This window comes from Moschus berezovskii, chromosome 9 (genome assembly GCF_049115385.1).
Source record: "Moschus berezovskii isolate FMDL1 chromosome 9, NW_MosBer_1.0, whole genome shotgun sequence".
NCBI lineage: Eukaryota > Metazoa > Chordata > Mammalia > Artiodactyla > Moschidae > Moschus > Moschus berezovskii.
In genome coordinates this window covers 59,287,831-59,359,919 of record NC_142468.1, presented here as the reverse complement: position 1 = coordinate 59,359,919, position 72,089 = coordinate 59,287,831, and the positions used below count along the sequence as shown (strand labels likewise).

Genomic DNA, 72,089 nt, shown 5'->3' with positions numbered 1-72,089 from the left:
CAAGTCGGTGATGCCATCCAGCCATCTCATTCTCAGTCGTCCCTTTCTCCTCCCACCCCCAACCTTTCCCAGCATCAGAGTCTTTTCCAGTGAGTCAACTCGTTGCATGAGGTGGCCAAAGTATTGCAGTTTCAGCTTTAGCATCAGTCCCTCCAATGAACACCCAGGATTGATCTCCTGTAGAATGGACTGGTTGGATCTCCTTGCAGTCCAAGGGACTCTCAAGAGTCTTCTCCAGCACCACAGTTCAAAAGCATCAATTCTTCGGCGATCAGCCTTCTTCATAGTCCAACTCTCACATCCATACATGACCACGGGAAAAACCATAGCCTTGACTAGACGGACCTTGGTTGGCAAAGTAATGTCTTTGCTTTTTACTATGCTATCTAGGTTGGTCATAACTTTCCCTCCAAGGAGTAAGCGTCTTTTAATTTCATGGCTGCAATCAGCATCTGCAGTGATTTGTACTTGATACCATACTCTAAATAGTTTCCATATTTTATATATCTGTGTAATATTCCAAGCTTTTGCTTTTTTTTTTTATTGCCTATGATTAAGAACTTTGTTTCAGTTTGGATATTTTGGATGGAGAGTAGGTAGTTTTAATGGATAACTCTATGTTCATGTTTTTGGTTTTATTTATTTTTGTATGAATTGTCTGTTTCTGATATCAGACTGGTACTTGCAATATCTCTTTGCAACTGAACAATCATTCACATCACAGAGGTTTACTTTTTCAACTTTCTCCCTTTACTATTGAGTAATTCTTGCATCTCATGCCCCTAAAAGAGTAATCTCATCCATTCAACAATGTCCAGTTAAACCTTAACCTCTTTATTTAACCTTATCTGAACTTCTCTGATCTTCTGTAGCAAAGGATATATAGTGACGTTCAGTAAATATGTGTTGACTTGAAATTAAATCAGGGACTAGTCATTGATAACTCAATAAAAATGAGTTTAATAACATTATTTTATTTAAAGGTGTGCAGATCTGAGAAAACTGTAATGATTTAATCATTAACTTTATTTTCCTTTTTCTGCATGCAGAAGAGTATTACATATTAAAAAATCTAAGTCCAATTCTAAACAATTTAAAATTTTAAATGATATGAAAGCACTGTGATATAATTTAATTGACATGATTTTATCATAGTGGTACAAAAAATAATGGTATATTTTATCATCTATAGCCTCTTGAATTCAATACATACTTGAGGTCAGATATAATGGGAAAGAGAGTGTATGTTCTGGGTAGCTAGGAGGTTAGAAAGGAAGACCCAGGGAAGAGAAGAGGAACACAGAAATGAGGACTTGGAAGATGTCAAAAGCAAATGTCAAAATAGTATGTGATGACAGTTCTGCATATTCCAGAGTTAACAATGAATTGCATACTCCCTTGCACGATTCCCTTGTATTTTTTGTGTGTTGGCTCTGTCTTCCCAACTAGATCATACATTTTGCAAATGAAAGATGGTGCATTCTTCTCTCACAGAGCTAGCAAAGCACTTGAGTTGCAAGTCTCTGGGTGGCCTTAGGTGATTGTGCTTTGTTTCATGTAAGCATACATGTGTTAGAAAGATATTTCTGTTTGAACTCTAATCAGAAAATCAAATTATCCTTTTATATTTCTGGTCTTGTGAGTTAATATGATCAGAATCTTATTAGCATACAAAAGATGCTATTCTCTATTTAAGACCACTCTGCTAACTAGATACCCCACTGACTGTACTCCCATGCTTATTGATAAATATTTGAATATAACAAAACAAACACAACTTTGGTAATGAAAATATAAAAAACTGATGCTAAAAAAAGAATGGAAATCTTTACATTCACCCCTAAATTCTCTAATGGTATATATAATGAAAAAATCCAGTCTTCTACCTCCCTATATAGGAAAAAAATAATTTCTTCCTACTGTGTGTTTCCTTCCTATGTGTCTCCCTTACTAGTCACACAGAACACTTCACTCTGTTCACTGTGTGGAGGATTTTCTCCATGACACCAGCTGGGTGTTCTACAATCTAACTTAACCATTCTGGTATCATCTACCTGGACTTAGCATCAGATCCCACATGTTAAGGGCTCAGTCCCACAAGATTGCCCCTCCCACCACATTTCAGATGCCAATTGCTAGTAGATCCCAGGTTACTCACAACTTCTGCCTGATTTGGATACAAACCAGAGGTTCCAAAGACCCCCCCCCCCGACAAGTTTGATTAATTCTCTAGAACTCGAGGAAACACATTCAGCAGTTTATTAAAGCATATGATAAAGGATATAGATGAATAAAGGGCTTCCCAGGTGTCTCAATGTTAAAGAATACGTCTGCCAAGGCAGGAGATGTGCGTTCGATCCCTGGGCCATGAAGATTCCCCTGGAGGAAGAAATGGCAACCCATTCCAGTAGTCTGACCTGAGAAATTCCATGAACAGAGGAACCTGATGGGCTATACAGTCCATGGGGTTGCAGAGTCGGACATGACTGAGAGACTGAGCATGCACACACACAGGTGAATAGCCAGATGAAGAGATACATAGGGCCAGGTCTGGGAGGGTCCAGAGTACAGCAGTTTCTGTTCCCATGGAGTTCGGGTGCATCACCAACCTCCATTATAGATGTGTTCATCAGTTGAGAAGTTCTCCAAACAACCATACTTTGGGGATTTTATGGAGGCGTCATTACATAGGCATAATGGATCTTTAACTCTATTTTCAGCACTTCTTTCTTCTCAAGAGGAAAGTTGAGGAGTGAAGTGAAAGTTGCTCAGTAGTGTTCAACTCTTTGCAACCCCATGGACTATCAGTTCAGTTCAGTTCAGTTCAGTCGCTCAGTCGTGTCCGACTCTCCGCGACCCCATGAATCACAGCACACCAGGCCTCCCTGTCCATCACCAACTCCCGGAGTACACTCAAACTCATGTCCACAGAGTCGGTGATGCCATCCAGCCATCTCATTCTCTGTCGTCCCCTTCTCCTCCCGCCCCCAATCTTTCCCAGCATCAGAGTCTTTTCCAGTGAGTCAACTCGTCGCATGAGGTGGCCAAAGTATTGCAGTTTCAGCTTCAGCATCAGTCCCTCCAATGAACATCCAGGATTGATCTCCTTTAGAATGGACTGGTTGGATCTCCTTGCAGTATAAGGGACTCTCAAGAGTCTTCTCCAACACCACAGTTCAAAAGCATCAATTCTTCGGCGATCAGCTTTCTTCACAGTCCAACTCTCACATCCATACATGACCAGGGGAAAAACCATTGCCTTGACTAGACGGACCTTGGTTGGCAAAGTAATGTCTCTACTTTTTAATATACTATCAAGGTTGGTCATAACTTTCCTTCCAAGGAGCAAGTGTCTTTTAATTTCATGGCTGCAATCAGCATCTGCAGTGATTTTGGAGCCCAAAAATATAAAGTCTGACACTGTTTCCACTGTTTTTCCATCTATTTCCCATGAAGTGATGGGACCAGATGCCATGATCTTTGTTTTCTGAATGTTGAGCTTCAAGCCAACCTTTTCACTCTCCTCTTTCACTTTCATCAAGAGGCTTTTGAGTTCCTCTTCACTTTCTGCCATAAGGGTAGTGTCATCTGCATATCTGAGGTTATTGATATTTCTCCCAGCAATTTTGATTCCAGCTTGTGCTTCTTCCAGCCCAGTGTTCCTCATGATGTACTCTGCATATAAGTTAAATAAGCAAGGTGACAATATACAACCTTGACGTACACCTTTTCCTATTTGGAACCATGGACTATACAGTCCATTTAATTCTCTAGGCCAGAATACTGGAGTGGGTAGCCTTTCCCTTCTCCAGGGGATCTTCCCAACCCAGGGATCGAACCCACATTGCAGGAAGATTCTTTACCAGCTGAGCCACAAGGTAAGGAGGGTGAGGCATAAAATAACAGACTTCTAATCATGACTTGGTCCTTCTGATGGTAAGCCCTCATCCAGGGCCATTTAGGAGCCCACTCAGAGTCACATCATTAGAACAAAAGATGCTCCTAGTGGTCTCATCACTTAGGAACTTACAAGGGTTTTAGGAACCCTGTGCCAGGAACCACAGGCAGAGATTGATATATACATAAATATATGTATATATCCTATTATCTATATAATATACTGATATAGATATATAGATATACTTATATATGGATATATATTCTATTATCTTAGTGTTTACTATACAGATTTATTTTTAATTTTTTTTCAAATATTTTTAAAGATATTTTCAAACAAATCATAAATACAGGAAAATAAATAAACAGGAGTAGAGGGAAGAGAAAGAAGTACAGGTGAAGAAAGCAAACAGAAGATGTGATTCTAAGATCTGGAGGTAGTGGATCAAGGTTGTTTGTGGATTTACTCACTATTAACAATTGCAACCATACTAAAACATTTCTCTCTGAACACAATGAGGTTTTGGAGGAAAGATCAGTCCCCAGATCTCTCAATGCAATGGAAGCAGCTTCATTTTCAATTTAACTTTGTAGGCATATTCTCGGAATAACATCGTTTTCTTTACTCATTGTACTGTGTACAATGCATGTACTCAGGAAACAGATGTTATTGAAATCTTTATACTTATCTGTCCTAAAATATCCTTGCATTACTGAAGCTTAATTTTTTTAACATTATTATAAGCAATATTTTTTCCAGAAATCAGTTAATAGCAAGCACAATAAAGATAAATAAGCTAATGTATTTGCTTTACTGTGGCAACATGTTTTCGGGATGTAACATCTTCCAGAATATTCTTAAATCTTTGGAGCTTATTTTTAAGTCAATATTCTCTTCTCTTCATAACAAAGTATTTCCATCGATTTATAATCTTTTTAACACAATATTTGCTTTGGAGATTTAGCAAAAGCCTGGAGGCAAATAGGGAGTTACGAAAGAGATCTCAGAGTATTCAGACCAGAAGGGGAAATAAGCACAGTGAAATGAAGGGAAGAAATGAAGCTGTTCTCTGTGAACCTCAATTCAAAATGTCCAGAAACTTGATTCATCATCCACTACTACTCCACTGGAAGGAGTGAAAAGAAGAGAAGAGAAAAGAAGAGAAAACTGGGGGAAAATATTTAGAAGACTAAGTTGCCAAGACTTAAAAAAATGCAGGGCTTCCCAGGTAGCTCAGCAGTAAAGAATCTGTCTGCCATGTAGGAAACTCAGGAGACTCAGGTTCAATCCCTGGGTCAGGAAGATCTCCTGAAGGAAGAAATGGCAACCCACTTCAGTAATTTTGCCTGGGAAATTCCATGGACAGAGGAGCCTGGCAGGCTACAGTCCAGAGGGTATCAAAGAGTTGAACAGGACTGAAGTGACTGAGCACACATGCAGGAAAAAAAAAAAGCAAGAAAGCATGGCACAGTGGAGAGAACACAGCCTATGGAATCACACCTGATCTTTTTTTTCCCCCCTTTAAACAAGCTACTATTTTAATACTTTATTTTTAAATCAATTTATTAATTTTAATTGGAGGCAAATTACTTTAAAATATTTAATGAGTTTTGCCATATATTGACATGAATCTGCCATGGGTGTACATGTGTTCCCCATCCTGAACCCCCCTCCCACCTCCATCCCCATCCCATCCTTCAGGGTCATCCCAGTGCTCCAGCCCTGAGCACCCTGTCTCATGCATCAAACCTGCACTGGCAATCTATTTCACACATGGTAATATACATGTTTCAATGCTATTTTCTCAAATCATCTCACCCTCGCCTTCTCCCACAGAGTCCAAAAGTCTGTTCTTTATATCTGTGTCTCCTTTGCTGTCTCGCATATAGGGTCATTGTTACCATCTTTCTAAATTCCATATATATGTGTTAATATACTGCATTGGTGTTTTTCTTTCTGACTTACTTCACTCTGTATAATAGGCTCCGGTTTCACCCACCTCATTCGAACTGATTCAAATGCATTCTTTTTAATAGCTGAGTAATATTCCACTGTGTATATGTACCACAGCTGTCTTATCAGTTCATCTGCCAGTGGACATCTAGGTTCCTTCCATGCCCTAGCTATTGTAAACAGTGCTGTGATGAACATTGGAGTACATGTGTCTCTTTCAATTCTGGTTTCCTCAGTGTGTATGCCCAGCAGTGGAACTGCTGGGTTGTATGGCAGTTCTGTTCCCAGTTTTTTAAGGAGTCTCCACACTCTTCTCCATAGTGGCTGTACTAGTTTGCATTCCCACCAACAGTGTAAGAGGGTTCCCTTTCCTCTGAACCCTCTCTACCATTTATTGTTTGTAGACTTTTTGACAGCAGCCATCCTGACCAACATGAGATGGTATCTCATTGTGGTTTTGATTTGCATTTCTCTGATAATGAGTGACGTTGAGCATCTTTTCATGTGTTTGTTAGCAATCTGTATGTCTTCTTTGGAGAAATGTCTGTTTAATTCTTTGGCCCATTTTTTGATTGGGTCATTTATTTTTCTGGAATTGAGCTGCAGGAGCTGCTTGTATATTTTGGAGATTAATTCTTTGTCAGTTGCTTCATTTGCTGTTATTTTCTCCTATTCTGAAGGCTGTCTTTTCACCTTGCTTATAGTTTCCTTTGCTGTGCAGAAGCTTTTAAGTTTAATTAGGTCTCATTTGTTTATTTTTGCTTTTATTTCCATTACTCTGGGAGGTGGGTCATAGAGGATACTGCTGGGATTTATGTCAGAGAGTGTTTTGCCTATGTTTTCCTCTAGTTTTATAGTTTCTGGTCTTACATTTAGATCTTTAATCCATTTTGAGTTTATTTTTGTGTATGGTGTTAGAAAGTGTTCTAGTTTCATTCTTTTACAAGAGGTTGACCAGTTTTCCCACCACCACTTGTTAAAGAGATTGTCTTTTCTCCATTGTATATTCTTGCCTCCTTTGTCAAAGATAAGGTGTCCATAGGTGTGTGGATTTATCTCTGGGCTTTCTATTTTGTTCCATTGATCTATATTTCTGTCTTTGTGCCAGTACCATACTGTCTTGATGACTGTAGCTTTGTAGTAGAGCCTGAAGTCAGGCAGGTTGATTCCTCCAGTTTCATTCTTCTTTCTCAAGATTGCTTTGACTATTCAAAGTTTTTTGTATTTCCATACAAATTGTGAAATTATTTGTTCTAGTTCTCTGAAAAATACCATTGATAGCTTGATAGGGATTGCATAAATCTATAGATTGCTTTCAGTAGTATACTCATTTTCACTATATTGATTCTTCCGATCCATGAACATGGTGTATTTCTCCATCTATTTGTGTCATCTTTGATTTCTTTCATCAGTGCTTTATAGTTTTCTAAATATAGGTCTTTTCTTTGTTTAGGTAGATTTACTCCTAAGTATTTTATTCTTTTCATTGAAATGGTGAATGGAATTATTTCCTTAATTTCTTTGTTTTCTCAGTGTATAGGAATGCAAGGGATTTCTGTGTGTTAATTTTATATCCTACAACTTTACTATATTCATTGATTAGCTCTAGCAATTTTCTGGTGGTGTCTTTAGGGTTTTCTATGTAGAGGATCATGTCATCTGCAAACAGTGAGAGTTTTACTTCTTCTTTTCCAATCTGGATTCTTTTTATTCTTTTTTCTTCTCTGATTGCCATGGCTAAAACTTCCAAAACTATGTTGAATAGTAGTGGTGAGAGTGGGCACCCTTGACTTGTTCCTGACTTTAGGGGAAATGCTTTCAATTTTTCACCATTGAGGATAATGTTTGCTGTGGGTTTACCATATATGGCTTTTATTATGTTGAGGTATGAGAAGACTCTTGAGAGTCTCTTGGACTGCAAGGAGATCCAACCAGTCCATTCTAAAGGAGATCAATCCTGGGTGTTCATTGGAAGGACTGATGCTAAAGCTGAAACTCCAATACTTTGGCCACCTCATGCGAAGAGTTGACTCACTGGAAAAGACTCTGATGCTGGGAAGGATTGGGGGTGGGAGGAGAAGCGGACGACAGAGAATAAGATGGCTGGATGGAATCACCAACTCGATGGACATGAGTTTGAGTGAACTCCGGGAGTTGGTGATGGACAGGGAGGCCTGGCATGCTGTGATTCATGGGGTCGCAAAGAGTCGGACACGATTGAGCGATTGAACTGAACTGAACTGATGTTCCTTCTATGCCTGCTTTCTGGAGGGTTTTTTACTATAAATGGATGTTGAATTTTGTCAAAGGCTTTCTCTGCATCTACTGAGATAATCACATGGCTTTTATCTTTCAATTTATTAATGTACACACCTGATCTTGAAGCCCATATCCGTAACTAACTAATGACCCTGGGTAACTTACTTAACTTTTGGATACTCTTATTTTCTCAACTGTCAAATGTCAATTTATGATACCTATCTCATTTGGCTTCTGGGAATATTAAGGAGGTTCTTCTTTTTTTTTTTTTTTTTTTGGTGGTTGTTATTTTGGGTTTTTTCCTAGCTGTGCCACATGCAGGGATCTTAGTTCCTTGACCAGGAATCGATCCCATGCCAACTGCAGTGGAAGCCCAGAGTCTTAACCACTGGACCTCCAGGGGAGACCTTAAGGAGTTCTCACTAGACTCAACTAATGATCCCTTTCCTGAAACTTCAATCTCCTCATCTCTTCAGTCTCCTTTCCTCAGACATTTTTTAGTCTTATGCTTCTCTTTGCTTTACTGTCCATTATTTTATCTTGGATAACATGATGCCAAATGCTGATCAGCACTTTTCCAAATAATTTTCATGGAGCACAAATTCCATAAAGGTTAGTGGAATAGGATTACTTAAGAAAAAGTACCCCCTGTGGTCAAATAAATCTAGGTAATACTGGGTTAGGAAAAAAAAATTAAATAAGATTCTTTGAGAAGAGGATTTCTCAGTCTTTAATGCACTCACGTGTATCAGAAGTCTCTAAGAGAAATGAACAGTGTGTGGTTTCCACAAATTTGACATTATGACCCTTCTTCCTGTAGAATCATATGAGGCTAATATTCCTGCAAACATTTTTGGCAGTGGGACACAATTAAAAGTCTCTTAACTGTTACCACATCCTTTTTTTTTTTTCTGCCCCACTCTCTCTATTTTTTTTTTTTTTTTTGGTAAATCCTAGTATGGAGGTTCTCTCTCCAACTTTCCCCCTTGCAGTCATCAACTGGGCCATATTTGGCTGAGTTAAAAGATGTCCATTTAGTAAAAGAAGTCTTGTCAATGATTATTAACAAGGCTGGGATGAAGATTCAACTAAATAACAAAGGTTTTAAAAGATCAAATCTTGTTGATTCATAATCTTGGGAAGCATAAGAAAAACACAAGAATAAATGTGCTACTCTTGTGAAGGATGTTGATAATGGGGAGACTATGCATATGAGGGACGGAAAGGGTATATGAGAAACCCATGCATTCCACTCAGTTTTGCTGTGAACCTAAAACTGCTCTAAAAAATAAAGCCTATTTAAAAAAAAAAACTGAAAGAAACATAAAAACAAAGAGCATTCTGACACTGGGGAAAGGGATCACTGATGCCAGTAAATATCAGATAAATAAAAATTTTTCTTTATGGATTATTTTTAAATCATTTTAAGATTTCTTCCAGATGTTCAAGCTGGTTTGAGAAAAGGCAGAGGAACTAGAGATCAAATCGCCAATATCCACTGGATCATGGAAAAAGCAAGAGTTCCAGAAAAACATCTACTTCTGCTTTCTTGACTATGCCAAAGCCTTTGACTGTGTGGATCATAATAAACTGTGGAAAATTCTGAAAGAGATGGGAATACCAGACCACCTGACCTGCCTCTTGAGAAACCTATATGCAGGTCAGGAAGCAACAGTTAGAACTGGACATGGAACAACAGACTGGTTCCAAATAGGGAAAAGAGTATGTCAAGGCTGTATATTGTCACCCTGCTTATTTAACTTATATGCAGAGTACATCATGAGGAATGCTGGGCTGGAAGAAGCACAAGCTATAATCAACCTCAGATTGAGAGGTTGATTCAATCAAACCTGAGCTAGAATCATAACCTCAGATATGCAGATGACAACATCCTTATAGCAGAAAATGAAGAGGAACTAAAGAGCCTCTTGATGAAAGTGAAAGAGGAGAGTGAAAAAGTTGGCTTAAAGCTCAACATTCAGAAATCGAAGATCATGGCATCCGGTCCCATCACTTCATGGGAAATAGATGGGGAAACAGTGGAAACAGTATCAGACTTTATTTTTTTGGCTCCAAAATCACTGTGGATGCTGATTGCAGCCATGAAATTAAAAGACGTTTACTCCTTGGAAGGAAAGTTATGACCAACCTATATAGCATATTAAAAAGCAGAGACATTATTTTGCCAACCAAGGTCCGTCTAGTCAAGGCTATGGTTTTTCCCGTGGTCATGTATGGATGTGAAAGTTGGACTGTGAAGAAAGCTGAGCACTGAAGAATTGATGCTTTTGAACTGTGGTGTTGGAGAAGACTCTTGAGAGTCCCTTGGACTGCAAGGAGATCCAATCAGTCCATTCTAAAGGAGATCAATCCTGTGTGTTCATTGGAAGGACTGATGCTAAAGCTGAAACTCCAATACTTTGGCCACCTCATGCGAAGAGTTAACTCACTGGAAAAGACTCTGATGCTGGGAAGGATTGGGGGTGGGAGGAGAAGGGGACGACAGAGGATGAGATGGCTGGATGGCATCACCGACTCAATGGACGTGAGTTTGAGTGAACTCCAGGAGTTGGTGATGGACAGGGAGGCCTGGTGTGGTGCGATTCATGGGGTCGCAAAGAGTCGGACACAATTGAGTGACTGAACTGAACTGAAGATTTCTATAAAAACAAAGATTTTATATAGTTTCATTATACCACTTATAGTATTTTATATCATTTGTATACATCATGACAATTCAGTTATCCAAGCCACAGGATAATAAGTCACTACCAGGTCATCAGTTAAGAGTTTTTCTATTTTGTGGTCCAAAGCCTAGAAGACTTAAGAGATTAACCAGCAGAATTTTTCCAAGTCTTTGAAACATGATCCTGAGATGACACGAAGGGAAATTTTTCAACATTTTATATTCCAAGGTTTAAAATATGGTTCTGAGATGACATGAAGGGAAATTATTTAATATTTTAAGGCTGACTTTAGCTATCTTGATATGCTTTTATGATGAGTGTTTTATACACATAAGCATGCATAACATTTTACAGCTAATTCATTTTACTAACATTTCAATGAGAGAATGGAAGAACTGTTCAACAACTTCCCATCCCTCTTAAATAGAGTTTAACTAATACCCAAACTCCTGACATTCTTTACCTTCTCTCTCAGTGTTCCTATAAGCATATTCTATTTTGTCTATCTGCAGATTTCTGGGCAAAAGCTTTAACTCTACCATTGTAACAGGTGTCTTGGCTTGAGAAGAAGGTTGGACCCAGACTCACCAGGATCCAGCATTGCAAACACCTCTCTGTGCATCTGCCTGAGAAGGGGGAAGTTCAGAAAGCTCCTCTTTTCTCTTGGTTCCTCTCCCTTTCTTCTTGTACCCCAGGGAGAAGGAATGTGGATAGGGTTTGATTAGCTGTCAGGGCATTGTTTCAACCAGGTTTTCCAATGGGTACAGTCATGGGGTTTAAAAAGGAATAAGAGTATGGCTCTCTTTCAACTCCTTCCTCCTCTTGGCTGGGGTCAGGAGGGCAGAAATCTAGTTATCTCCCCTGCCTCACCCTTCTATATGGCTGGGCCAGACTAGGCCTCAGGTATGGCCTTGGCCAGCTCCATACTGAGGCAAAGCACGTGTGCCATTTTTCTCTGTGGTATCATCTGACCAAATGCTGGCAGGTGTCGTTCACCCAAACATTAGAGGAATATTCAAAATTACTGAGGGACAATACACACATTGACTCCTCTGCTAACATTAGAGCCTCGGTTATTTGGAGACTAAGACAAGATTTGAACTCAGGCAGTTTGGTTCTCAAGCCCATTTTCTTACATACTAGACAATTCTGTCAAGTGATGTTACCTAGGATTATCTGCTTGGGCAGACATGAACAAGGCTGAAGAAAAGGACAATTTTATTTGTAACACTATTTTTTTAATAAAAATATTTGGAGCCAGCTTTACAACAAATATTAAAGGGACTTACACAGCCAAGAAATACAAGAGAAGAAAAAAATCTATAAAATCAACCGCAAACAATTAAGAAAATGGCAATAGGAACATATATATCAATAATTACTTTATATGTAAACAAATTAAATGCTCCAACCAAAAGACACAGACTGGCTGAATGAATACAAAAACAAGACCCATATATATGCTGTCTATAAGAAACCCACTTCAGACCTAAAAACACATACAGACTAAAAGTAAGAGGATGGAAAATTATATTCCTTCCAAATGGGAAGCAAAAGAAAGCTGGAGTAGCAATCCTCATATCAGAAAAAATGGACCTTAAAATAAGGAATATTACAAGAGATAAGGAAGGACATAATGATCAAGGGATCAATCCAAGAGGAAGACATAATAATTATAAATATCTATGTACCCAACATAGGAGCACCTCAAAACATAAGACAAACACTAACAGACATAAAAGGAGAAATTGACAGTAACACAATAATAGTAGGAGACTTTAACACCCCACTCACACCAATGGAAGGGTCACCAAAACATAAAATTAATAAGGAAACACAAGTCTTAAATGATACATTAGATGAGATGGATCTCACTGATATCTTCAGGACATCCCATCCAAATGCAAAAGAATACACCTTCTCAAGTGCACATGGGACATTCTCCAGGATATACTACATCTTGGGTCACAAATCAAACATCAGTAAATTTAAGAAAATTGAAATTGTATCAAGCATCTTCTCCTACCACAATGCTATGAGACTAGATACAAACTACAAGAAAAAAACTGTAAAAAGCACAAACACATGGAGATTAAACAATATGTTTCTAAATAACCAAAAGTTACTGAATAGATCAAAAGGGAAATAAAAAAAATTCTAAAAAACAAGTGACAATGAAAACATGACAACTCAAAACCCATGGGATGCAGCAAAAGCAGTTCTAACAGGGAAGTTTATAGCAATACAATCCTACCTCAAGAAATAAGAAAAACATCAAATAGACAACTTAACTTTACACCTAAAACAACTGGAAAAAGAAGAACAAAAAAAAAACCAAAATTAGTAGAAGGAAAGAAATCATAAAGATCTGAGCATAAATAAATGAAAAAGAAATGAAAAATAAAACAATCACAAAGATTAATAAGACTAAACGCTGGTTCTTTGAGAAGATAAACAAAATTGACAAGCCTTTAGTCAGACTCATCAAGAAAAAAAGAGAGAAGAATCAAATCAACAAAATTAGAAATGAAAAAGGAGAGGTTACAACAGACAATGCAGAAATACAAAGGATTATAAGAGACTATGATGAACAACTATATGGCAATAAAATGGATAACCTGGAAGAAATGGGCAGATTCTTAGAAAAGTTCAATTTTCCAAGACTGAACCACAAAGAAATAGAAATTATAAACAACCCAATCACAAGCAATGAAATTGAAGTTGTGATCAAAAATCTCACAAAAAACAATAGCCCAGGACCAGATGGCTTCACAGGATAACTCTATATTTAGAGAAGAACTCATGCCTATCCTTCTATAACGCCTTCAAAAAACTGTAGAGGAAAGAACATTCCCAAACTCATTCTACGAGGCCACCATGACCCTGATACCAAAACCAGACAAAGAAAACACAAAAAAAGAAAACTACAGGCCAATATCACTGATGAACATAGATGCAAAAATCCTCAACAAAAAATTTTAGAAAACAGAATTCAGTGACACATCAAAAAGCTCATACACCACAATCAAGTTGGGTTTATTCCAGGAATGCAAAGATTCTTGAATATACACAAATCATTCAATGTGATATACTATATTAACAAATTGAAAGATAAAAACCGTATGATAATCTCAATAGATGCAGAAAAAGCATTTGACAAAATTCAGCACCCACATGATTAAAACTCTTCAAAAAACAGGTATAGAAGGAACCTACCTCAACATAGTAAAGGCCATATATGATAAGCCTACAGTAAACATTATTCTCAGTGGTGAAAAATTGAAAGCATTCCTCCTAAAATCAGGAACAAAACAAGGGTGTCCACTTTCACCACTATTATTCAACATAGTTTTGGAAGTCCTAGCTATAGTAATCAGAGAAGAAAAAGAAATAAAAGGAATCCAGATCGGAAAAGAAGAAATAAAGCTCTCACTGCTTGAAGATGACATGATACTGTACACAGAAAACCCTAAAGATAGTATCAGAAAATTACTAGCACTAATCAGTGAATTTAGCAAAGTTACAGAATACAAAATCACTTGCATTTCTATACACTAACAATGAAAAATCAGAAAGAGAAATTAAGGAATCAATCCCATTCACCACTGCAACAAAAAGAATAAAGTATCTAGGAATAAACTAACTGAAGGAGACAAAAGAACTGCACATAGAAAATTATAAGACACTGATGAAAGAAATCAAGGTGACATAAACAGATCAAGAGATATTCCATGTTCCTGGGTAGGAAGAACCAGTATTATAAAAATGACTATACTGCCAAACACAATCTACAGATTCAGTGTGATCCCTATCAAATTACTAATGACATTTTTCATAGAACTAGAACAAAAAATTTCACAATTCATATGGAGACACAAAAGACCCCGAATAGCCAAAGCAGTCTTGAGAAAGAAGAATGGAGCTGGAGGAATCAACCTTCCTGACTTCAGGTTATACTACAAAGCTACATTCATCAAGACAATATGGTACTGGCACAAAAACAGAAATATAGACCTATGGAACAAGATAGAAAGCCCAGATATAAACCCATGCACTTAGGGGTACCTTAGTTTTGACAAAGGAGGCAAGAATATACAATGGGGCAAAGACAGCCTCTTCAACAAATGGTGCTGGGAAAACTGGACAACTACATGTAAAAGAATGAAATTCGAACACTTCCTAACACCATACACAAAGATAAACTCAAAAATGGATTAAAGATCTAAATGTAAGACCAGAAACTGTAAAACTCTTAGAGAAAAACATGGGCAGAACATTTGATAACATAAATCAAAGCAAGATCCTCTATGACCCACCTCCTAGAGTCATGGAAATAAAAACTAAAGCAAACAAGTGGGACCTGATTAAACTTAAAAGCTTTTGCACAGAAAAGGAAACTCTAAGCAAGGTAAAAAGACAATTTTCAGAATAGGAGAAAATTATAGCAAATGAAACAACTGATAAAGGATTAATTTCCAAAATATACAAGTAGCTCATACAATACCAGAAAAACAAACAACCCAATCAAAAAGTGGGAAAAATACCTAAACAGACATTTCTCCAAAGAAGACACACAGGCGGCTAACAAAACACATGAAAAGATGATCAACACCACTCCTTATTACAGTTCAGTTCAATTCAGTTCAATTGCTCAGTCACGTCCAACTCTTTGCGACCCCATGAATCGCAGCACGCCAGGCCTCCCTGTCCATCACCAACTCCCGGAGTTCACTCAAACTCATGTCCATCGAGTTGGTGATGCCATCCAGCCATCTCATCCTCTGTCGTCCCCTTCTCCTCCTGCCCCCAATCCCTCCCAGCATCAGAGTCTTTTCCAGTGAGTCAACTCTTCGCATGAGGTGGCCAAAGTATTGGAGTTTCAGCTTTAGCATCAGTCCTTCCAATGAACACCCAGGACTGATCTCCTATAGAATGAACTGGTTGGATCTCCTTGCAGTCCAAGGGACTCTCAAGAGTCTTCTCCAACACCACAGTTCAAAAGCATCAATTCTTCAGCACTCAGCTTTCTTCCCAGTCCAACTCTCACATCCATACATGACCGCTGGAAAAACCATAGCCTTGACTAGACGGACTTTTGTTGCCAAAGTAATGTCTCTGCTTTTTAATATGCTATATAGGTTGGTCATAACTTTCCTTCCAAGGAGTAAGCATCTTTTAATTTCATGGCTGCAGTCACCAAATGCAGTGATTTTGGAGTCCAAAACAATAAGTCTGACACTATTTCCACTGTTTCCCCATCAATTTCCCATGAAGGGATGGGACCAGATGCCATGATCTTCATTTTTTGAATGTTGAGCTTTAAACGCACTTTTTCACTCTCCTCTTTCATCTTCAACAAGAGGCTCTTTAGTTCCTCTTTGCTTTTTGCCATAAGGGTAGTGTCATCTGCATATCTGAGGTTATTGATATTTCTCCTGGCAATCTTGATTCCAGCTTGTGCTTCATCAAGCCTGGCATTTCACATGATGTACTTTACATAGAAGTTAAATAAGCAGGGTGACAACACACAGCCTTGACGTATTCCTTTCCCAGTCCATTTTTCCATGTCCTATTCTAACTGTTGCTTCTTAACCTGCATACAGATTTTTCAGGAGGCAGGTAAGGTGGTCTGGTACTCCCAGCTCTTGAAGAATTTTCCACAGTTTGTTGTGATCCACACAGTTAATCGGCTATACGTCAATACAAAATAAAAAGGTTTTTAAAGTGTTACTTGTCTAAAATTATTGGCAAAGTTAAACTTTACATAACAAAGTTTTTAGAATGTTGAGAAATAATTGAAAATAGAATGATGAATATGTGTTTAGATTGAGAGAATTTATTTCAATAAACCTTTAAAAATCCTTATCTTGAAATGCTGTTAGTAAATTTGTGGGTTTTTTCTTTTTAAATTGTTTTCCTGAGAGCATAGGTAACTGTTTTTATTGCAAAACAATAATAATAATAAGCAAACTCTCAAAAAAAAAAATAGATACTACTGCAGTTCTTTGCTCCCACTTCCCTCTCTCCATCTTGAAAAGTAAGCACCATCCAGAATTTGGTGTTCATCACTCCCATCCATTCTACAATTCCATAACATATGTGAATATCCACAGACATTATACAGTATGACTTTAATGGTTCTAAACTTGACACAAATGGTGTTATATTGTATATATTCTCCTGTGACTTTCTATCTCCCAGTTCCTTAATTGTGCAGTTAAGCCATGTTGAGACATTTACTGTACTGCTAAATACTCCTACTATTACTACTAGTACTAATTCCATTGTTGCTGTTGCTATTAACAGATTTTATTTCTGGATCACACAGCCAATAATTGGTATGAAGACAACATCATTTATTTATTCGTTCTCCTGCTGATGGACATTGATGCAACTTTTGCTATTCCAAACAATGCTGCAGTGAGCATCACCTACATGCCTCCTTGTGCACCCGTGCAAGAGTTTCTAGGGTAGATGCCTTAATGTGAAATTGCAGCATGATGGTGAAAACGTATTCTCAACTTTACTAAATTTTTCCAAATTGATCAACTTACACTTTCCTCTCCCACCTTGGCAGTGTTGATCCATATTGTTTTTACCCACTGGGATGGCCTTTTTAATTTTTACCAATATGGTAAGTGTGAATGGCACCTCACTGTGGTTTCCATTTGCATTAAGGTTAAACTCCTATTCCTCCATGAATTGCCTATCTATATTCTGATCCATTTCTACATTTTGTTATCTGTCTTCTTGTTTGTTTTAGGAATCCTTTACACATTGAGTTCCAATTCTTTGTCCATCACCTGCACTGCAAATACTTTCTCCCAGAAAAAAAGATAGTTTTTAAAAATATATTTGTTTATATTTAACTGGAAGATGATTGCTTTACAATATTGTGTTGATTTCTGCCATATATCAACATGAATCAGCCCTAGATAAACATATGTCCCCTCCCTCTTGAGCCTCCCTGCCACCTCCTACCCCATTCCACCTGCTAGGTAGTCACAGAGCACCAGATTTGAGTTTCCTGAGTCATATAGCAAATTTCCACTGGCTATCTTATTTTACTTATGGTAATGTATATGTTTCAATGCTACTCTCTCAATTTGTCCCATTCTCTCCTTCCCCCACTGTGTCTCCATGCTATCTTTTGTAATACAGAATTTTGAAAAAAAAAATCTAGTGAAATTTTCCAGTTTTTCATTTATGGTTTGAACTTATTTTGCCTTTTAAAATATAGTTTCACATTCCAACATACAGAAATTTTAATTTTTCCTCCAAAAGAGTTAAAGTTTTGCTTTAGACATAAAAGTCTAATTCCACTGGAGTCATCTCTTGTACATAATGAAATGTGGAGCTCTCATTATGTTTTTCCTCCTTTGATTAACTATTTCCCCCAGAACCATTTCTCATATAGTCCATCCTTCTGCTGATCTGTATTGATAGCTCTTTATTCATTTATCATGTTTTCTTACATGCATGGGCCTGTTCATGCACTCTAATCTGTACTATTACTCCATTTGTCTATCTCTGTACTGACATCACACTGTTTTAATTAGTTAATCTCATTACAATTTTGATCTCTGATAAGGCATGTCTCCCTGCTAGCTCATCTTTAAAATTTCTCTTGGCTCCTCTTGGCCTTTTGCTCTTTTGTATTAAGTTTAGAGTCAACTTACTAAATTCCACAAAAAATGGAATTTTTAATTGCATTTAATTTTTAATTGTATTTGTATTTATTAACTCAATATTTGTTATATTAATATTATTTATTAACAATATTTATTAACCTTTTCTATTTACTTTGAAAATGTGAAAGTGCTAGTCGCTCAGTCATGTCCGATTCTTTGTGACCCCATGGACAGTGAGCCCACCAGGCTTCTCTGTCCATGGAATTCTCCAGGCAAGAGTACTGGAGTGGGTAACCATTCCCTTCTCCAGGGGATCTTCCCAAACCCAGGGATCAAATCCAGGTCTCCTGCATTGCAGGCAAATTCTTTACTGTCTGAGCCACCATCTATTTACAAAATAATAATAAATCTTTCCATTTATTTAGGTCTTCTTTAATATTTTCACCTCAAAGATTTGATACACATTTTGTGATATTTGTCACTCAGTGCTTTCTGTTTCTTATTATTCTTGAAAACGATGTTTTTATTTTTAAAAATTACATTGACCAAACATTGGAGGATCCTGCTGTGATTTATGTTGGAGAGTGTTTTGCCTATGTACTCCTCTAGGAGTTTTATAGTTTCTGGTCTTACATTTAGCTCTCTAATCCATTTTGAATTTATTTTTGTGTATGGTGTTAGGAAGTGTTCTAGTTTCATTCTTTTACAGGTGGCTGACCAGTTTTCCCAGCACCACTTGTTAAAGAGACTGTCTTTTCTCCATTTTACATTCTTGCCTCCTTTGTCAAAGATGAGGTGTCCATAGGTGCGTGGATTTATCTCTGGGCTTTCTATTTTGTTCCATTGATCTATATTTCTGTCTTTATGCCAGTACCATACTGTCTTGATGACTGTGGCTTTGTAGTAGAGCCTGAAGTCCGGCAGGTTAATTCCCCCAGTTCCATTTTTCTTCCTCAAGATTGCTTTGGCTATTCGAGGTTTTTTGTATTTCCATATAAATTGTGAGATTATTTGTTCTAGTTCTGTGAAAAATATCGTTGGTAGCTTGATAGGGATTGCATTGAATGTATAAATTACTTTGGGTAGTATACTCATTTTTACAATATTTATTCTTCCAATCCATGAACATGGTATATTTCTCCATCTATTAGTGTCCTCTTTGATTGCTTTCAGTAGTGTTTTATAGTTTTCTATGTACAAGTCTTTTGTTTCCTTAGGTAGATATATTCCTAAGTATTTAATTCTTTTCATTGCAACAGTGAATGGAATAGTTTCCTTAATTTCTCTTTCTATTTTCTCATTATTAGTGTATAGGAATGCAAGGGATTTCTGTGTGTTGATTTTATATCCTGCAACATTACTGTAATCATTGATTAGCTCTAGCAGTTTTCTGGTAGAGTCTCTAGGGTTTTCTGTGTAGAGGATCATTGGAAATAAAAGCAAAAATAAACAAATGGGACCTAATTAAAATCAAAAGCTTCTGCACAGCAAAGGAAACTCTAAGCAAGGTGAAAAGACAGCCGGCAGAATGGGAGAAAATAATAGCAAATGAAGCAACGGATAAAGGATTAATCTCCAAAATATACAAGCAGCTCCTGCAGCTCAATTCCAGAAAAATAAATGACCCAATCAAAAAATGGGCCAAAGAACTAAACAGACATTTCTCCAAAGAAGTCATACAGATGGCTAACAAACACATGAAAAAATGCTCAACATCCCTCATAATCAGAGAAATGCAAATCAAAACCACAATGAGATACCATTTCACACCTGTCAGAATGGCTGCTATCCAAAAGTCTACATGCAATAAATGCTGGAGAGGATGTGGAGAGAAAGGAACCCTCTTACACTGTTGGTGGGAATGCAAACTAGTACAGCCACTATGGAGAACAGTGTGGAGATTCCTCAAAAAACTGGAAATAGAACTGCCATATGATCCAGCAATCGCACTCCTGGGCATACACACCGCGGAAACCAGAATTGCAAGAGACACGTGTACTCCAATGTTCACTGCAGCACTGTTTATAATAGCCAGGACATGGAAGCAACCTAGATGTCCATCTGCAGACGAATGGATAAGAAAGCTTTGGTACATATACACAATGGAGTATTATTCAGCCATTAAAAAGAATACATTTGAATCAGTTCTAATGAGGTGGATGAAACTGGAGCCTATTATACAGAGTGAAGTAAGCCAGAAAGAAAAACACCAATACAGCACACTAACGCATATATATGGAATTTAGAAAGATGCAAATGATAACCCTGTATACGAGACAGCAAAAGAGACACAGATGTATAGATCAGTCTTTGGGACTCTGTGGGAGAGGGTGAGGGTGGGATGATTTGGGAGAATGGCATTGAAACACGTATGTTGTCATATGTGAAATGAATCACTAGTTCAGGGTCAATGCATGTTATAGGATGCTCAGGGCTGGCATGCGGGGATGACCCAGAGGGAGGATAAAGGGAGGAGGGAGGTGGGAGGGGGGTTCAGGAGGGGGAACTTATGTAAACCCGTGGCAAATTCATGTCAATGTATGGCAAAACCAACCAATATAATATTGTAAAATAATTTGCCTCCAATAAAAAATAAATTAATTACCAAAAAAAAAAATTACATTGACCAAACATTAGTATAAAGGAATGTGATTTTTGTATGTAGATGTAGTGTAGATGTACTGTAGTACTCAGTTGTGTCTGACCCTTTTCAACTCCATGAACTGTAGCCCACCATGCTCCTCTGTCCATGGGATTCTTCAAGCAAGAATACTGGAGTAGGTTGAGATTTCCTTCTCCAGGGGATCTTCCTGACCCAGGGATCGAACCCAAGTCTCCTGTCTCCTGCACTGCAAGCAGATTCTTTACTTGCTGAGCCATCAAATTCTTGTATAAGAATCTTTCATCAAATAACTTTGATGAAATCTCAGTATTACTTCCAGTATGTCTGTCAGTTCTCTTGGATTCTCTTTTTACAGAATTGTTTGGTCTACCATAACGACAGCTTTTCTTTTTCTATCTTTATTTTTACCTGATGTTTTCTTTAATCGATTGATTGACTGACTTACTGCAGTGGCCAGGATACCTGTTACTATGGCAACAAAATAATGGTAATGTGATAATCCCTGTTTGTTTCTTGAGTTAAAAAAAAAATGTGTCTAACTTTTCTCCATTTATAAAGATTATTACCATTAGTTTTTGATATACAGATTTCATGAAATTAAGGAAGTTTTCATTCACTCCTTCTTTCCATAGTTTATTTTCTTCCTTATTTTAGGTGTTGAGCGTTATCAAATGCATTTTCTACAACTATTGAAACAAACGTGATCTTTCTCTTTTATTACATTGAAGTAATGAGCTACATTAATAGATTTCTCAGATGTTAGACTATCCTTGCAGTCTTGAGAGAAACTACTTTACCCTAATATATTTATTTATATATATATATATACACACACACATATACACACACTGCTGGATTTGATTAGCTAATAATTTACTTATGATTTTTATGTTAATAAGTGAAAATGGGCCTATAACTTTCTTTGCTTTTCTTTCCTTATGCAATTTTGGAAACAAGTTTAAACCGCTTTACGAAAAGAGTTGGGCATCTTTTTCTCCTGTTTTTGAAACAACTTACATTAAGCAGCATTATCTTACTATTTATCTATAACTATATCTATGTCTTTACCTATGCAGTTGTCTAAGTCTGGAGCTTTTAGAGTGAGAGAGGAAGATCTCTGATAACTATCATTATAATTTCTTTAATGATTACTGGCCTGTTCAAGCTATTTTTTGTGACAATATTAATTTTATATTTTTCTCAGAAATTTACTTTTATAAATTTCAGATTTATCAGCATAAAGTTGTTAGAAAATATTATTGTATGAATGCTACAAAGGAAGCTGGGAAACTTAGTTTTTATTCTGGGTAATTATGTGTCCAGTTAAAAAATATTCTTTTTTCAATGTATAAAAACCTGAGAGCAAATGTTAGTAGACAATTTTCAGTCATTTCCACAGCTTCCCTGATTATCAATGTACTCCAGGAGACAGGCTGATGCCAGGGCCTTAGTTTGTGCTTTCCTGGCATATCTAAGGGGCCAGAGTGAGGGCAGACCTTACCGCCAATGGTGCCCAGCTTGGAATTACCACTCTTGCTTTTTCTCATCATCAGGCTATTGGACCCATGGGAAAACCCCACTTATCTCTCCCACCCCAAGGCTTCTCTATTTTAAAATTCCTCTCTGTCATACTTTTCTGGGCCTCTGAGAATGGAGGGAGAGGAGAGACATTCAGGGGTTGGACCTCTGCCTGCCTCTGACCAGCTCTCTGCCCTTACCCCCCACATACCAGCTATATTCCTTTATGGCTTCCCATGAGCACTTCACTCAAGTTTTTCCTTTATTTATTTACTATTTTCAGCTCTGAGGCCTCTCCAGGATTAGGTTTGGAGGAGGACCCTGGCAGCCCAAGCTCAAGGTCTCCCACCCATCAAGAATGAGAAGTGTTTTGTTTATGTTCTAATTTGGGGGACCCAGAGGCCTGGACTTCCCTGGAGAAGGACATGGCAACCCACTCCAGTACTCTTGCCTAGAAAATCCCATGGATGGAGGAGCCTGGTGTCCATGGGATCACAAAGAGTCAGACATGACTGAGCAACTTCACTTTCAGAGGCCTCAGAGGAAGTTGTTGATGTCTCTCTGTGAGGGGAGGTACATGATGTTATTGGAGATGTTTCCCCTCCCTAAAGGAAATAAGAAATCAAACAACGGCCACAAAGGGAGATGTAAAAGGACATAAGCTGAGATGCAGTTTCTGGGAAGAGCTTGGACCCAGGTTGCTTCTCCTACAGGCTAAGCCCAAACATTGCAGAGTTTGATGAGAACTTTCTGATGAGTTTGGGGGCCTCCAGAACAGAGGAGTTTTGTACTTTACTTCCCTAAGGAAACTGAGAGAAGGGCCCTAGAGAAGCCTCAAGTCCAGCCTGACTCAAGTCAATGAACCAGCAATGCTGAGTGTCGTGTCCAGGTAAGTTGCCCTGACAGTAGCCCCACAGAGACCCATGCACACTCAGGTAACACAGAAGAGCTTCTGGAACTGGCATTTGAACTGAAGAACACAGAGGTGGTTTGAGAGAAGGCTACAGATGGAAGACGGCTTATAAATGGGACAAAGAGGAAGCAGTGTGTGTGGAACTTGCTGACTACAAGCCAAGATGGAGCTGCAGACACCAGCAAGGGAGCTGGGTGAACACAGAACAAGGTCAAGGCCAGAGAAAAGAGGCCAGCAAGGGCAGAGGCTGCCTGGTTCACAGGCATTCCCTCCCTCGGAACACTGTGTAGTCTCTGGAGTCTCAGGCCACCTCCAGGGAGCAGGAAGATGGAGAATGTCAAGTGAATAGAAAAATTAGACATAACAGATTATTTTAAACTGGAAGGAACTGAATTAAACTGAACTGGCAAGTTTAAGTTTTCCACCATTAGCAAAGACTAAATTGCACCTGCAATGCAGGAGACCCAATTCGATTCCTGGGTCGGGAATATCTCCTGGAGAAGGACATGGTAACCAATCCAGTATTCTTGCCTGGAGAATCCCATGGACAGAGAGGAGGCTGGCAGGCTACAGTTCATGGGGTTGCACAGAGCCAACCACAACTGAGTGACTTTCACTTTCACAAAGATATAAGGAAAGCGCCCCCATTTCATTTTTTTTGCATACCCAAAGTAAAATAATGAATATCACATCTGAGCCAACCCTCACTTTGATTTTTATCTTATTAGTGTAAACTTTTTTATACCACTTAAACCTTCCCATTCTGTTTTGCTCAGTTAATCACTAAACATTATTTTCTTTTTAAGCTTTTCTGCCTTTCCCCCATATCTTCTATTTTTATTATTGATTCACCTTTATTTCCCTTTATTGTTTATTAAAATCTCATTTACTTATATTTTTAGAGTTACATATATTTGCAATAAGTAGCAAAGACTATTGATATATAGAGCTATAGGGTAATCTCTTCAACCCACCAGTTCAACAGTTTTAAAAATTAAATAGTGTAAACATACTTAAAATGAAAAATAAGCCAGACAATTTAAGATAGATCTTATAGCTTACCTAGCAAATAAAATAGTTTGACCTTTTATATTTTCATAGCCAAACTTTAAAGTGCAGCAGCAGCATCTGATATCTGGAAGTTAATTTTTATATATTGATATGTAATGCATTTTATATAAAAGATGGTCTGTTAAGATCTAAAATTTAGATATTAGGGTCTTTTAATTTGCAAAATACCACATCAGTGAGGTCACAGTCAGCTGGTTAGTTCCAATAAGCTGGTGAGTCAGAACAGCCTCCTCTTGCAATCATAGTTGACAGCTTAAGTGAACAAACCCAGTTTTCTAGAGCCCACCTTCCAACAGGTGTGTTATCAAGCATTCATCTCTCAACACTCCTTGAAACTCTCAGTGCAAACTTTCAATATTAAAGGAAGCTCTTTGCCCTCTTAGTAAAGAGATTCAGATGAAGCCACAAACTCATGATAAGAAGCAGAGTAATTATAGATATAATTTACATTTTACGGCAAATCATACTGTAAATGTTTACTCACCATCTTCCTTCAGTTCAGTTCAGTTCAGTCGCTCAGTCGTGTCCGACTCTTTGCGACCCCATGAATCACAGCACGCCAGGCCTCCCTGTCCATCACCAACTCCCGGAGTTCACTCAAACTCATGTCCATCGAGTCGGTGATGCCATCCAGCCATCTCATTCTCTGTCGTCCCCTTCTCCTCCAGCCCCCAATCCTTCCCAGCATCAGAGTCTTTTCCAGTGAGTCAACTCTTCGTATGAGGTGACCAAAGTATTGCAGTTTCAGCTTTAGCATCAGTCCTTCCAATCTTCCTTAGCTACCTAAATAAAGGTTAATTGCTAACCCAGTGCTTTCAATGGTTTCAACTTACAAAAGCATTTGTAGCAATGGCTTCTTAAAGTTTTCCTACAAGTTCTTGCTTCAGAACAATCTGACCTCTGAGTTTAACTTTATATTAAGGCCAAATCAAAAACAGTGAGAGGGATAATTTAGTTCCACATATACAGTTTAAAATAGTTTACCCATACAATATTAATTTCATCTGTGTGCCTCTAAATCAAAGTGTAGACCTCACAAGATCATGAGTATTTTACTCTGTCCCTGTTATTATACTCAGGGGCATAATGTTAAGGTTAAGAATACTCAAACATTGCTATTTTAATTCTCTCATCTCCAATGTTCTTGAGAACCAGGAATTTTGGTATAGACAAAAGGAAATTCAAATATAACAAAGTGAAGAAATTAAGTAAAAACCCTAGAATCTTGAATTTGAATTTGAAACCAATGAGAAGTGAGCTCATTGGTAACCTGGTGGCTCAGTGGTAAAGAATCTGCCTGCCAATGAAGGAGATGTGGGTTCTATCCCTGGGTCACGAAGATCCCCTAGAGAAGAAAATGGCAACCCACTCCAGTATTTAGCCTGGAAAATCCCATGAGCCGAGGAGCCTGGTGGGCTACAGTCAATGGGGTCGCAAAAGAGTTGGACATGACTGAGCACACGGCACATATCATTATGAATTCATGAAGTAATTTTTCTTTGTAAGAGGATGTCCCAAAATTTTAAGGGCAATTTTAAGACTTAAAATTTCAAAAGTATAAATGTTACAGATTCACAAATCTTGCCATTTAGAAGTTTAATTATTTAAATGTATTTTATATTTATTTACTTTTTTGAATTTTGATTAATCAATTTGCCATCTTCAATAAGAGAGACTCCTGATGAAAGAAAAAAGTACCACCAGTGGCCCTGTCTCAGCATCTAAACCTGTGTCCAAGTCAGATCAAGCTCTGGATCTAGCAGTTTGCAGAAAATACAGGAACAGAGGGACATGCTAAATTCCACTGTGAGTATGCAAGCGGCAAAGTCTAGATGTGGAAAACCGCATGTCAAGGGGCCTGGGTTCTTCAAAGATAAATGTCAGGAAAAGAACAGGACAGAAGGAAAATCTATAGATTATATGAGACTTTAAAAAAATAAACTTCAAACATGAATAAGTCTACAAGCCACTCCAGTACTATTGCCTAGAAAATCCCATGGATGGAGGAGCCTGGTAGGCTGCAGTCCGTGGGGTCGCTAAGGGTCGGACACGACTGAGGGACTTCACTTTCACTTTCACTGATGCTAGGGCTTCCCTGGTAGCTCAGAGGTTAACGCGTCTGCCTCCAATGTGGGAGACCCGGGTTCGATCCCTGGGTCGGGAAGATCCCCTGGAGAAGGAAATGCTAATCCACTCCAGTATTCTTGCCTGGGGAATCCCATGGACGGAGAAGCCTGGGCGGCTACAGTCCACGGGGTCGCAAAGAGTCGGACACTACTGAGCGACGGGACGGAACGGACTGATGCTAAAGCTGAAACTCCAATACTTTGGCCACCTCATTGGACGAGTTGACTCACTGGAAAAGAGTCTGATGCTGGGAGGGATTGGGGGTGGGAGGAGACGGGGACGACAGAGAATGAGATGTCTGGATGGCATCACCGACTCGATGGACATGAGTTTGAGTGAACTCCGGGAGTTGGTGATGGAGTTGGTGATGGACAGGGAGGCCTGGCGTGCTGTGATTCATGGAGTGAATCACTTACCCTTAGATTTCCTAGTAAATGAAATACTTAAATGTGTCTAGGTTACTGCTGCTGCTGCTGCTAAGTCGCTTCAGTCGTGTCCGACTCTGTGAGACCCCATAGACGGCAGCCGACCAGGCTCCGCCGTCCCTGGGATTCTCCAGGCAAGAACACTGGAGTGGGTTGCCATTTCCTTCTCCAATGTGTGAAAGTGAAAAGTGAAGTCGCCCAGTCATGTCCGACTAGTAGTGACCCCATGGACTGCAGCCCACCAGGCTCCTCTGTCCATGCGATTTTCTAGGCAAGAGTACTGGAGTGGCTTGCCATAGCCTTCTCCGGTGTCTAGGTTAAGCTACTATTAGTAGGATATTTTGTTATTTGCAGCTGAAGTAATTCTAACTAATACATAACTCTAAACGGACCTGAATTGCATATCACTTGGACTCTGTTACTTGCCTGTAAGAATACTGACTCTTAGAAAATAGCTTCCAACCATACAGGAAAAAAAAACAGCATAAACAAAGATATGCATATTGGTGATTTTAATATTACATTTGAGCTTCCAGGCTTATGTGGTGACAAGCTATTCTCTTTTTATCTTGTTTCATACTCTTCCTACCCTAAAGTGCACACAGATGGTTTCTATGTCTGGTCTCAGTTACTAGACAGTAAATTAAACAAGATAAGACCTGTAAAGTACCTCTATATAGTAGAGCTATATATAGTAACTGTTTAATGATTTATAGCTGTTACTATGGTGTATCCTCTGTGCCTGATGACTAGCACTTTATTTTGGCAGATTACATCGCATGATTCCTAATAGTGTCACCAAAATCCCACTTTGAGACAAACTAGACTGAGAAGATGCCTTCTCCATACCCTGATCCTCTCTTAGAGGATTAAAATTCACACTCAATAAAGAAGTTACTCTCGAAGAAAAGTCTGGGGAACCTTCATTTACTTTTCAAATAGGAACTCATAAATTAACTACAGATATTTTTATTTTAAAATGGGTACTTTTGAATTGAAAGAGACACGTGTACCCCAATGTTCATCACAGCACTGTTTACAATAGCTAGGACAATCGGCAGATGAATGGATAAGAAAGCTATGGTACATATACACGATGGAATATTACTCAGCTATTGAAAAGAATGCATTTGAATCAGTTCTAATGAGATGCATGAAACTGGAGCCTATTATACAGAGTGAAGTAAGCCAGAAAGAAAAACACCAATACAGTATAAAATGCATATATATGGAATTTAGAAAGATGGTAACAATAACCCTATATGTGAGACAGCAAAAGAGACACAGATGTAAAGAACAGACCTTTGGACTCTGTGGGAGAAGGCGAGAATGGGATGATTTGAAAGATAGCATTGAAACATGTATATTACCATATGTGAAATAGACCACCAGTCCAGGTTCGATGCATGAGACAGGGCACTCAGGGCCAGTGCACTGGGACAACCCTGAAGGATGGGATGGGGAGCGAGGTGGGAGGGGGGTTCAGGATGGGGGACACATGTACACTCATGACTGATTCATGTCAATGTATGGCAAAAACCACTACAATATTGTAAAGTATTTAGCCTCCAATTAAAATAAATAAATTAATTTACAAAAAAAAATGGGTGCTTTTTTTGATGTTAGGGCCAGGTACCTCCCTCTAATTTTGATCCTCAAACAGATCTGTGTGAATACCTGTTCATACCCTCACCCAAACTCTCCCTAGACTCAGATATAACAAGAGGACTCCTAAGAAGCTATTATCTGATGGTTCAGTCGGACACGACTGAGCGACTGAACTGAACTGAAAGTCTATATTATAGAGGCTAGGGATGCATACAAAACTGAGAAAACTATACAGACAAGGAAGTGATTACTATAAAAGTCAGGATGATGCAGCCATTGTGGAAAACACTATGGAGGTTCCTCAAAAAATTAAAAACAGAGTTGCTATATGATGCAACAATCCAACTCTTATGCATATACCCAGAAAAAACTGTAATTTGAAAAGATACATGTACTCCTATGTTCATAGCAGAACTATTTACAATAGCCAAGACACGGAAAGAATCTAAATATCCATGAACAGATGAACAGACATACACATACATACACTAAAATATTACTCAGCCATAAAAAAGAATGAAATAACGCCATTTGCAGCAATGTGGATGAATCCAGAGGTTATCATACTAAGCAAAGTAAGTCAGAAAGACAAATACCATATCACTTATATATAGAATCTAAAATATGACAAAAATGAATATAACTATGAAACAGAAACACACTCACAGACATAGAGAATAGACATATGATTGCCAAGGAAGCGGGGAAGTTGGGGAGGGAAGGACTGGGAGTTTGGGATCAGTAGATGCCAACTATTATATATAGGATGGGTAACAAAAAGATCCTACTGTATAGCACAGGGAACTATAGTGATATTTTATCAGTGATAAACTATAATGGAAAAGAATATGAAAAAGACTATATGCATGTATAACTGAGTCACTGTGCTGTACAGAAGAAATTAATACATCACTGTAAATCAACTATACTTCAATAAAATTAGGAAAAAAATGTCAGGATATAGTTACATGGTGGGAGAGAGGGCTTGTGTTTAGATGGGGCATCCAGAGGGCTCTGTGGGTGGCTGAAAAGCTCTGTCTTGACCTGCTTGTTGGTTACAAGGATATTTCTCTTACAATAATTCATTAAGTCATGCGTTTACTTTATGTTATGTATCTGTATTTTATAACAAAAATAATATAGTAAATATTAAAATAATTTTAAAATATAAATTCAAAAAGAGAAGAATACTCATGTGTTGAATCTGTCTTGTAGGTTCTATTCACACAACTTTTAAAATTTCATCTTGTTTTCAGCTTTGTGCTTTTCTTTAGTTTTTTTAATTTACATATAGTTAAATTTATTCTTTTCAGTTTTAAGTTCTCTGAGTTTTGACAAATGCCTAGACTTGTGTAAGCGTGACCTGGATCAAGTCAGAACACTTTCATTGCCTCCAAAATTCCCTTGTGTTTGACTTTGTAGTCAACCCTCCCCAACTCAGACCCTGGCAACCACTGATCTTTCTATTTTGACAGTATTGTCTTTTCCAGAATGTAATATAAATGGAATAACCCAGTGAATAGCCTTTAAATCTGGCTTTCTTCCCTGGCATAATGCACTTGAGATGCATTCATATTGTTGTATGTATCAATAAGTACCCCTCTTTATTGTAAAGAAGTATTTATCCTACTTTTAATCCTGAGTAAAATGGTTATCAGTTCGTTAGTTGAAAGACTTTGGCTTATTTCCAGTTGTTGGTGATTATCAATAAAGCTACTCTAAATATTCACATACAGGTTTTCATATGAATATATTTTTTCATTCCTTTTGAGTAAATTTTAGTAATTTTTGCATGGTTTTTACATTTTTATCCTTTAGTCTGTTGGGTGAAATGCAGAGAGCTCAGACATAAAGAGGGTAACTGTGAGCATAGTTCAGGTCACATAGAAGAGGAAATTTATTTATTTTCCCCTTCACTCTGTCCTGTGGCAACCTTTTTAAGCTCTCCATAACTGACCTCTGATTTCCTTTAGTATTAAACCCCTTATCTCTTTTAGAAACAGAAAACTATGACATATATTTTTAAATTCAGCCATGGCTAGAAATTGTAGTTGAATCCAAAGGCTATGTTTGGAGTTTATTGGAAAACTTCAAGAAATTAGACCTTATGGACAGCTGCTTTGAAGAGACAAGACTGAACCAGACATTGGGTCTTATTCAATAAGAGTAAAAAACTGGAGAATATTTAGAAAACTTTTACTCTGAAAAAATTGTGAATACAAATATTAAACTACATTACGGTAGTGACTTCATATTGTCAGACAACCGTAACCTTGTGGCTAAAAGCTAAATTTAGTTATCAGTTATGAAAACATTAAATTTACTCATTATATGTTCATTATAGGAAATTAAATTTATTAATTTAATTCAGTAATACAAAAAATGTTGTAGCATATTAAGTTAAATAAGCTGCTATAAGAAAGTGACCCAGATATGCAGTGACTCAAATGAGAGAAACTTATTTTTCTCTGGTAATAGTCCAGAGGTAGGCAGACAATCTAGGCAAATAAGAGACTCCATTCCATGGGGTCATCTAGGTATTTAGTCTCCTTTTCTCTTGTTGATTCATAATCATGAAGAACAGGAGTTAGTAAGCTTTTCAGTCTGCCATTATAGCATGAAAGCAGCCATTGACGATATGTTAATGAGTGGGTGTGGCATTATGCCAATAAAACTTCAGTCACAAGAACAGATGGCAGGCCACATTTGACCCACAGTTAGTTTGATGACTCTTGTCCCAGAGTAAAGTCTTTGTGGTTGAAGTTCCATTCATGCTCTGGTTTATGGGAAGGAATAAAGAGGCAGTGAAAGGTAAAACATTACTTACAAGAGGACACATGATTTCTGCTAACATTCCCCTGACTAAAACTTACTAGTCACATGGCTCCATCTATCTAGTTCCAATAGAGGCCTGAGAATGTCTCTACCTGGGCAGTCATGTACCTAGGTTGAAAAGTGGGGGTCTGATTTAAGAAAAAAGAGAGTGGATATCGGCGAACAATTATTCACCCCTGCCACTCACCTCAAGTTGTAATACTACCACTGTGGTCTTTAATGATTTATAGCTTCACTGAATCATTCTGGAACTTAAGTCTGTGACTGTCTTTGCCTATTAGTCAGAGGTATTCAAGAACCTCCCTCTCTTCATTTTCTCCCTATCAGCATCAACGAAGTCAGATTTCCAATCAAGTCAGGATCTGAGCAGAAACTGAAAGACTCAGAGAAGTGGTCTATATGGAAAGCACAGAGAAGATGTGCAGAGATAAGAGACCAGAGCTCCAGAAAGGGACAGAAAAAGATGGAGCAGGCTTGTGACTCTCCAGTTCCCATGAGGCCTGGGCACTTCCCACTTTGAGTTCTGTGCTTCTTCCTTGATCTCCCTTTGTGCTTGAGTCTCCTTGGGTGTGTGACAGGTAAAGTTTCTGAAAAACTGAGTGTCTAAAAACAGTTTTTATTCTATACTCATACTTGATTAATAATTTGGGGATGAAATTCATTTCCCTTCTGAATGTGAAGACATTACTCCATTTTCATGTAATTTCCAGTGTTGAAGTCAAGAAGTCAAAAACTTTAGCTTCATTCTTAGTGATCTAAAACTTCACTAGAGGGAGGGATGCTCAAGTGGGAAGGGACATGGGTAAACCTATGGCTGTTTCATGCTGATATTTGAAATGCAACACTGTAAAGCAATTATCCTTCAATTAAAAATAAATAAAAATTATTCTTCAATTAAAAATAAATAAAAATTTTAAAATAATAAAAAATAAATAAAACTCCATAAGAATATGCTTTGATATGATCTTTTTTTCAACATTTTGCAGGATTCTCAGTGAACTCTTCAAATTTGAAAACTTTTATCCTTCGGGTCTAGAAAATTGCCTTGTATTCTTTATCTGATAGTTACTCCCCTTCCATTTTTATCCTGTTCTCTTGGTCCAGCATCTATTAGACTGATGTTGGACTCCTGAGTTGATACCTTATTTTATTTTATTTTCTCCAGTCTATCTCTGAATCTTTTTGCTCCACTTAAAATTTAAAGTTGATGGTATCCTCAATTTTAAATTCCAACCCTTTAAAATTTATTTGCTATTTTATTTTTAATTTCTAAAAGAGCTCTTTTATTATTTCTGAATAGTCCCTCTTTATATAAATCTCAATAATTTATTCCGTTCCGTTCAGTCGCTCAGTCGTGTCCGACTCTTTGCGACCCCGTGGACTGTAGCCTACCAGGCTTCTCCGTCCATGGGATTTTCCAGGCAAGAATACTGGAGTGGGTTACCATTTCCTTCTCCAGGGGATCTTCCCGACCCAGGGATCGAACCTACAGATAGTATATCTTCTCTGATCTAAAGTTTTCTGCTGCTGCATGGCCTCTGCTTCCTCTGAGAGGCTTCTCCTTGATTATATTGTTCTCTGTCTTAGGTGCTGGAGGACATCTTCAAATATCTGGATGTCCCATGGATTTCCATTTATATTTAAGAGTAGGGCAATTTAAAGGAGTGATTGGAAGGTCTGTGTGCATGGGCGGGGTTTGCCTGATGGAAAAGAGAATGCTGCCTTCATCTCAGAGGATCACTATGCATCAGTGCTTAGAAATCTTTCTTTTCTCTAGAGTCTGTACAAGATTTTGAGTTGTGGTTTAGAAATGAATATCTTGTAAACTCTGCTCTATTCTTTACTTACACAATGACAAGGAGGAAATATCTAGGGAATTTATATGGCTCTTTATGCTGGTAAAGTTAACTGTGCAAGACAAGCATGATTCTAATCAATGGTCTACTTATAAGAAAAAGGAACAGAAAATTCAAGCCCCTACGAGGACTAAAGTTTACAACTTAAGCAAACAAACACAATTCTTTCTTGCAAATAGAATTTTCTACAGTCTATGTACCATCTGATTATAAATTACAACTACTACTGTATTTAGAAGTTAAATATCATGGAGACTCTCTGTCCTTAGTATAGTTACTATGTAAGGAGACATGTAATTATATTTTAAGGAGTCAAAGTATGTGTAAACTAAAAAGATAAAGAGAACTTTGCCTCTCTGACTCAAAAATTGTGTCCATTGTATTCTTGATACACTCAGAATATAAGAATCCCTTAACTATCAATATTTCATTAATCTGAAGCAAATAACTCTGAATCTGAAATACTTTGTTTCAACCAAGTTCTTCTTTCTCCATGTTTCTTACTACATACATTTACACCTGGTAACCTATTATTTTCTTTTAATTTTATGCATAGCTAGATTAAAGTATTTTCAAGTTAATATATTTTCACAAACCAGTCTTTTCTCCAGAAAGCCTTTCAATCACCTGCCTGGTGAGGGTGGGGATAGGGGAAGAAGAGACAAGAGGTAATAAATCTGACCACCAACTTTTGTGGCGCTAAAAAGAGAAAGATAATAGGAAGAGATCACACCATTCAGTGCACAACGTTTCCCTTAATCCTCCTGATTTCAGAAGGTACCTCAGTCTCACTTGCTTTTATAATTGAGTCAGTGTCATTCTAGTAGAGATTGGGAAGAGAGCAAAAGAAGTCCGTGTTCAGCTTAACATATTTAATTGGTAACCCTAATAGATTTCTTTGAAAATAGGATATACCTTATTAATTATTTTTGGAAATAAAAAAACAGATTTCTTGCTTTACTGTTCATGCTGTCAAGAAAACCGAAGTGCCCCAATTATAGAGTACCGAACTTACTTCCCATGACAGAGACTTCGTTCTGACTTAGCATCTGTTCTCCTGTTTTTCTTAAAAACTCTAAATTTCTTGTTTTATAACTGACATCTAACACTGAATAAGTTTATGGTATATAGCATTATAAGTTGATATCCATATATTGTGAAATGATTACCACAATAAGTTTAGTTAACATCCATCATCTCATATAGTTACAATCTTTTTCCTTATGATGAGAGCTTTTAGGATCTATTCAACAGTACATAATCCAAGAACTCAAAATTCTCCAAGCTAGGCTTCAATAGTAGGTGAACCAAAAACTTCCAGACATTCAAGCTGGATTTAGAAAAGGCAGAGGAACCAGAGATTAAATTGCCAACATTTGCTGGATCATAGAAAAAGCAAGAGATTCCAGAAAAACATCTACTTCAGCTTCACTGACTATGCTAAAGCCTTTGACTGTGTGGATGACAACAAACAGTGAAAAGTTCTTCAAGAGATGGGAATACCAGACCACCTTACCTGCCTCCTGATAAGTCTGTATGGATGTCAAGAAGCAACAGTTAGAACTGGACGTGGAACAATGGGCTGGCTCCAAATTGGGAAAGGAGTACATCAAGGTTGTATATTGTCGACTTACTTAATTAACTTATATGCAGAGTACATTATGCGAAATGCCAGACTGGATGAAGCCCAAGCTGGAATCAAGATCGCCGGGAGAAATATCAATAACCTCAGATATGCAGATGATACCACCCTTATGGCAGAAAGTGAAGAAGAACTAAAGAGCCTCTTGATGAAAGTGAAAGAGGAGAGTGAAAATGTTGGCATAAAACTCAACATTCAGAAAACTAAGATCATGGCATCCAGTCCCATCAGTTCATGGCAAATAGATGGGTAAACAATGGAAACAGTGATGGACTTTATTGTTTTGGGCTCCAAAATCATTGCAGATGGTGACTGCAGCCATGAAATTAAAAGATGCTTGCTCCTTGGAAGAAAGCTATGACCAACATAGACAGCATATTAAAAAGCAGAGACATTACTTTATCAACAAAGGTCCATTAGTCAAAGGTATGGTTTTTCCAGTAGTCATGTACGGATGTAAGAGTTGGACTGTAAAGAAAGCTGAGTGCTGAAGAATTAATGCTTCCGAACTGTGGTGTTGGAGAAGTCTCTTGAGAGTCCCTTGGACTGTAAGGAGTCCATCCTAAAGGAAATCAGTTGTGAATATTCATTGGAAGGACTGATGCTAAAGCTGAAACTCCAATACTTTGGCTACCTCATGCAAAGAACTGACTCATTTGAAAAGACCCTGATGCTGGGAAAGACTGACGGCAGGAGGAGAAGGGGACAACAGAAGATGAGATAGTTGGATGGCATCACCAACTCAATGGACATGAGTTTAAGCAAGCTCTGGGAGTTGGTGATGGACAGGGAAGCCTGGCGTGCTGCAGTTCAAGGGATTGCAAAGAGTCAGACATGACTGAGCAACTGAATTGAACTGATTCAATTAGCAACTGTCAAATACACCATATAGAAAGGATAATTATAAGTCATCATATTGTACATTACATTCCCAGTATTTATTTTATAGCTGAAAGTTTGTACAAGCACTGTAATTTTAATTGGGTGCTCATCATAAAGCTAAAAAATGGCATTTCCCTATTTCCTTTATAGTACATTCATTCAGCCATGTGAATAAGTTCCACCCAATGAAAAATAAACAGAAGAGATATATGGAATTTCTGGAATCCCTCCTTAAAATGAATAAAGCTTAAATTATTAGAGAAATCAAAACTGAAAATCAAAATCAAATCAAAACTACAATAAGGTATCACCTCACACACAGTCAGAACAGCCATCAATAAAAACTCTACAAATAACAAATGCTGGAGAGAATGTGGAAAAGAGGGATCTCTCGTACACTACTGGTGGGAACGTAAGTCAGTGCATCACTATGGAAAACAGTATAAAGGTTCCTCAGAAAACTAACAATAGAATTACCATATGACCCAGCAATCCCACTCCTGAGCATATATCCCGACAAAATTCTAACTGAAAAAGATACATACACTCCTATGTTCATACCAGCATTATTGATAATAGCCAAGACATGGAAACCACCTAAATGTCCATCAACAGATGAATGGATCAAGAAGACATGATACATACATACTATGGAATACAACTCAGTCATAAAATATAATGAAATAATCCCACTTGCAGCAATACAGATGCAATCAGAGAGTATCATACTAAATGAGATAAGTCAGAAAGAAAAAGACAAATACCATATGATATCACTTACATGTAGAGTCTAAAGTATGACACAAATGAACCTATCTACAAACAGAAACAGACTCACAGACATAGAGAACAGACTTGTGGTTGCCAAGGGGGAGGGGATTGGGGGAAGAATGCAGTCAGAGGTTGCAGTTACCAGATGCAAGCTAATATATATAGGATGGGTAAACAACAAGGTCCCACTGCATAGCACAGAGAACTATAGTCAATACCCTATGATAAACCATAATATAAAAAATAATAAATATATATAACTCAGTTATATATACAATATAATATTATGTATAATATATAAATATATAACTTTTATATATGAAAGAATATAAAAAAGAACATATAGATATACATACATATATGTATGTATAACTGAATCACTTTGCAGTACAGCAGAAATTAACACATTATAAATCAAGTATGCTCCAATTTAAAAAAATAAAGAAAGCTTACCCTTCTTCTTTCCTTCCTTCATCAGATGAGATGTTAGACCACCTGAAGACAAAAGCCATATCCTAGGATTAGTGGACCAAACATTTTGAAGGATGCTAGGTCCAAGGCCGGAGAAGGCAATGGCAAGCCACTCCAGTACTCTTGCCTAGAAAATCCCATGGACGGAGGAGCCTGGTAGGCTGCAGTCCGTGGGGTCACTAAGAGTCAGGCACGACTGAGTGACTTCACTTTTCACTTTCACACATTGGAGAAGGAAATGGCAACCCACTCCAGTGTTCTTGCCTGGAGAATCCCAGGGATGGGTGAGCCTAGTGGGCTGCCATCTATGGGGTCGCACAGAGTCAGACATGACTGAAGTGACTTAGCAGCAGCAGCAGCAGCAGCAGGTCCAAGGCATCTTCTTAAGTAAAGGATGTAGTTGAGAGTTCTCTGTCTTACTTGGGTCCTGACTAAAAATCTTCATTAATTTCTAATTAAATTGCCTTGCCTTATCTTTTCCAATAGTCCATACTTATTTTTCAGGCTGCCTGTTATAGAGATCTAATTCTCCTTCTCAGTTCTAGCTTGTTCTTTCGTCCTGGACAATTCTAAAGATCTGCCTTTCTGCAGGCAACTTAACCTAGTAATGTTAGACCCCAAGCACAACTCAGTCATATTGTGCTCAGGTCAGATGGGTTAGGCCCACAAGTGCTGCCATTCAAACATCTACTCCAAACCCATGAGCTGTACCTACTGGCTTTTGCTTTATTCAGTATACAGTAGACTGTGCCTTGCAATGACTCAGATTCTTCTCCAAGAAAAAAAGGAAACACTTTTAGCTATCCACCAACAGCTATTCCCTCTTCATTCTTGATAACACAATCTCAACTTTCTTTTTGAGGTACATTGGTTTCTTACTGCTACTGTAAAAAATTACCACAAATTTAGTGGCTTAAAACAACAAGAATTTATTCTTTTATGATTTGGAGGTCAGAGGTCTAAATGGGTCAACAATCCTTCTGGAGACTCCAGGGCAGAATCCATTTCCTCATCTTCTCTAACTTCTAGAAGGTGCCAGCATTCCTTAGTTTGTGGATCCACAGCACTGCAATTTCTTTTTCAATCATCTCCTTCTCTGACTTTAGCCCTACTGCCTCTACTTCATAAGGACCTCTGTGGTTATACTGGTCCCCTAGATAAACTAGGCTACTCTCCCCATATCAAGATCTTTAACTTAATTTCATATACAAAGTCCCCTCTTCCATGTAAGGTAACATATTTAAAGGTTCCAGGGTCTAGGATATAAACATCTTTGGAGGGCCTTTATCCTGCCTATCAAGGAGGCAAGGAACCCAGTCCCTGAGGATGAATCATGATTTGTTTAAACTAGTTATAACAATCCTATCTGTATCCCTTTGACAGTAATGGGTCGGTAAGGGGAGGATGCTGTCAAGCTGATGAGTTGTAGGAAGAAGCCTGGGTATCTCGACAAGATTTTCCTCGCAAAAGGAAAGGTGCAAAAGGAGAAAGAGTCCCGCTTTTCTGGTCACCTTTTTCTTATCTTTTGGATGTTATTATATGTGGACATGATGTGCTAAGTCACTTCAGTTGTATCCGACTCTTTGCAGCCCCATGGATCATAGCCCACCAGGCTCCTCTGTCCATGGAATTCTCTAGGCAAGAATACTGGAGTGGGTTGCCATTTCCTCCTCTAGGGATCTTCCCAACCCAGGGATTGAACCCATGTCTCTTAAGTGTCCTGCACTGGCAGGATGGTTCTTTGCCACTAGCACCACCTGGGAAGCCAAAGCTACTACAAATACCTTGTGACATTTTAAAGGCCAAAACAACTGTAGAGATGCTGACTTAATAGCCTGACACTGTTAGGCCAGTATCTAACCCTGGAATCACTTACCCTTAGATTTCCTAGTAAATGAAATACTTAAATGTGTCTAGGTTACTTCTGCTGCTGCTGCTAAGTCGCTTCAGTCGTGTCCGACTCTGTGCGACCCCATAGACGGCAGCCGACCAGGCTCCGCCGTCCCTGGGATTCTCCAGGCAAGAACACTGGAGTGGGTTGCCATTTCCTTCTCCAATGTGTGAAAGTGAAAAGTGAAAGTGAAGTCGCCCAGTCATGTCCGACTAGTAGTGACCCCACGGACTGCAGCCTACCAGGCTCCTCTGTCCATGCGATTTTCTAGGCAAGAGTACTGGAGTGGCTTGCCATTGCCTTCTCCGGTGTCTAGGTTAAGCTACTATTAGTAGGATATTTTGTTATTTGCAGCTGAAGTAATTCTAACTAATACATAACTCTAAACGGACCTGAATTGCATATCACTTGGACTCTGTTACTTGCCTGTAAGAATACTGACTCTTAGAAAATAGCTTCCAACCATACAGGAAAAAAAAACAGCATAAACAAAGATATGCATATTGGTGATTTTAATATTACATTTGAGCTTCCAGGCTTATATGGTGACAAGCTATTCTCTTTTTATCTTGTTTCATACTCTTCCTCCCCTAAAGTGCACACAGATGGTTTCTATGTCTGGTCTCAGTTACTAGACAGTAAATTAAACAAGATAAGACCTGTAAAGTACCTCTATATAGTAGAGCTATATATAGTAACTGTTTAATGATTTATAGCTGTTACTATGGTGTATCCTCTGTGCCTGATGACTAGCACTTTATTTTGGCAGATTACATCGCATGATTCCTAACAGTGTCACCAAAATCCCACTTTGAGATAAACTAGACTGAGAAGATGCCTTCTCCATACCCTGATCCTCTCTTAGAGGATTAAAATTCACACTCAATAAAGAAGTTACTCTCGAAGAAAAGTCTGGGGAACCTTCATTTACTTTTCAAATAGGAACTCATAAATTAACTACAGATATTTTTATTTTAAAATGGGTACTTTTGAATTGAAAGAGACACGTGTACCCCAATGTTCATCACAGCACTGTTTACAATAGCTAGGACAATCGGCAGATGAATGGATAAGAAAGCTATGGTACATATACACGATGGAATACTACTCAGCTATTGAAAAGAATGCATTTGAATCAGTTCTAATGAGGTGCATGAAACTGGAGCCTATTATACAGAGTGAAGTAAGCCAGAAAGAAAAACACCAATACAGTATAAAATGCATATATATGGAATTTAGAAAGATGGTAACAATAACCCTATATGTGAGACAGCAAAAGAGACACAGATGTAAAGAACAGACCTTTGGACTCTGTGGGAGAAGGCGAGAATGGGATGATTTGAAAGATAGCATTGAAACATGTATATTACCATATGTGAAATAGACCACCAGTCCAGGTTCGATGCATGAGACAGGGCACTCAGGGCCAGTGCACTGGGACAACCCTGAAGGATGGGATGGGGAGTGAGGTGGGAGGGGGGTTCAGGATGGGGGACACATGTACACTCATGACTGATTCATGTCAATGTATGGCAAAAACCACTACAATATTGTAAAGTATTTAGCCTCCAATTAAAATAAATAAATTAATTTACAAAAAAAAATGGGTGCTTTTTTTGATGTTAGGGCCAGGTACCTCCCTCTAATTTTGATCCTCAAACAGATCTGGGTGAATACCTGTCCATACCCTCACCCAAACTCTCCCTAGACTCAGATATAACAAAAGGACTCCTAAGAAGCTATTATCTGATGATCTAATGCACTTCTAAAAATACCTGTTGAGAGAGGTTTTCTAATTGTTCATACCTACAGACTATTGACAGAATGAAAGCAGTCCTGCCCGTCTCTCCTTAGGCAAACACAGGTCTTTTCCTGATAATTTCAGGTTGAATAAGAACGGTTAAGATTTCATCATCCCATAATAAAATTTGGCAAGGACATATATTTTTTAAAAGGGGGGGCAGAAAAATGCTGCTCTATACCATACACAGAAGTCTAATTGGGTTCTCCTCTTACAGAACACATGGTTATTGTTCCATGAGCAGTGACCAAGAAAAAGGCTACCAGCCCATCTTAGAGAGCAACATGCTGCCAGCCATGCTGAAATACTGACCAACACATCCCCAGTGACCACTGTGCTCTCTGGCTCATGACTACAAATAAGACTTTTTCAGTGAATTTCTTAAAACTTAGAGGAACAAGAATGCTACACTAGAGTAATAGCTCAGAGAAAGTGAACTCTGGGACCTAAAGTCTTATTTTGAGGCAAATATAATTTCATACTGTTTCAAGCTAATTTGTTCAAAAGTTCTCTCATTGATGCTTCACTCCTTTGCACTACACATTCCACTACCCTCTTAAAAAGAAGGACTCTACCTAACTATACATATAGTCTATATCTTTCATTTTCTAAAAATTGCCACGGGGAAAATGGACATTGTAGTTCACTTGACCATTATGTCGCACACACATTAAAAAAAAAATCATCTGTCCCTGATGTGATTCCGTCCTGCGTGGCTGCTCGTTCCAATAGTAGTCGTTTAATACCGTCCGACTTCTCTCCCAAATAAATGCATGCCGCCAACCCATGGAGGATTCAATGGACATGGACATGAGCCCCTTGAGGCCCCAGAACTATCTTTTCGGTTGTGAACTAAAGGTTGACAAAGATTATCACTTCAAGGTGGATAATGATGAAAATGAGCACCAATTATCTTTAAGAACGGTCAGTTTAGGGGCTGGAGCAAAGGATGAGTTACACATTGTTGAAGCAGAGGCGATGAATTATGAGGGCAGTCCAATTAAAGTAACACTGGCAACTTTGAAAATGTCTCTACAGCCAACGGTTTCTCTTGGGGGCTTTGAAATTACACCACCTGTGGTCTTACGGTTGAAGTGTGGTTCAGGGCCTGTGCATATCAGTGGACAGCACTTAGTAGCTGTGGAGGAAGATGCAGAGTCAGAAGATGAAGAGGAGGAGGATGTGAAACTCTTAAGTATATCTGGAAAGCATTCTGCCCCTGGAAGTGGTAGCAAGGTTCCCCAGAAAAAAGTAAAGCTTGCTGCTGATGAAGATGAAGATGATGATGACGATGACGACGATGATGATGAAGAAGATGATGATGATGATGATTTTGATGAGGAAGTTGAAGAAAAAGCTCCAGTAACGAAATCTGTATGAGATACTCCAGCCAAAAATGCACAAAAATCAAACCAAAATGGGAAAGACTCAAAACCGTCAACACCAAGATCAAAAGGTCAAGAATCATTCAAAAAACAGGAAAAAACACCTAAAACACCGAAAGGAGCTAGCTCTGTAGAAGACATTAAAGCAAAAATGCAAACAAGTATAGAAAAAGGTGGTTCCCTTCCCAAAGTGGAAGCCAAGTTTATCAATTATGTGAAGAATTGTTTCCAGATGACTGACCAGGAGGCTATTCAAGATCTCTGGCAGTGGAGGAAGTCTCTTTAAGAAAATAGTTTAAACAGTTTGTTAAAAATTTTCCGTCTTATTTCATTTCTGTAACAGTTGATATCTGGCTGTCCTTTTTATAATGCAGAGTGAGAACTTTCCCTACCGTGTCTGATAAATGTTGTCCACGTTCCATTGCCAAGAATGTGTTGTCCAAAATGCCTGTTTAGTTTTTAAAGATGGAACTCCACCCTTTGCTTGGTTTTAAGTATGTATGGAATGTTATGATAGGAATAGTAGTAGTGGTGATGGAAATGGTGGGGAGACAGAAATATACATGTGAAATAAACTCAGTATTTTAATAAAAAAAAATCATCTGACTTAATTTTTCTATTGAATTGATCTGCTTAAGGTACCATGTGCAATACCCTTTACTCAACTCACCCAACAGAACTGAAATTCAATCCACACTGTATTTGGCATTTTAAATCCGAGGCCCTTAGAAACGTCTCCATCCACAGGGAAAAGCAAGAGTCAGACAAGCTATGTAAACAGACTCATTTAGCCAAGGCCAGAGAAAGAATCGTTCCACGTCCATCTCTGAGAGTGTAGGTCCCCAAGGATTGATCAAGACGGTGTTTCCCTTCTCCTCAGGCAGCTTCCAACAGGACTTCTTTCATTCCTTTAAAGCTTTGTCAGTTCAGAGAATTTAACTCTCCCAAGGTTCCAGGGACAGCAATTGAGTTCATGAACGAAAAACAGGCTCGTTCAGACCTCTCTTTTCTGAAGAACTGTGGGGTTAATCATTTCATTTGCTCCTCTTTACCTTGCCCCTAGAAAGTTAGGCAGGGCCACGTGGCTTGCTTTGACCAATGAAATGCAAACAGATCAGTTACGTCACTTCCGGGACAAAGCCTTTAATTGCAAGTATTCATACCATGGTCTGCCCTGCTCTGCCTCCATCGTCGGCGTGGCACATGTTGAGAGGAAGCCTCTTACAGCGCTACCTGTGTCCTCTAAGTGACTGTGACAAGCAGAGCCCTCCTATCAAGCCATGGCAGACACACAGGGTAATAAGAGAAATAAACCATTGTTCTTTTAAGTCACTGATTTTTTTTTAAACTCCACTACAAGCTCATTCAAATAGAGGAAATTAGGGACTACTATGTGTGAAAAAAAGGCAAAATGAGGGCTTTTGTGGATGAGGGACTAAAGAGAGAAGTGGCAGGCTGAAGGTGGAGAGGTTAATGAGTAAGTCCCGGTCTGTCCCTACCAGTGCCGCGTACGCAGTTAGTGTCCAGAGAGTGCTGGGGCCAAAGCAGGACACTTGTATGAGAACCAGTCTTGTGCCCAAGAAATGAGTAGAACCGGAGAACTGACCTACTCCAAGGAAGCTTCCCAAAATTGTCACTAATAACTCCAAATGCTCTGGAACAGTCACAGAAAGTTGAGTTCACAGTCTGCATTAGTCCAAGTCTCAAAGAAGCACACAGTAAATTGAGATTAAGGGAGGCAAGAAGTTTGTTTTAAGGATTAAAGCAGGCAACACCAGTGGAGAAAAAGGAGGGGGGTGGGTGCGGAAGAAGAGGCAGGGAGGACAATCAAACTACAATAAGTTCAGACTTCTTCAAAGGAGAGAGAAGGGAGGGAGGTATGAAACGCTGTGCACTTCCCAGGAAAGTTGTAGCAAGACTGATGGAGACTCCTCAGTCAAAATCACCCTCCAGAGGAGCTGTGTTTCCATGTCTTAAAACTCCTGCCACACATAGCGTTGGCTGGGAGCAGTTCCTGGAAAATAGAGCCTGATGCTGTGGCGACTAGCAAGGGCTAAGCCCTGCTTCCAAGGAGGAGGTCCGAGTGGAGAATTTTCCCAACCCCCACATAGCTGCAACATCATATTTTATACAGCTTATAAAAGTCTAACAGAGAAGAATGCCAATGATCCCACATAACACGTAGAACATTATTTCTTGGTGATAATAGTACTGCCTTATATTTGTTTCAAGGTGTACATCTTGCTAAGTGCTTTTACATATCTTCTCCCATTTTAAACAGTCCAGGTGACATTATTCCCATTATAATAATGGGAAGCTTGAAGCTCTCCAGGACTCCTGACCGTGCAGAGGGGAGCTGAGCCTGGCACTCAACCATCTATTCTTAGTCCAAGCTAAGCCCACAGTATAATGAAGGCACCTGCTGAAAGTCAGTGCCCTGAAAATGTTTGCACTGTCCTTAAGCAATAATTAATTTTAGGTCACTTGCTTAAAAGCTGCTCTAGAAAGAAAATTCACTTGAAGAAGGCTTTTCAAGAAGAGCAGGAACAGATTTGTCTCTAGCAGAGAAACCCAAGGATGGCTCACAAGATGTCCTTCAGGGGGTGACCAGAGGTTGGAGTCTCTAATGGCCACAGCAGCCCGTGTGGCTTCAGAATGGAAGGAGAATTTCGCCAGCTGAGATAGTTCACTGTAAGTGCAGAGGAGATGATCCAGTTCGGAAATGCAGATACTGTGGAGAAAACCCTTGTAACACATAGAAACTCCCTCAACTGGACAACAGGCCTATTTCTGTGGAATGAGACTAGTGTATACTTTCCTTTAAGTTTAACAGAGATATTTTCTTCTCAAAAAGAAAGAACCAAAAATAGTAAAGCAGAAATTACCCAGAGAGAAGGAAAAACCCAAATCATAGTTCCACTCTCTGAATTGGCACAGCTCAGTAAGGAGGGAGAAGTTGACTTCCTGCCAAGTTTCAGTGTCCCACCAAAAATTAAAGACACCAGATAAAGGCAATCCAATCCAGGAGCTATGGCACCTGAGATGAAAACAAACAAGAAAGCTTTAAGTTATAAGAAGAAAGAATTACAATGTGTCAATTTTAAGACTGCTGATTACATTGAAACCACTGAAACAGCGATATTTTCATTGGGTGTCAAAAACACCTAGGAACAAAAACCTTTTAAAGTATGAAATTCTCTCCCAGGGGAACACGGCATGAACCATTTCCAGTTCTACAGTGTTCTTGTCCATGCAGCTTCCTTCCAGAGTAGGATGGAAAAAAATGCCTATTAGACCTCTTTGGGCTTGCTTCCAGCAGAGGAAAATGTTCTGGGTGAAATGGCACCCCAGTAAACCACACTGAACCTGGCTTTTCTTTCACACTTAAGAATGGTTTACTCAGAAGTGGAAAGTTGCTTTCCTTTCTTAGCACAAGCAACTGCCTTGGGCAGCCAAAAAGGAAATAAGAGAATGGTGGACTAAAAGGGTCTCTAAGCTCTGGTCCCGATGCTGTCACTAACTGGGTCTTGTTGGGCAAGTCACGTAATCACCCCACAACCTGTTTCCTTATTTATAAAAGGATACAGTTAATAGTTCAAAGACTTTTTTCTCCTCCAGTTGATCTAGGAAGCTTTGAAAGAACACAGATGCCTGGGACTGAATCAGAATCTCTGAAAGTCTAAGTTTTTAAAGCTCTCCCTCAGATGAGGCCACTCCATAGGCCAGTATTTTAGGGTTGGCTTCCCTGGTGGCTCAGAGGTTAAAGCGTCTGCCTCCAATGCGGGAGACCTGGGTTCGATCCCTAGGTCGGGAAGATCCCCTGGAGAAGAAAATGGTAACCCACTCCAGTATTCTTGCCTGGAGAATCCCATGGACGGAGAAGCCTGGTAGGCTACAGTCCACAGGGTCACAAAGAGTCAGACACGACTGAGTGACTTCACTTCACTCACTTCACTTCAAACAAGTTGTTCAAGATTCCCTCCAGTTCTAAAATTCTCCGATGAGGAGGTCAAGGAGAGATGTGCTGTGCCACAGAGTAGCAGCACCTGCTTCTCTGAGAGCATGTTAGAACTGCAGGCTCTGGGGGAGGAGCCCAAGATGACCCAAGTAGAAGGACATGGAGCTCGCTTCTCCCCCACAAACACATCAAAACGTAGGCTCTTGGGCCCTATCCCAGAAGCTTACTGAATGAGAATCTATATTTTAACAGGATCCCCAGTGATTCATAAATATGTGAATGTTAGACAGCTCTGCTCTATTCTACATAATCAGGAGTGAACCCGCCTACCTATATGCCAGTGGGTCATTTTCCTGCCCAGTCTCTGTGGCCAGGCCAACCAGGAACATAACACAAGAAAAACACGCAGCTTCAGGTGATAACTCTTTCTGGGAGCCATGCTCCTCAAAGAATGTGATTTGGGGACATTGTCGTCTCACTATAAGTCCCCTTTCAAATTTGTGGGAAATGCCTGTGAAGGCAAAAGTGAGACCAGATTGGGAAAGAGAGCTAGTTGGGGGCGGGGGCAGGGCGGAATATTACTCTTCCAGCTATCAACCAGGCAAAATTTTATAGATGAAATTTCTAGAGGTGAGGTTGAGAGTGTTGAGAAAGAAATTTTAATTTATGTTCGACTGCTAGTCCTTTATTAGGGCCGGGGGAAATAAAATCTGTTGCAGCTCACTTTCTTGGATGTTTGTTATTCTTACCCACAATTCTGCTCTTAGGGGAGGGGAAGTTTGATTTACAAAATTCAAATAAGGCATGTAAAAAGACAGAAAGCAGGAAGCAGGCAAGGCTAGGCACAGGAGGCTGCAGCGATGGCCCTGGGAGCTACAGATCCGGATCCAAGCTGCAGAGACAAAGGCGAGGTTGCCCTGAGCAGTTGGAGCCTGGGGGCACCCCGCCCAAGATGTCAGCACAAAGCAGGCATTAGAGCTGGTCACACCCACTCCAGCAACTCAAATTCACCACCTTAGACTCCTGCAACTTCATCAAAGATGAGTTTCAGCTGCTGCAGGCTCAGTACCATAGTCTGAAACTCGAATGTGACAAGCTGGCCAGCAAGAAGCCAGAGACGCAGCATCATTATGTGATGTACTACGAAATATCCTAGGGCCTCCCAGGTGGCTCAGTGGTGAAGAATCCTGCCAATGTAGGCAATGTGGGTTCAGTCCCTGGGTTGGGAAGATCTCCTGGAGAAGGGAATGACTGCCCACTCCATTATTCTTGCCTGGAGAATCCCATGGACAGAGGAGCCTGGTGGGCTACAGTCCATGGGGTTGCAAAAGAGTCAAACATGACTGAGGAACTAAGCACACGAAATATCCTGCAGCTTTGACATCAAGATGCACAAGCAAGCTGAAATCTTCAAGGGACTTAATGGGATAAGTGCCAGGACCCGCCCTAACTTTCCCCAGAGCAGTAGCAGCAGTTCTCAGGAACCATCCAGTGGGCTAATAAGCAGGTTACAGTTCCTGAGCTGAACTACATCATCTGACAGAAACTCCAAGCCCACCAGCATCCCAGCTGCAGGCTCTCGCCCTGCCCTGACCCCACTGCCTGGGGAAGCTACAGCCCCTTCACTGCTTGGACTTAGCATAGACACTGGCCTCTTCTCACTGTCTGTGTTCCCTGGCTCACCTCTCCAAGGAAGACAATAACGGGCATGATGGTAGTACCCACCATAAGGATGATGGCAAGTGAAAAGTGAGAGAGTGGGCAGCTGAGATGAGGAGGGGAGGGGGACAAAGGGAGACAGACACGGAGAAAGAGCCAGGTTCATCATAAGACAGGGTATGCTCAGTTCAGTTCAGTTCAGTTCAGCTGCTCAATCCTGTCCGACTCTTTGCGACCCCATGAACCTCAGCACGCCAGGCCTCCCTGTCCAACACCAACTCCCAGAGTCCACCCAAACCCATGTCCATTAAGTCAGTGATGCCATCCAACCATCTCATCCTCTGTCGTCCCCTTCTCCTCCTGCCCTCAATCTTCCCCAGCATCAGGGTCTTTTCAAATGAGTCAGCTCTTCACATCAGGGGGCCAAAGTATTGGAGTTTCAGCCTTAAAATTAGTCCTTCCAATGAACACCCAGGATTGAGCTCCTTTAGGATGGACTGATTGGATCTCCTTGCAGTCCAAGGGACTCTCAAGAGTCTTCTCCAACACCACAGTTCAAAAGCATCAATTCTTCGGCGATCAGCTTTCTTTATAGTCCAACTCTCACATCCATACATGAACACTGGAAAAACCATAGCCTTGACTAGACAGATCTTTGTTGACAAAGTAATGTTTCTGCTTTTTAATATGCTATCTAGGTTGATCATAACTTTCTTTCCAAGGAGTATGCGTCTTTTAATTTCACGGCTGCAATCACCATCTGCAGTGATTTTGGAGCCCAAAAAAATAAAGTCAGCCACTGTTTCCACTGTTTCTCCATCTATTTCCCATGAAGTGATGGGACCAGATGCCATGATCTTCGTTTTTTGAATGTTGAGCTTCAAGCCAACTTTTTCACTCTCCTCTTTCACTTTCATCAAGAGGCTCTTTAGTTCTCCTTCACTTTCTGCCATAAGGGTGGTGTCATCTTCATATTTGAGGTTATTGATATTTCTCCAAGCAATCTTGATTCCAGCTTGTGTTTCCTCCAGCCCAGCGTTTCTCATGATGTACTCTGCATATAAGTAAAATAATCAGGGTGACAATATACAGCCTTGACGTACTCCTTTTCCTATTTGGAACCAGTCTGTTGTTCCATGCACAGGACTGGCTAAACTCTGCTAGTTGTTATGGTCGCACCTGTTGGGGCCCTTACCCTGCCAATGTGCCACCCTCTGACTTTGCTCCTACCCTTGACTCCTGGCCTCCCTCCTCTCCTTGTGCAGCCTGAAAGGGTAAATACCTCCTCAGGCCACGCAGATAAGGCAAGCTGCAGCCTAGAAGTGCAAATGGGAGGCCAGGTTAGAAGGGAGCAAAACATCTAGCAGGTCAACACCCACTGCACTTCCTGGACTCACACATGTGTAACTGACATCCTCCTGTGAGCCCCTCCTGGAACACCCCACTTCCTACCCTGGCACTGCGTGCAACCACAATGATAGCTGACCCTGCTGCACTGGAGTCCCCATGACTCCCCCTTCTCCACACTCATCCTCCACTACTTCCCGATGCCCAGCCCACCTGGTTCTCTCCCCTCACCCAAGAAAGAAAGAGGGGTTGGGGACAGCATGTTTAGATCATGAAGCAGGGTGGGGCAGGTGATGGCCCGGAATTCCCTTTCTCCCCTTCCCAAATAAAGTTGTTGTTGTTCAGCCACTAAGTCATGTCTAACTCTTTGTAACCCTATGGACTGTAGACCGCCAGGCTCCTCTGTCCATGGGATTCTCCAGGCAAGAATATTGGAGTGGGTCACTATGCCCTCCTCCAGGGGATCTTCCTGACCCAGGGATCAAACCTGAGTCTCTTGATTCTCCTGCATTGGCAGGTAGATTCTTTACCACTGCATCACCTAGGAATAAAGATGAGGGTACTCGAAATAAATAAATGCAATAGAAATTAAAACCAGGAAAAAAAATTTTTAAGTCTTCTCGGACCAAAAAAAAAAGTCTTCCCAGACAGAAGAAAATCTTGCTATTTTTTTCTCAAGAAAAAGAAGCTCCCCCGGTTTTATTCTTTTACGGCAAACTACTGAAATAAAATTCTTAGAGAAACCCCAAAGCCCCTGGGTGTTGCACAGGTGAGTGTTCATTACAAGAAAAAGATGATGTTCTTCCTGCAAATATTTCTTCTGCTACTTTGGAAATGTGCCATACTTACTTTCTCTCCCATGCTAAAACTGAACTTTATATGAGAAATTTTTTTGTAATTATTGTGCATAGAAATTATTACAGGAACAATGTCTATAGCTTGCCCAGTTTTAAAAGAAAGAAATACTTGGCTAAGAAGGGTAACACTTTTCATCTCAGTACCCATAAATTAAATCAAAATTTGGCAGTCTTGCAAATAGGCTTCCCGGTTGCCTGGCCCTAGAACTGAGGACAAGAAAAAAGTTCTCTGCAGGTCCACACACCAACCTACCCTCCAAATCCACTGCACATATCCCAGAGCACCTCCACTTACTTTCTTGATTCCCAAGGATAGGTGAGCCAATTCAAAACACTAATATAAATTTCTCAGATCGTCATATTTGGAGATTAAACAGACTGGAAAGTTTGGGAGGGAAACTGGTAGAAAGGAGGTTGGAGAGGAGAGGACAGAATTACAGACATGAGAGCATTAGGATGGCATTCTGCAGCAGACACCTTGAAAACAGGGATCAGGTATGCACAACAGAAAGGCACCATGATTGTTCAGAGACCTGAGGGTCAAAGAACAGGGTTCATGTGAAGCAGGAGAACAGAAAGGTCAGAGAGTATCAAGTCCACATGGCACTCTGCCTCAGTCTTATGATGGCTGACCCAAGCCCCTCCTCTGTGTGTACATGGCAGATTGCTGATCCTATCCTAGGTCACTTTTTCTAAGTGGCACTGAGCAGTGTAAGAAATGGAGATGAGAAGAAAGACTCTTACTCAGGCCTTGATTTCCATGGGATCCAGGCCTCAACCTTGACTGCATTTTCTTTTCTCATTGCAAAGTTTTTGTTTTTTTTTAATGAAGAAAAGTCTAAGTTCTATACATGTGTGTCACACATATGTACATGTTTAAACATAAGCATTTACATCACAATGACTTGTGGATACCATGACTCTTCCTACCATCTCTCTCACATATACCCATCTCTCACAAAAAGAATAACCAATAAAAGATTTTGCAGTCTTTGATTTAATATTTCCTGAGTCAAGAGTCTCTCTACCCATTGAGGCTGCCCACTTCACTACTTGGCAGCATTCTGAAAAGACAACAGTGTTCCCCTTATATTGAATGAATATATGCTTCCATGAAGCACTGCCTTTTTGACCCTCATTCTTTCTTCTGGCTCCAAAGAATCTCATTTTCATTCTATGATACAACCCTTTGGATATCTGAAGAAGGCAATCAACTCCTCTTAGAACTATCACTGTTCAGTGCATTAAGCCCAAATGAACCGATTAAATTGTATAAAATTTCTTAGAAAAGCCTGGGCAGGCATTCTTCTGATAAATCCAACGTGATAATGCTTGCTTACAACTCCTCACCTTCCCTTATGCTAACTTTCTTGGTTAATTGTCGTAACGTATCTTAGCTTGAACTGCTAAAACAGAAGTGTTATAGACCAGGTGACTTAAACAATAAGGAGATACTAATATCAAATGGATACAGAAGGTCCTCTTCCAGGTTTCAGACTGCCATCTTCTCATTGTATTCTCACAGGGCAGAAAGAGAGAGACAGAGCTCTCTGGGGTCTCTTTCATAAGGGCACTAGTCCCCTGAATGAGGCCTGCACCCTCACGACCTGGTTACCTCCCAAAGGCCCCACCTCCTTTTCCCATTACATTGGGAGTTAGAATTTCAATGTATGAATTCCAAGGGGACACAAATACTCAGTCTATGACGCCACCACAGTATTTACATACTGCCTCCTTCTGGACTTGCTTCTATAAGTCCGCACTGAAGTAGAACCTCTTTTTTCTTTTTGCTTCTTTTTTATTTTCACAGCACTAAGTTTCATTAGGAATTTCATTAAGGTTCAATCTCCAGGGATGAGAGAGCCACTTAAGGGAAACAAAGCCTCCCCAGATCTCACGATGAACCACCAGCTCTATCTCTGTGGTGGGATTGCAGACTGCTTCCAGTTGCCGATCAGTTTAAGGATGCAGCTTTGGTTCCACACATGGGCAGGTGAGTGGCATAATTCTCCCCACACCCAAAACATGAATGTCATGAAGGGCGTGAAGCTGCGGAGCTGCTTACATGTGAGATTCCAAGAAACAGGCATGGAGGACGCGTCCACACGTTTCCTGATATACACACCCAGGTCCCAGAGCCTTGGTTCACCCCAGTTCAACATCAGGTCTGGGTGGTCCCAGTCACACCATGGATCCCTCTCCTGCTGTGAACTGTCAGGGAACTTCAGGTAGTTGCCATATCCCATGATGCCATCATCCAGCCAGGGCTCCTCATCTTCCACCTGTATGTTATACTTCTTGGCTGTGGCTACTTGTTCTTCTAGGGTCTTGGGATAGGACCCTTGGAGCATGTCCTTTATGATGTAGGAGCTGTCCATGCTCCCAAAGACACCACATTTCACACTGCCCTCTATAGCCCTCAGTCTCACAGGACCATCCCCTGGCCACTGCCATCTTCATCTTCTTCCCTGGAAACTCTTTATAGACAACAATCCTAACCAAATATCTACTTAAAATCCTTGGTTCTAATTCAAGTTTGTGATTTTTTTCCCTGAAAAACAGATGACATGATTAGCAGTGCTCTCTTTCCTTTAATGAATTAGATGGAACACTGATCACATTATTTTTAAGACTAATGAGTCTAAACCTTGTAAGTGCATTAAACTACTTAGAGAGCTTTTAAAAATCCATGATACCCAGGCTATATTTCAGACAATTTAAATTAGAATCTCTGGGATGGAAGTCAAGCATCAAGTACTCCCCAGATAATTCCAATGTGTATCCAACGTTGAAAACCACCCAGAAGGGGAAAAACATGGAGGAAGAGCTCTATGAGAAAGGCCAGTCAATGAGAAATGTGAGGTTTTGGCTGAACGATTTGATGGCTGATTGAATGAATCGTTGGGTGAGGGGAGGGAAGGCATGGTTCTTGATGTGATTTAGGATTTAGACCTAAGTTGGAAAGGATGTGAAATTCCCATTTTCAGAGCACAGGGGAAGAACATGGCTGTAGAGACCTACACTTGTCCCAAGCCTGCGCCTGTTCAGAATCTTCCCTGGCTGGGAAGATATCTCTTTCTGCCTCCTTTTCCCTCCATTGACACTTCAGGTCCTTCTGCTGACCTCTCCACCTGCCAGCTTGAGGTGGCTTCCACAGCTGCCCTGCTGCCTCCCTGGAAATGGCAGTCCATGTGCTGTGTGGCTCTCAGAGTGGCAGGCAGTAGGAAGACAGGAGGGAAATTTCTGCCAGTGCCTCAGTGATTATCTGGCTCATGCACTACAAGGGCGACTCATTTACCTATGACTTCTGAAAGTCCCTATATTTTAAGCTGGCACTCAACTCCTTACAGGAAGCCTCTGTTGATCCACTTCCCAATTTATGTAACACTTATGCTTTGCACAAAGCAAGAAGGAGGGTCAAGAGATGCACTTTGAATAAATAAATTTGACCCCTCTTCTTTTTTTATAGCACTCATAATACTTACGTCTGCAAACCTGGCTAGACTCAAAACTTTGGGTGTAGTTTCTTTCCAGTAGATTCCAGCATCTATCAGGGGACTCTCAATAAATATTTGCTAACTATTGAATGAATAACGAAATAAATAAATATATCTTTTGAATCTCACAACACCCACTGTAAGAATAACCCTAGAAACATTTGGCTGATTGATGTTAATCCAAAGCAATGAAGTGACGAGAAAGTTAAGATCTTGCTGGGCACCGTAGTGCCCTAAGTCTCCATTACTTCTCTGTTTCCAGCTCATTTGTGATATTTTGAGAATTTTCTCAAATGTAAAGCAGCATCAGAAACGTGCATTAGGCGTGGAAAAGCATTAATAAAGTGAGTGGATGTGTGAATTAAAAAAAAATAAACCATGCAGCGAAAGAAATTGCAGATCACTATTTGATAGTGGCCAGTAACAGGCCATTTCCTGCTGCTCCCTGTCTCACGGCATATATGCAAAAAGTAAACAAAGGAAGAGGCATGTTTTAAGAGATAATGACTCATTCATATGCTCGAAATACTAATGACAAGTCAAGAAAAACTGATTAAAATAAAGAAAAACAAGTGCTTTTAAGACTCGTATATTATTGTGCAAAACTATTATTAAACTAGAGACTCCTCTCTGTTGAGGATGATGGCACTCTGGTTCCTAACATGCATGGAAAGTCCCCAAAATGCAGGTTAGCTTGCATTAAAGGTTAACATTCATGGAATCCTAAAGTTAGAAAGCAACAGAGAGATGCTTCTTTCCCTTCCACAGGCCAAGCATGTACAAAGATATAAGAAAGAATCAGAAAACCTCAGAATATCGTTTAACATTTTCTTTGGAAGTATGCTTCACTCCCTAATCAGACTTATTTTTTTTTTTAAGAAAATTTTTTTGTTTTTGTTTAACCAAAACCCCTGTTGCAATTTAAACCTATTTCCTCATTTGGTTCTCACAAGCAATGGAACATAACAAGTTAATTTCTTCTTCATGATACATCAAGTCAATCGAAATAACCCTAAACCATTCAACTTTTTCTTATGACATCCATTGTTTGCCATCTTTTCCTAAACTTCTGAATGAGAATTACATTCTGAATACTAAAATACTAAACCCTAAAAAATATTGAGGTGCTTTTATAATAACATCACTTCATGGGAAATAGATGGGGAAACAGTGGAAACAGTGTCAGACTTTATTTTTTTGGGCTCCAAAATCACTGCAGATGCTGATTATAGCCAGGAAATTAAAAGACGCTTACTCCTTGGAAGGAAAATTATGACCGGCCTAGATAGCATATTAAAAAGCAGAGACATTACTTTGCCAACCAAGGTCCGTCTAGTCAAGGCTATGGTTTTTCCCGTGGTCATGTATGGATGTGAGAGTTGGACTGTGAAGAAAGCTGATCGCCGAAGAATTGATGCTTTTGAACTGTGGTGCTGGAGAAGACTCTTGAGAGTCCCTTGGACTGCAAGGAGATCCAACCAGTCTATTCTGAAGAAGATCGATCCTTGGTGTTCAAATGAAGGACTGATGCTGAAGCTGAAACTCCAATACTTTGGCCACCTCATGCGAAGAGTTGACTCACTGGAAAAGACTCTGATGCTGGGAAGGATTGGGGGCGGGAGGAGAAGGGGACGACAGAGAATGAGATGGCTGGATGGCATCACTGACTCGATGGACATGAGTTTGAGTGACCTCCAGGAGTTGGTGATGGACAGGGAGGCCTGGCATGCTGTGATTCATGGGGTCGCAAAAAGTCGGTCACGACTGAGTGACTGAACTGAACTGAAGGACAAGAAAAAGGAGCAATGAAATGTACTGTTATATGTGCAATAAAAAAGATGTTTCATATTATTTACAAGAAGTTAAAACCCACACAAGGGATTTTGCCTAATAGATAATAAATTATTTGATCAAACTGCAGGAAATTAAAGCAGTACTGTCCTGGGACAGATATAGATGAACAGATCAACAGAATAAAATAGAGTCCAGAGAAGAAAAAATCAATTAATGCTACTACTACTAAGTCATAAAGGTGCCCAATGATAGTACATTCCTCTTTGGTGCCAGTACGTCACGTAAACCATCTCCATTAAACCTCACAACATCGGAGAATAGGCAGAGCTAGCAAGAAGGCAATGGCACCCCACTCCAGTACTCTTGCCTGGAAAATCCCATGGACGGAGGAGCCTGGTGGGCTGCAGTCCATGGGGTCGCTGAGAGTCGGACACGACTGAGCGACTTCACTTTCACTTTTCACTTGCGTGCATTGGAGAGGGAAATGGCGACCCACTCCGGTGTTCTTGCCTGGAGAATCCCAGGGACGGGGGAGCCTAGTAGGCTGCCGTCCATGGGGTTGCACAGAGTCAGACACGACTGAAGTGACTTAGTAGTAGCAGCGCTCAGCAAGGAGATCCAGACCTCTCTGTCCTCCACTCTGTGCTCTTAATGAAAATACACCAGTGCCTTCACTTTGAATTAGTAATATATAAAACTGTAGAAACAGCATTGGAGCAATTCAATAAAAAACATGAGGGCAAATAAAGTGAGGTTATTTTCTCACATTAAAAAAAGTTAGGTGGACTAAACTCTGAAATGTAAAAAATAATATGTACTGTTAAATGGCGCTTCCCGGGTGGCACAATGGTAAAAATTCTGCCTGCCAATAGAGGAGACACAAGAGACACGAGTTTGATCCCTGAGTCAGGAAGATCCCCTGGAGTAGGGTATGCCAACCACTCCAGTATTCTTGCCTCTGAAATCCCATTACAGAGGAACCTTGCAGTCCATGGGGTCACAAAGAATTAGAAACAACTGAGCCACTCAGCATACTATGTTAAATATAGAACAGTTTTTAAATTTATTTATTTTTAATTTAAGGATAATTGCCCTACAAAGTTGTGTTGTTTCTGCCATACATCAACATTAATCAGTTATAGGTATACACAGATTCCCTCCTTCTTGAGCCTCCCTCCCACCTCCTACCACATTCCACCCCTCTAGGTTGTCACAGAGCACCAGGTAAGCTCCTTGTGTTACACCATACTTCCCATTAGCTACCTATTTTACGTATGGTAATGTATATATTTTCCATCTGTTTCCATGAAGTGATGGGACCAGATGCCATGATCTTTGTTTTCTGAATGTTGAGCTTCAAGCCAACCTTTTCACTCTCCTCTTTCACTTTCATCAAGAGGCTTTTGAGTTCCTCTTCACTTTCTGCCATAAGGGTAGTGTCATCTGCATATCTGAGGTTATTGATATTTCTCCCAGCAATCTTGATTCCAGCTTGTGCTTCTTCCAGCCCAGCGTTCCTCATGATGTACTCTGCATATAAGTTAAATAAGCAAGGTGACAATATACAGCCTTGACGCACTCCTTTTCCTATTTGGAACCAGTCTGTTGTTCCATGTACAGTTCTGACTGTTGCTTCCTGACCTGCATACAGGTTTCTCAAGAGGCAGGTCAGGTGGTCTGGGATTCCCATCTCTTTCAGAATTTTCCACAGTTTATTGTGATCCACACAGTCAAAGGCTTTGGCATAGTCAATAAGGCAGAAATAGATGTTTTTCTGGAACTCTCTTGCTTTCTCCATGATCCAATGGATGTTGGCAATTTAATCTCTGGTGCCTCTGCCTTTTCGAAAATCTGCTTGAACATCTGGGAATTCACGGTTCACATATTGCTGAAGCCTGGCTTGGAGAATTTTGAGCATGACTTTACTAGCGTGTGAGATGAGTGCAATTGTGGGGTAGTTTGAGCATTCTTTGGCATTCCCTTTCTTTGGGACTGGAATTAAGACTGACCTTTTCCAGTCCTGTGGCCACTGCTGAGTTTTCCAAATTTGCTGGCATATTGAGTGCAGCACTTTCACAGCATCATCTTTCAAGATTTGAAATAGCTCAACTGGAATTCCATCACCTCCACTAGCTTTGTTCATAGTGATGCTTTCTAAGGTCCACTTGACTTCACATTCCAAGATGTCTGGCTCTAGGTCAGTGATCACGTTATCGTGACTATCTTGGTCGTGAAGATCTTTTTTGTACAGTTCTTCTGTGTATTCTTGCCACCTCTTCTTAATATCTTCTGCTTCTGTTAGGTCCCTACCATTTCTGTCCTTTATCGAGCCCATCTTTGCATGAAATCTTGGAATCTCTAATTTTGCATGAAATCTGTCCTTTATCGAGCCCATCTTTGCATGAAATCTTGGAATCTCTAATTTTGCATGAAATCTTGGAATCTCTAATTTTCTTGAAGAGATCTCTTGTTTTTCCTATTCTGTTGTTTTCCTCTATTTCTTTGCATTGATCACTGAGGAAGGCTTTCTTATCTCTCCTTGCTATTCTTTGGAACTCTGCATTTAGATGCTTATATCCTTCCTTTTCTCCTTTGCTTTTCGCTTCTCTTCTTTTCACAGCTATTTGTAAGGCCTCCTCAGACAGCCATTTCGCTTTTTTGCATTTCTTTTCCATGGGGATGGTCTTGGTCCCTGTCTCCTGTACAATGTCATGAACCTCCGTCCAGAGTTCATCAGGCACTCTATCAGATCTAGTCCCTTAAATCTATTTCTCACTTCCACTGTATAATCATAAGGGATTTGATTTAGGTCATATCTGAATGGTCTAGTGGTTTTCCCTACTTTCTTCAATTTAAGTCTGCATTTGGCAATAAGGAGTTCATGATCTGAGCCACAGTCAGCTCCTGGTCTTGTTTTTGCTAACTGTATACAGCTTCTCCATCTTTGGTTGCAAAGAATATAATCAATCTGATTTTGGTGTTGACCATCTGGTGATGTCCATGTGTAGAGTCTTCTCTTGTGTTGTTGGAAGAGGGTGTTTGCTATGACCAGTGCTCAGACTTTATTTTTTTGGGCTCCAGAATCACTGCAGATGCTGATTGCAGCCAGGAAATTAAAAGACGCTTACTCCTTGGAAGGAAAGTTATGACCAACCTTGATAGTATGTTAAAAAGCAGAGACATTACTTTGCCAACAAAGCTCCATCTAGTCAAGGCTATGGTTTTTCCCGTGGTCATGTATGGATGTGAGAGTTGGACTGTGAAGAAAGCTGATCTCCAAAGAATTGATGCTTTTGAACTGTGGTGCTGGAGAAGACTCTGGAGAGTCCCTTGGACTGCAAGGAGATCCAACCAGTCCATTCTAAAGGAGATCAATCCTGTGTGTTCATTGGAAGGACTGATGCTAAAGCTGAAACTGCAATACTTTGGCCACCTCATGCAACGGGTTGACTCACTGGAAAAGACTCTGATGCTGGGAAGGGTTGGGGGCAGGAGGAGAAGGGGACGACAGAGAATGAGATGACTGGATGGCATCACCGACTCTGTGGACATGAGTTTGAGTGAACTCTGGGAGTTGGTGATGGACAGGGAGGCCTGGCGTGCTGTGATTCATGGGGTCGCGGAGAGTCGGACACGACTGAGCGACTGAACTAAACTGAACTGAATGTATATATTTCAGTGCTTCTCTCCCTGTGTCCACAAGTCTGTTCTCTATGTCTGAGTCTCTATTCCTGCCCTATTCATAGGTTCATCACTACCATTTTTCTAGATTCCATATATATGTGTTTTATACGATATTTGTTTTTCTCTTTCCGATTTACTTCACTGTGTAGTATCAGGCTTTAGGTTCATCCACCTCACTGGAACTGACTCAAATTTGTTCCTTTCCATGATCAAGTAATGTTCCATTGTATATATGCACCACAACTTCTTTATCCATTCATCTGTTGACAGACATCTAGGTTGCATCCATGTCCTGGCTATTCTGAAGTGAAAGAAAGTGAAAGTTGCTCAGTTGTGCCTGACTCTGCAACTCCATGGACTGTAGCCTGCCAGGCTCCTCTGTCCATGGAATTATCCAATCAAGAATACTGGAGTGGGTAGCTGTTCCCTTCTCCAGGGGATCTTTCAGACCCAGGAATTGCAGGCAGATTCTTTACTATCTGAGTTACCAGGGAAGCCCTGGCTATTCTAAATAGTGCTGCAGTTAATAACACTGATGTACATGTGTCTTTTTTAATTATGTTTTTCTTAGGGTTAGAACAGTTTTATAATCTGTTCTGTTATAATTTGAGTGAAGATAATCCCTAGAATGGCATCAAGTTTGGAAACCAAAAAGGAAAACTGATACATTTGACCACTGGTACAGAAGAAGACACTCTAAAGAAAGTTAAACAAATCTAGAAAAACCCTTGGAGTATATATGAGAAACAAAGGGTTAATATCTTTAGTTATAAAATGCACTTACAAATAAATATGAAAAATATCGACATCCTTAATAAAACTGAGAGAAGAATATAAACAGACGTTTCAGAAATGAAGAAAGATAAATTGCCAATAACCATATACAGTACAGCCAATTTACTATCAAAGATATAAGACACTGAAAATACCTAGGCTAGGGAGAAAGTGTGAGCAGAAAGAGGCATTCTCATACACTGTGGATAGACACAGAAATTGGTACAAAGAAAGATACATTTCTTTATGCAGGAAATAAAGGAGATGAGTTAAGTAATCTCTAAGAATTTCGATCCAATTGCCAACATTCGTTGATCATAGAAAAAGCAAGGGAATTTCAGAAAAACATCTACTTCTGCTTCACTGACTACATTAAAGCCTTTGACTGTGTGGATCACAACAAACTATGGAAAACTCTTAAAGTGATGGGAATATCAGATCACCTTACCTGCCTCCTGAGAAACCTGTATGCAGGTCAAGAAGCAACAGTTGGAACTAGACATGAAACAATGAACTGGTTCCAAATTAGGAAAGGAGTATGTCAAGGCTGTATATTGTCACCCTGCTTATTTAACTTATATGCAGAGTACATCATGCCAGGCTGGATGGAGCATAAGCTGGAATCAAGACTGCTGGGAGAAATATCAATAACCTCAGATATGCAGATGACACTGCCTTATGGCAGAAGGCGAAGAGGAACTAAAGAGCCTCTTAATGAAGGTGAAAAGAGAGTGAAAAAGTTGACTTAAAACTCAACATTCAAAAAAGTAAGATCATGGCATCTGGTCCCATCACTTCATGGTAGATAGATGCGGAAACGATGCAAACAGTGACAGCCTATTTTCTTGGGCTCCAAAATCTCTGCAGATGGTGACTGCACCCATGAAATTAAAAGATGCTTGCTCCCTGAAAGAAAAATTATGACAAACCTAGACAGTATACTAAAAAGCAGAGACATTACTTTACCAACAAAGGTCCATGTTGTCAAAGCTATGGTATTCTTGGGCTTCCCTGGTGGCTCAGTAAAGAATCCGCCTACAATGCAGGAGACCTGGATTCATCTCTGGATTGGGAAGATCCCCTGGAGGAGGGCATGGCAAATCACTCCAGTATTCTTCCTGGGAGAATCCCCATGGACAGAGGAGCCTGGCAGGCTCTAGTCCATGGGGTTGCAAAAAGCTGGAGACGGCTGAGCAACTAAGCACAAGCACATGTAGGGATGTGAGAGTTGAACCATAAAGAAGGTTGAGCACCGAAAAATCAATGCTTTTGAGCTGTGGTGCTGGAGAAGATTCTTGAGAGTCCCTTTGACAGCAAGGAGATCAAACTAGTTGATCTAGAAGGACCAATGCTAAAGCTGAAGCTTCAATATTTTGTCCACTTAATGAGTAGAGCCAACTCATGGAAAAGATCCTAATGCTAGGAAAGACTGAGGGCAGGAGGAGAAGGGGGTGATGGAGGATGAGATGACTTGATGGCATCATCAACTCAATGGACAAGAATTTGAGCAAACTCTAGGAGATAGTGAAGGACAGGGAAGTCTGGTGTGCTTCAGTCTGTGGGGTCGCAAAGTGTCCCACATGACTGAGTGACTGAATAACAAGAATATCTAGATTCTTTCCAGATTTGAAATTCTAACAGCCTTTATTTGTCTGAGTTGTGCCAATGCTGTATAAAGGCCTTAACAATCAATAAAATATATTTTATAAAAAATATCATTGAGATATATTTCCCTATCCAGAAGAAATTTTGAGACTTCTGTGACTCATACAGAAAACTTATGTGTGTTAGTCCCTCAGTCATGTCCGACTCTTTGCAATCCCATGGACTATAGCCTGCCAGGCTCCTCTGTCCATGGAATTCTCCAGGTAAGAATACTGGAGTAGGTAATCATTCCCTTCTCCAGGGAATCTCCCTGACCGAGGGATCGAACCTGCATTTCCTGCATTGCAGATGGATTCTTTACCACCTAAGCTACCACGGAAGAGCACCCAACATTTACCAAGGCATAGTGTGCCTACGATGTAGAAGCACTGGAAATGCTAGAGGCAGCCAGGAGCCAACCAGACAGAGGAAACCAACGCAAATAGACAGTGATACTCAAGGCAAAAAGCTTTCCCTGAGCTATAAGTGTGGAAGCACATGAGATAGGCATTGAAACCACTCTTGGGGATGAGGTGAGTTGGAAAGATTGGTCTTAGGCATCAGCTCCCAAAATTAATCTTACAGGGTGAGCAAGCTTCAGACTTATCTGGAGAAGGGATGCCTTTATAGGGAAGAGAGCAACATATGCAAAGACAAGGGGACACCAGAAAGCATGGTGAGTCTTAGGACCTATTCATGTCTCCTGAGACTGCAAGAGATGGACAGCTAGGAGCCAGACCAGAAAGAAACAGGTTTTACACATCATCATGAGAAGGCTGGATCTTATTCCTGTAACTGTAAACCATCAAAGAAGTACCCTAACAAGATCTGCACTTGAGAAAAAAAATCCCTGCAGGAGACTCCCACTTCCATTAAGATAGTAAACTGAGATAGCCAGAAAAAAAACTCCAGATACAAAAACACAAAATGGGTTAAAGTTTTTAAAATAAGCTTAGAAGTATAGTCAAAAATCACGAAAGGCTATGTGAAATCTCTAGATACCAAACGCAAAGAGGGAACTGAAAATTTGAGTGGTAAGAAATTCTCTGTGAAATTCCCTGAAAGGATGGGAAATTCTGTTTTATTTCAGGGACTCAAGGGTAACTAACCTCAGGCAAAGCGTGGGCCTAGGAGGAGCAGGGAGTTGGAGTGAATCCTCTTTAAAGAGTGTCCCCCTTCAGTGACCTCATCCTTTCTCACAGAGTCACCTGCACTCCACCTCAACAGTGCTTCACTTTCTGCTTATGTCAATATTTTTTTTTATCCTTACTGGGTCAGCCCACTATCAGCATACTAATATGCCATTATCTCGAGCATCTTTAAAAATCCTTTCATTGATCTCAGTTCCCCAGCCAGCTACTGCCCCATTTCCCAGTTTCTCTTTCCAACACATCTCCTCAATAAAGTTGCTCTGGTTAGCACTCCTGAAAAATTCCAGGTACAAAAACTTGAAATGGTTTTCGTATTATCTCTTAAAAACACACCAATCAGGCGTCATCCAAACCCTCCACTAAAATTTCTCTTGTCAAAGTCACTGTGAGTTTCATCTTGCTAAACCCATGACCCTTAGTTTACACAACCAGGCAGCATCCCTGACATAGTCAATTATTCCTTTTCTCAGATACACTGTGTCTACTTGGTTTCAAGAACACCACATTCTCTTGGCTACTTTGCTAGCCACCCCTTCTTGGTCTCTGCTGTTAATTTTCTCTTCTCCTTCACTCAATGCTGGAGAGCCCCCAGAGCTCAGTTCCCTTCTCATTTCTATCTGCACTCACAACCTTGAGCACCTCCCCCAGTCTCAAGGCCTGAAATATCAAGTGTCACTCACGGTCCTCCAAGAAGCAGATGCCAAGATGGGATTATATGTGCAAGAGAGTCATACGTTGTTGTGAAGCATAAAGGAAGCAAGAGTAGGCTGAGAGAAGCTTCCAATCATGATGATACCTGTGAAAAGAGAAGAGGAAGGAAGGAGGTTTGGGTAGGAAGAGTCTCAAACTGCAGCTCAGTTCTCAAAAAGTTTGACTAGGTTGATGGGAAGTCCTTGAGCCAAAGTTTCCCATTAGAGTTATCCCATGACCTTCAAGAATGGGTCAGCACTAGTACCCAGCTGTGCTCCATCATAGCTGGAAGAACCCAGAGGACACAGGCTTCTGTGTGAACATAGTGTTGGGTCCAGGGGGCTTGTCAGGCAGCCATACTCCCCTCAGCAGAAGATCTGAGTGGTCCATTCCCACGGCAGCCACAGTCCACCCCTTAACCTGCATCGATCTATTTTTCAAGGTAAGTTTGGGCAGCAGTTCTTCCACGGTTTCCATGGTCTCTAGTCTTAAGGGAAAACTTAGAGGAGGGGGAATTGATGGAGTAGCTACCAGGGCATAACTCCCTCCTCCACAATTAGTCTAAATTTCCCTCACCCTCAGCTATCACCTTAGCAGGTCTAGGTGGCTTCCCTGGTGTTGTGACCCAAACCTTCATTCCTGAGGCATCTTCTCAGGTTGGGCATGTGTCCATTCACAGTTACAAGCAGCCAGAGATCACTCAGAGGCTCCATAGTGGGTCATCTAGCTCCACGTGTGTTCCTCCTGCCCCCTTTATAACAGCAGCTCTACTTCCTGATGAGACAGAGGCACCTCTTCTTGTCCACTTGACCCTGGACAGAAGAAATCCAAAGGGCTTTAGTCCCCTGGTAAAGATGAGCCTCTTTGAAGGACCAGGATCTCTAACCCTGCCAGTTCGCGAGTTGCAGGGGTGGGAAGGACAATACCTCCCAGTGGATCATCAGGAGCGATGGAAAGTGGGCAGAGGGGTGGGGAGGGGATCACTCATGCTTCCACTCCTCGGTTCTCCAATCCATATATTATTTCACTTGGGGACCCAGTGCCATACAGAAGTCTCTGACACATGTTGCATCCTAAAAGATAATGCCCCAGTCTCTCATAGTATTGTGTCTGAACTGGACTGGGGCTTCAGCTGTGCCTTTGGAAGACTGTTTCAGAACTCTCTGAGCCATGCTTCTTCTGGGGCATATGGCTTGTGATGCAACCAATGATCTCCATGGGTATGAGTTCACTCCCACCTGTTCTTTACAGGTGATATGAGTACTCTGTGCTGTGTGGGATCCTATGCCTGTGGATTGAACATTCTATAAGCCCCCAAATAAGGGTGCTGGCTAAGGCTTGCTCTATGGGCAGGAAATGCAAAAAGCATGCCCCAAATAAACATCTATCCCTGTGAAAACCAATCGCTGATCCAGGATGAAGGGAGCCTAATGTAACTGACTTGCCACCAGGTGGCTGATTAATCTTTTCAGGGCATAGTGCCATATCCAGGTGCTCAGCACTGGTCTCTATTACTAACAAGTCAGACTTTCAGAGGCCACAGTTGCTAAATCAGGTCAATAGGCCTCATCTTGATCACTGTGGTCACTCCAGTCATGTGCCCATAAGACCAGCTCTGGGGTGGCTGATGATGAAGGCTGCCTACAACTGGTTGATTGACAACTGGCTGAGTCAATCTGTCTACTTGGTTGTTCAGAGTTTCTCCCATGAGGGATCCTTTCTAGTGGGCATTACAAGGGACACAAATATCATTACACTTCATGCCGACTCCCACCAGTCCATCCATTCATCTCTACACCAGATTTCCTTGTGTCTGATTTTCCAGTACATTTCTTGTCCAGACAGCCAAACCACTGGCCACTGCCCAGGAATCTATGTGCATCCTCACCTCAGGCCACTTCAGCACAAAGTAGATGACCAGGTGCACCTCCCACATTCCATCCATTGGGAAGATCTGCACCCTCTGAAGTCTTTCAAGGTCACAGAAAAATGCGGCTATAATTTTCAACTTAAGTGATATTCCCAGCCAACTCATTTGTAAACAAACCAGGGATTATGCCCACCATTGCATGGTCACAAGGATCTCTCCATATGGCCACAAGTATGAGCTGGGGGAGGAGCACCCATGCACCTGTCAGGGTGTCATGGGGCTCAGGACTATCTGCGCTTACACTTTATTCATGCCCTCTTCTTCTTCCTGGTCTTGGTCCCAGATGTACCACTGCCCGCTCACTAGGTGCTGCTGCTGGTCACCTTTGACTTTAAGACTTCATGAATTTAATGACAGGAATCTTAGTCAGTTTTGTTCACTGATTTATCAGTTCAGTTCAGTTCCTCAGTCGTGTCTGACTCTTTGCAACACCTTGAATCTCAGCATGCCAGGCCTCCCTGTCCATCACCAACTCCCAGAGTTCACCCAAACTCATGGCCATTGAGTCGGTGATGCCATCCAACCATCTCATTCTCTGTTGACCCCTTCTCCTACTGCCCCCAATACCTCCCAGCATCAGTCTTTTCCAGTGAGTCAACTCTTCGCATGAGGTGGCCAAAGTATTGGAGTTTCAGCTTCAGCATCAGTCCTTCCAATGAACACCCAGGACTGATCTCCTTTAGGATGGACTGGTTGGATCTCCTTGCAGTATAAGGGACTCTCAAGAGTCTTCTCCAGCACCACAGTTCAAAAGCATCAATTCTTGGAGAAGGAATGGCAACCCACTCCAGTGTTCTTGCCTGGAGAATCCCAGGGAGGGGGGAGCCTGGTGGGCTTCCGTCTATGGGGTCACAAAGAGTTGGACACGACTGAATTGACTTAGCAGCAGCAACAGCAGCAGCCCTTTGTATTCATTTTTGAACCAGTGTTTCCAACACCCTTGAATTTAAGCAATCTCATGAAGGAATGGGACTTCCTTTGTGGCTCAGAGGGTAAAGCGTTTACCTACAATGTGGGAGACCAGGGTTCAATCCCTGGGTCGGGAGGATCTCATGGAGAAGGAAATGGCAACCCACTCCAGTACTCTTGCCTGGAAGATCCCATGGACAGAGGAGCCTGGTAGGCTACAGTCCATGGGGTCGCAAAGAGTCAGACACAAATGAGCCACTTCACTTCACACTAAATGAAGGAATGCTTTTGTGTCAAAAACTAAATTTGAATATTAGGAATTCTAAATTCTAATGTTATACTAAGTCTATAATATGGCTGACCAGTATTTTTAATGTTTTTGTTCCTGTCCTTTTTAGAATCAGTTGAGTGTGGCTTAAGTTTAATATTTGTGAAGTCCTTTTATATTCTTCAGTTGCGTGACTCTATATAAAGGCAAAGTATCATTGTTAATTCTCAGGAGTGTTATTAAAAATCACTTAATGTTTATAAAATATTGTGAAGATAAAAATTGTGATATAATCACTATATGTATGTTTTGTTTATTAAAGAAAACCATGTTAGAGCTAAAAAAAACAAAAACAAAAAACAAAAGCATCAATTCTTCGGTGATCAGCTTTCTTCACAGTCCAACTCTCACATCCATACATGACCACTGGAAAAACCATAGCCTTGACTAAACGGACCTTTGTTGGCAAAGTAATGTCTCTGCTTTTTAATATGCTATCTAGGTTGGTCATAACTTTCCTTCCAAGGAGTAAGTGTCTTTTAATTTCATGGCTGCAATCACCATCTGCAGTGATTTTGGAGCCCAAAAAAATAAAGCCTGACACTGTTTCCACTGTTTCCCCATCTATTTGCCATGAAGTGATAGGACCAGATGCCATGATCTTCGTTTTCTGAATGTTGAGCTTTAAGCCAACTTTTCCACTCTCCTCTTTCACTTTCATCAAGAGGCTTTTGAGTTCCTCTTCACTTTCTGCCATAAGGGTGGTGTCATCTGCATATCTGAGGTTATTGATATTTCTCTCGGCAATCTTGATTCCAGCTTGTGCTTCTTCCAGCCCAGTGTTTCTCATGATGTACTCTGCATATAAGTTAAATAAGCAGGGTGACAATATACAGCCTTGACGTACTCCTTTTCCTATTTGGAACCAGTCTGTTGTTCCATGTACAGTTCTGACTGTTGCTTCCTGACCTGCATACAGGTTTCTCAAGAGGCAGGTCAGGTGGTCTGGCATTCCCATCTCTTTCAGAATTTTCCACAGTTTATTGGGATCCACACAGTCAAAGGCTTTGGCATAGTCAATAAAGCAGAAATAGATGTTTTTCTGGAACTCTCTTGCTTTTTCGATGATCCAGTGGATGTTGGCAATTTGATCTCTTGTTCCTCTGCCTTTTCTAAAGCCAGCTTGAACATCTGGAAGTTCACGGTTCACGTATTGCTGAAGCCTGGCTTGGAGACTTTTGAGCATGACTTTACTAGCGTGTGAGATGAGTGCAATTGTACGGTAGTTTGAGCATTCTTTGGCATTGCCTTTCTTTGGGATTGGAATGAAGACTGACCTTTTCCAGTCCTGTGGCCACTGCTGAATTTTCCAAATTTGCTGGCATATTGAGTGCAGCACTTTCACAGCATCATCTTCCAGGATTTGAAATAACTCAACTTGAATTCCATCACCTCCACTAGCTTTGTTTGTAGTGGTGCTTTCTAAGGCCCACTTAACTTCACAGTCCAGGATGTCTGGCTCTAGGTGAGTGATCACACCATCATGATTATCTTGGTTGTGAAGATCTTTTTTGTACAGTTCTCCTGTGTATTCTTGCCACCTCTTCTTAATATCTTCTGCTTCTGTCAGGTCCCTACCATTTCTGTCCTTTATCAAGCCCATCTTTGCATGAAATGTTCCCTTGGTATCTCTAATTTTCTTGAAGAGATTTCTAGTCTTTTCCATTCTGTTGTTTTCCTCTATTTCCTTGCATTGATCGCTGAGGAAGGCTTTCTTATCTCTCCTTGCTATTCGTTGGAACTCTGCATTCAGATGCTTATATCTTTCCTTTTCTCCTCTGCTTTTCGCTTCTCTTCTTTTCACAGCTATTTGTAAGGCTTCCTCAGATGGCCATTTTGCTTCTTTGCATTTCTTTTCCATGGGGATGGTCTTGATCCCTGTCTCCTGTACAATGTCATGAACTTCTGTCCATAGTTCATAGGCCAAGAGGAGTAGCCCATGTCCAAGGTCAGGGGCAACAGCTGAAAGGAGGAACCCCACGTCCAAGGAGCGGCAGCTGTGCGGGCACAGGAGGGCCGAGAGGAGTTACTCTACGTTCAAGGTCAGGAGGGGTAACCTCGTCCAAGGTAAGGAGCAGCGGCTGCACTTTGCTGGAGCAGCCATGAAGAGATACCCCACGTCCAAGGTAAGAGAAACCCAAGTTAAGACGGTAGTTGTTGCAAGAGGGCATCAGAGGGCAGACACACTGAAACCATAATCACAGAAAACTAGCCAATTTGATCACAAAGACCACAGCCTTGTCTAACTCAATGAAACCAAGCCATGCCATGTGGGGCCACCCAAGACAAACGGGTCATGGTGGAGAGGTCTGACAGAATGTGGTCCACTGGAGAAGGGAATGGCAAACCACTTCAGTATTCTTGCTTTGAGAATCCCATGAACAGTATGAAAAGGCAAAATGATAGGATACTGAAAGAGGAACTCCCCAGGTCAGATTTATTTATAGTGCTTAGAAAATACCTGGTATATACTAAGAGCACAATAAATATTTATTAAGGAAATAATAAAAATGAATGTAATAGCAAAGAAAGAAAAAAAATTTAAGAATTTTTTCAAAATTTAGTTCCTTGAAAAGACTACTAAAGTCAATATAACTTTAGTAAGATTTATTAAGTTTAAAAGGGAGACAGTAAAATAAATAATATTAGGAATCAAAAATAAAACAGAGGTACAGACATCATAGTTTTAAAATTAATCAACCACTTCTCATCTTTACTCTTCCAAACCACCTTTCCTGAACTGCTACTTATTTTCCCTGTGTCCAGCCTGCCCCTACTCCCGGTCTATTGTCTACACACTACCAGAATTATCTTTTTTTAACTTTTTATTTTAAACTAATTTTAGACTTACAGAAAAGTTGAAAAAAAATAGAAGAGTTCTTCCACTAAACTTCTCATGTTACATAAGCATAGTACAATTATCAAAACTAAGAAATTAACACTGGTACAATACTATTAACTAAACTGCAAACCTTAGTCAAATCTCACCTATTTATACACTAGTGGTCTTTTTCTGTCCCAGGATCTTATCCAGGTACCAAATTACATTTAGTTGCTCTTTTCCTCAGTCTCCTCCAATCTGTGACATTTCCTTAGTCTTTACATGTCTTTTATGACCTATACACTTTTGAAGAATTACTGAGCAGTTAAAGAAGTAAATTATATCACATTCAGAGACAGAAAGACATTAAAATTTTTTAATGTTTGTAAATGTGAAAGCTTGGATTTGGTAACAATTCCTATAAAAAAAACTAGTCAAAGCAGACTCAAGAAGAAGCCTGAATAGGCCTAGAGCTATTCAAGAAACTAAAATCTATCTTCCAAACAAAAAAGGAAAGAAATAAACATAGGTCTAGTCAGTCTTATAGGTGAGTTCCAGCAAGACGTTAAGAAACACACAATCTCAAGCTTTTACAAACTGTTTCAATGAGTCAAAAAAAGGGAGTCAACTCACCCATCTCTTGTTCTGAGGCAAGTAAATGCTTGATACTAAACCTAGACAAGAGCTGCTGCTGCTGCTGCTGCTGCGTCGCTTCAGTCGTGTCCGACTCTGTGCGACCCCATAGATGGCAGTCAACCAGGCTCCGCCGTCCTTGGGATTCTCCAGGCAAGAACACTGGAGTGGGTTGCCACTTCCTTCTCTAAGACAAGAGCAATAGGAGAAAATAAAAATCTAGACCAGCCTCCAAGTGAATAGAGAAGCTTGATTCTTTCTGATTTGTGTGAGTCCAAAAATATGATCATCTCAAATATATAGAAAAATCATTTGATAAAAGATGTATAGACTTTTAAGAAAATCCCTGAGCAGGCTAGAAATACATGGGAATTTTCTTAATAAGAGTATCCACCAAAAATCTAGAGCAAACATTATACTTAATGATGAATCATTAGAAATATTTCCTTTCAAAAAGGAAATAAGACCAAGATGCTTGCTATCACTATTTCCATTTAACATTTTACTGGCAGTCCAATGGAAAGATGACAAGGCACGCTGATTGGAAGGAAAGAAATAGAACTATCATTACGCACAGATGGTATCACTCTTGTGCAAGAATTCAAGAGACTCAATGGATAAACTATTTGAAATAAGAAAGTGGGCTAATTTTAGAAAATAAGAAACAGATCTGACATGGTGGTTGAGTAAGAGAATGAAGAAATAAAGATGATATCTGGTGTTCCAGCTTGGGAAAATATGTAATATAAAAATATGTACCATTTACTTAGATTGTTAATTCTATAGGAAAGTGAGCCTTGATTTAGGGCAGAGCCATACTATGCGGGAAGCTTCCAGAAGAAATTACCTATATCCTAAATATCACTGGAAATACAAGGAATAGGAGGAAACTATGGTCAGAACCTCTATGGAAGAGATCACTACATGTTGTTGTACAGAATATTCAGATAAGCCACTTGAGACTCCTCTCCCTGTGATGGAACATTCTAATAAAGATGGCAACTCACTGGACTGACTCCTAAGGAGGAAGGTTCTGATTAGCCACATGGCTTTTGCTTTTCTTAATGGGATATCCAAGTTTGGGACCAAGCAGATTTGGCCAGGGAAATAGAAGCTGAAGCTCTGAAACACTAATGATTTTTTTTCTATCCTTCCTTTCAAAAGCTCTCAGCCTCTATTCTAAATAAAGCTTGAGGAGGTTAACTAGATTTATTGTGTTGGTCATTTTGCAATATATATGAATCATTAGGCTGTACATCTGAAACTAATGTGTTATAAATTATACAATCAATCAGTCAGTATTGAAAGGGTGACATGAAGGCTCACCACTATCTAAGAGGCTCGTGTGCCTCAGTTTCAGGTTGGGTGGCAAAAGTCAATGAGTTCAGCTCAGTATTGATGAGTGAAATGTGAAGACTTCAAGTAGTTGGTTGGGTATGTGCGTCTGGAGCCTGAAAATGCATATTTGAGAGTTATCAGTATATTAAAGAGACTTGAAATCATGGACATGGATGGATAGATCGTATAGAAAGGATACAGAGAGCAAAATGAGAAGAGACATACTCGAATGGAACGCTGAAGAAGAGATACTGAGAATGTGTAACCAGAGAAGCAGGAAGTATGGCAGTATTTTTTTTAGTTGAAGCATAGCTAATTGACAAGGTTGTGTGACTTTCAGGTATGCAGCAAAGTGATTCAGCTATTTACAAATATATCTATATTCTTTTTCAGATTCTTTTCCATTTAGGGTATTAAAGGATGTTGAATACAGTTCCCTGTGATATACTGTAGGTCCCTATTGTTTATCTATTTTATATATAATTGTGTGTGTTAATCCCCACTCCCTCCACCATTCTTTCCCCTTCAATAACCATCAGTTTGTTTTCTATGTCTGAATCTATTTATGTTTTATAAATACGTTCACTTGTATCATTTCTTTTAGATTCCACATATAAGTAACACCATATGATATTTGTTTTTGTCTGACTTACTTAGTATGATCATCTATGGGTCCATCACAGCAGTGTCTTGAAAGGATCCAAGACAAGAGGGAACATTAATGAGAAAATGTGCATCAGTGACAAATATTTACAGAGTGAAAAGAGCTCACTGTCAAAACCACACAGCCAAATCAAATCAAATTCAATTTAGTCTTGTTGAATATGG

General features: G+C 40.1%; 1 long non-coding RNA gene and 3 pseudogenes across 1 annotated transcript; 2 read left to right on the top strand and 2 right to left on the bottom strand.

The window, feature by feature from the left end:
• Positions 1-41,553: 41,553 nt before the first annotated feature.
• On the top strand, positions 41,554-42,670 carry LOC129562598 (nucleophosmin pseudogene; annotated as a pseudogene).
• A 741-nt stretch (positions 42,671-43,411) lies between these two features.
• On the top strand, positions 43,412-48,080 carry LOC129563334 (TLE family member 5 pseudogene; annotated as a pseudogene).
• A 3,901-nt stretch (positions 48,081-51,981) lies between these two features.
• LOC129563333 (NADH dehydrogenase [ubiquinone] 1 beta subcomplex subunit 8, mitochondrial pseudogene) lies at positions 51,982-52,446 on the bottom strand (annotated as a pseudogene).
• Positions 52,447-54,474: 2,028 nt separating this feature from the next.
• On the bottom strand, positions 54,475-70,094 carry LOC148776459 (uncharacterized). Its single transcript, XR_016038355.1, has 3 exons — positions 69,924-70,094; positions 63,293-63,408; positions 54,475-55,347 (listed from the first exon to the last, which is right to left on the bottom strand). It is a non-coding gene; the product is annotated as an uncharacterized LOC148776459 (long non-coding RNA).
• Between the last annotated feature and the right edge of the window lie 1,995 nt (positions 70,095-72,089).